Source organism: Prunus persica, chromosome G3, assembly GCF_000346465.2.
Source record: "Prunus persica cultivar Lovell chromosome G3, Prunus_persica_NCBIv2, whole genome shotgun sequence".
NCBI classification, from domain to species: domain Eukaryota; kingdom Viridiplantae; phylum Streptophyta; class Magnoliopsida; order Rosales; family Rosaceae; genus Prunus; species Prunus persica.
The window spans coordinates 16953800-17023939 of NC_034011.1; the positions used below are offsets into that span (position 1 = coordinate 16953800).

Below are 70140 nucleotides of genomic sequence, written 5' to 3' on the forward strand. Positions count from 1 at the left end.
TGTCACATGACAATTGGTGGTGGGGTGGTGGCCGGAGATGGTGGTCAATGAGTGGCAGCGAAGGATGGCAGTGGTGACTAGTGTCGGCGGTGGAAGAGGGCGTTGGCTGGTGGCGGTTGGTGGCAGGTGGCAATGGGGGTTTATAGTGGTGCCAAAAATAAGAAGGGAAAAGGACAAAAACATAAATGTTAGTCATGCCTATAGGTGTAGCACATGGGCTTACTCATTGACCTTTAACGAAACAAAATTTAAAACTAACTCACCTAGCCCAAAACAAAAATTGGCCATCATATACTAATTATTAAAGTTTTTTTTTTTCATCACTATACACTAATTTTTTTATAGAATTAATACATTTGACACTCTAAATTCGAGACAACTACAATTTAGATTTTATTCACCATTATTATTGTTTTTTGAGTTGGGATTAATTTTTGATGCTACACCTACATGCACGATTCTTATGCCATGGTTTCAAGCAGCAAAGTTTTCAATATAATAATAATACGAGTTACGCAGGTGATACCTGCTGTGAAAGAAGAACCAAATGGCGTGATCCAGTTATATTCCTCAGAGAAAAATGCAAGAGACTCGAGCAGCCTACCTGAACTTGATCAAATTTTGGTTGAGCCAGGTATGGAAACAAAAAGAACTCCTGCCGCTGCTGTTCAGATTCAGCAGCACACAGCAATAGCAACAGCTTGGTGGCTGATAAATAGACTGGTAAATTGCTTGGAATACCCAAAAACTTGGTTGGAAGAGACACGCAGCATGCTGATGATTGTGGCAACCATGATATCGACTACAACTTTCCAAGCTGCAGTTAACCCACCTGGTGGTGTTTGGCAAGAGAATAATACAAATAGTAGCGCTAGAGGCACTACTTATTGCACCCAAAATAACATATGCTTGGCTGGAACTTCAGTGGCAGGCAGCGCCTTCCCCAAAGAATTCCTCGCGTTCGTAACATTCAATACCATCTCGTTTCTTGCTTCTCTCAGTGTCAACCTTTTGCTTGTTGGCTGATTTCCCCTCCGGAATCGCGTAATTATGTGGCTTTTATCAATGGCCATGTGTCTCACTCTCACTTCTATGGCGTTCACCTTTTTACTGGCTTCCCTGTTGGTGGTTCCAAATACTGACATCCTCGTTTCACAAGGAGTTAGATCCCGTAAATCCGCTGTGTTGGTTTGGATTGCGTTGCTTCTAACCATCGCTTTAATCCACACCATTCGCCTAATCATTTGGTTGTCAAGGAAGTTGTGGGGCAGGTTCAAGCATAAGATCCCAAAAAGCCTCAGGAAAGTGGTTGATAGTTTGGTGGATAGTTCGAGAGCACGTCACCGTACCAACAAATTCTGAGGAGAATATACGCCTGTTGTTTCCTTGTGTGTTGAAGGAACTACACCGGATTGCTAAAGTAAACTATCTATTTGACGATGGTGAATGTGTTTAACAAGATCCAGCTGGTTGTGTTTGCCTTAATTTGCTTTAATTTGCTAAAGTAAACTATCTATTTGACGATGGTGAGTTGTGTTTGCCTTAATTTGCTTCTGTTAGAATTTGTTAAGAGTGAGTCAGAATGATCAGTTTGTTTACTAATCTGAAATCTATTTTTATTTCCTCCATATATATATATATATATATATATATAAACATAGTCCTCTTCTACTGAGGGACACCCTTTAGGGTCCCCTACAAACATTTTTTCAACAATCCAAACAATCTATTTTTTTAGTATACATTCATAGATCATTCTTGCAAAAACTTAGACAAATCGGAAACCGTTTCAATATCCAATTGTGTCATACAAAATTAATGAATAAGGTGCTTCAAGAAAGTATTAAAATTTCAGTAATTCAATTTATGGTCAAATGATATCAAATTCAAGTGATTTTTTTTTTGTAGAGATGATCTATGATCTTTGAATGAGTCTCTACAAAATAGATGGTTTGGATTAGTGAAATACAATACGGAGGTTTTTGTACTAGCTCAATTTTAACTAAAACATAAAGAGCATGAATGTGGATGCTCTAAGCTTTGCTTAGCAATTAAGCAAGTACAAAGACAAGAGATTTAGACACGCCGCTTTGGGAAGGAAAACTGAGAGGAGAGTGAAATATTTATCGGGGAGAGTGAAATATTTTATCAGGTTGAGAAAATGTAAAATTTTAGGTCAAGTGATGCAAAAGTTAATATAGAAATGCAAAGTTTCATAATACGAGGGTTTTGATAAAAACGGCCCTAGTATAGCAATTAATATGACACGATGCATGTAGAAACCAACGTGGCTGATAATAATGTCAAACGACTTTTAGTATTCAGAAATTGTCGTGGTTATTTACAATTTTACACGACAAAAGTGTATTTTTGCGGACGTGGTATATTGAGTTAATATGACACTCTTTATGAATAAACCACCGTGGTTATTTACAATTTTACATGATATAATTTGGGTTCCAACTCTAAGTCAAGTCGCATATGCCCTTGGCTCTCTCTACTTCTTTAAAGGTTCGGATTTGGGTGGGAGGTAATAGTTTGGATGTTGGTATGTGTGTGTCTCTCTCACCTCTCTGAAGGTCCAAAATATTGATGACACACACATCACCAACTTCCAAAATATTGTATTTCCCATATTGGTGGTTCAATTGTGATGAGGAACATAGCTCCCAGTGGTAAGATTTCATATCTCTAAGGATACGACAGTTTTACATATAAACCATCGTGTCTTTACTCTATACTTGTTATTTTGTTGATCTACCGTTGTAGGTTACCAAAACCCGGAAAATAAATCTTTAAAAGTAATACAAATTTCAGACGACGGTAGTCATAGAACGACAATTGTGTAAAGGAAATAGAGATGAAGGTATTTTTCAATTAACGAGGTGGATTCCTATAGTATTATACGACGCTCATTGCAAAGAAACCGACGTGGTTAGGTCAAACAACCCAATGCTATATTCTACAATAACGAAGTGGTAAATTACATTTACCACTACCATTTATTTATACACACGATCGTGGTGTACTAACTTAATACATTGCGACGTGGATATTTTTACATTTAGACATCGTTATCTACGCTACTAGTGCTGTGGTTCGCTGTAACTTTATATGACAGTAATGTTATAAATACCGTCGTAGTACATGAGGACGTCATACGTCGAGAAATTTATTTTCATGGTCGTGGTATATGACATTAATACAACTCCGATTTCCAAACGTCGTTGTCTTTAATTTCTACGTCGGTAGCTTCACACCCACTGATAGGACCCGTCCTAAATTTCTTGGATTTGGCGACGAATCCTGTGGTTTTTCCGCTATCAATGCCGGACCCATTTCGGCAGAGTCTCCCTTGAAAAATTGACATTTCCCAAAAAAATTCAACCTGTTAAACACAAAAAGATAGTCCCAAACAACAGCATACACAATGTAGAAACATGCAATGTACAAAATAGACCTCCTTACATCCAACCCTGTCGTAGGCGATAACATAACAATACTAAAGAATTCCAGTTTACAAACGCAATAAATTTCAATAGAAATAAAAATGATTAAACGTAGCCTTATAGAAGTCTAGGGCTTGGTAGTACAAGTCACATATCGGCCGCTCGTTTCAAGTCTAGCTGTTGCATGGGGTTCACTTTGCAAAATCCAAGGGGAGAAGTTGTATAGTAGTGTAGCTCAACAAAAATAAAAATGATTAAACGTAGCCCTACAGAAGTCTGGGGCTTAGTAGCGCAAGTCACGTATCGGCCGCTCGTTTCAAGTCTAGCTATTGTGACAGGATCCGACCCAAATTCAACTTCGGAATATGAGTCGAACCCAGTGTGTATCCAACACCTGGCAGGTGTCGGGCACATTTGACCAAATTGCCCTTCTAACTAAGACTAAAAATCCTTTTAATGTTTGCCTTCTGTCGAAAATTCGGTAGAGTCTTCTCTGCAATTCGCTCATTTCCCAAATTTTCACCTGTGCAGAATGCAACTCATATATCCACAATTGTTCGGCATGCATCAAACAAACAACTTGGATTGACCTCAGCCCTCTTTATACCAAGTAAATCATTCTACCAATTGAAACTGGTCTCAACTTAGAACAACATAAATACATTATCAAGTTCCAAAATAACTTAACTGGACAAACTTTCAGCACTTAAACTTGTGGCTATACCTAGTAACTTTAGATTGCCTATGTACCCTTAACAAGAGATCAAGCCACACGTAGTTCTTTCAATATGCTTGCAAAATAATTCTATTTCTCATGTTAGTGATAAGCTCACCATTATTCACAAGTTCTAAAGTATATACTTTTCAAATTTTCCAATTCTCAGAACAGTTCATACTCAGAACATAAGTAGGCCACTCATTGAACTTCCTCTAACTCATAAATAAATTTTTATATTATTGGTTTGTATATATAAAATAAAAATAAAAATAAAACCAACAAGCTCCGAAGACACTTTTATCCTTTCCTTCGAAACTCACATAAGGCTCATTATATATATATATATATATATGTCAACAACTTAATTGGTATATATATATATTTTCCTCTTTGTGTAAAACAAACTCACCGCTTAAGAAAATAATGGTGATCTGCATAAAATCCTTAAAACTTGTAAACATTCATTCCTTGTCTCATAATATCAAGAAAATAGATATTAAAACCTTTGCCCATAAAATACCAAAATAAAATCCTTAATTTTAGTTTAAAACATCTCAAAACTTAAATTCTCTCCACCTAGGCGTACCCCTATTCCTGATCCGTCAATTCCCTTGATACTGTCAATTCGAATATTATTTTGTCAATTCCTGTAATAATCCGTCAATTCCTTGTGTCGCATTATATGATACATCCTCGCAGGCCTCGATAACACAAAGTCAATCCGAGCCACATTCCTTGCAGGCCTCGGGAACACAAAGTCTACCTGAGCCGCATTCCTCGCAGGCCTCAGGGGACCTTTAGTCAATCTTGTTGTGAATTATGAACTAACTCACTCCCCTTTAGACCTTGTTGTTGATGGACTTTGGACAAACTCAGTGATGGATGAGTCTTACACATACACAGAAAATTAACAAAGCATAGATGACACAAGTGTTTATAGAGGTTCAACAATTTGCGTACATCCTCTTGGTGATCCCCTTGAGAAACTTCACTTATGGTGATAGGTTACCACTTTGGTTTACAAAAGAAAACCTCCTTAGAACTCTACCCTCACAATCTATTTCTCTCACACCCTTTGCTCAACACTTGATACACTTGAAAGACTCTCTCTTTCTCTTGGATTCTCTGCACTCTCTAGCTTCCAGCTACTTAGCCTCACCTTTGCTGTCATGCTTCATCTTCCCTTTTATGTACAAGCCTTTGGACTAGAGAAAGGGCTGCAGCTTCCCCCCTGCAATTAAGGCTTTAGTCAACTATCATAGACCATAGCTTTAGGCAAGTCATTAATACCTATGCACCAGCCATCCTATGCCTTCACATCAGCCACCCTTTCTAGAGCCAAAGAGTAGGTACTCTTTGAAACAAGTCAACAATCACCCATCAGTGTTGTCTTCACCTTTCCAGCAGCTTGCCAACACTCACTTAACTCAGAAGTGACCCAAAAAGTATTTGCAAGACAGTAGAAAGCGATAACACATGAAAAGATAGTTTGAAAATGCGTGACAAACCAAAACCACACGACTGGAGCGACAGTCGCCAAGACCCAGCAATCGGTCGCTTTTGCACAATTTCAAAATCTTCCTCCCAGCTTGAAAAATGACCGGTCGCAAGTTCCCAGCGACCGGTTGCTTTCCCCAATCCTTGTATCCTTAGGTGAGCCAATTTTCCTACAAGGGAAGCCCAAAGGAGGCTGAATCCGGTGATGAAAGAAGTCGTTAAGAAGGAAATTTAGAAGCTTTTGGACGTGGGAATTATATACCCCATTTCGGATAGCAAGTGGGTGAGTCCCGTCCAAGTTGTTCCCAAGAAATCCGGAATTACCGTTGTGAAGAATGAAGACAATGAGTTGGTGCCTCAAAGAATTCAAACGGGTTGGAGAGTATGCATAGATTATAGAAAGCTCAATACCACGACACGTAAGGATCACTTTCCGTTACCATTTATTGATCAAATGCTTGAGCGTCTTGCAGGTCATAGTCATTATTGCTTCTTGGATGGATACTCCGGATACAATCAAATTGCCATAGCTCCAGAAGATCAAGAAAAGACCACCTTCACCTGTCCATTTGCGCTTAGGTACCTCCTCCAAAAGAAGGACGCCAAGCCCCGACTAATTAGGTGGACTCTCTTGCTTCAAGAATTTGATTTGGTGATTAAAGACAAGAAAGGGAGTGAAAACGTGGTGGCTGACCATTTGAGTAGGCTGGCGCAAGGATCCAATGAAGAAGAGGACGTGCTTCCTCTACGTGAAAGTTTCCCCGATGAGCAACTCTTCACCCTCGAAGCCAAGGACCCTTGGTACGCTGACATTATCAATTATAAGGCTTCAAAACTGATTCCAAAGGATCTCACTCGCGCTCAAAAGGATAAGCTTGTAAAAACAAGTAGGTGTTATGTTTGGGATGATCCATACTTATGGAAATATTGTCCAGATCAGATTGTTAGAAGGTGCGTATCTGAATCTGAATTGAACTCTATACTTACCTTTTGTTATTCATCTGCATGTGGTGGACATTTTGGTACTAAGAAAACAGCCCTTAAAGTATTGCAATGTGGTTTTTATTGGCCTAGCTTGTTCAACGATGCATATACTTATTGTTCCACATGTGATAGATGTCAAAGAACCGGTAACATTAGCTCTAGGAATCAAATGCCTTTAACGCCTATCCTTATTGTTGAAATATTTGATGTGTGGGGCATTGATTTTATGGGACCATTCCCTTCCTCTTATGGCTTTATTTACATTCTCCTTGCTGTTGACTATGTCTCTAAATGGGTGGAAGCAATTCCTACCCGGACTAATGATTCAAAAGTTGTTTTGAGTTTTGTGAAGGACAACATCTTTTCTAGGTTTGGAACACCAAGAGCCATTATCAGTGATGGAGGCACTCACTTTTGCAATAGGTCATTTGAGGCACTTTTAAAGCGGTATGGAATTACACATAGGGTCTCGACACCTTATCATCCCCAAACAAGTGGACAAGTGGAGATTAGTAATCGAGAAATCAAGCAAATCTTGGAGAAAACCGTGAGCCCTACGAGAAAGGATTGGAGTTTGAGACTTAATGAAGCATTATGGGCATATAGGACAGCTTACAAAACCCCCATTGGTATGTCTCCTTTTCGTTTGGTTTATGGTAAAGCATGTCACCTTCCGGTTGAACTTGAACATAGAGCATTTTGGGCAATCAAGAAATTCAATTTCGATATGAAAGAGGCTGGAGATGCAAGGCGTCTCCAAGTGAATGAATTGGATGAGATGAGGAATGATGCCTATGAGAGTGCACGGATTTAGAAGGAAAAGACGAAGGCATTTCATGACAAAGCCATTCAAAGGAAGACCTTTGAAATAGGGCAGAAAGTCTTGCTCTTCAATTCACGCCTCCGGCTATTCCCAGGTAAGTTACGTTCTAGATGGTACGGTCCTTTTGTTGTTACTAATGTTTTCCCTCACGGTGCAGTTGAGATTCAAAATGACAAGACGGGAAACATATTCAAGGTGAACGGACATCGCTTGAAGCCATACTATGAATCTTTTGAGCTTGGAAAAGAGAGCATGCACGTGGATGCACCACCCCCCATCTATTGATTAATCATCTAAAGAACAGCGTCTAGCTCACGACTATAAAGAAGCGCTTCTTGGGAGGCAACCCAAGCATTCTTAACTTTTGTTTTCGTTTTTGTTTTTAGTTTATGTGTGATTTCTCGTAAATTTTCATATTTTTGTTTTTGTTATGTTTTATGTTATCAAACTATGGATTTTGTGTTCCAAAGATAAATTTTCGCATTTTTATAGCCCTAGGGTGTTTGCAGCATGTTTCAAATGTGTTACAGAAGTGTTTTTGGTCATTGGCTGAGTTTAGATACCAGAAAACAGAAAAATAGCTTTTATGTTCTTAGTTTGGTCAAAACTAGAATTTCTGCCTAATTTATTTTTTTGCTGTTTTTCAGGTCAATCTGATGCCACCAATATGTTTAGAATGGTTATTCTGATGATTTGGACCAGGTTTGGGGGTCTCCGGTGGCCTACATTATGTTTTAGGACGATTTGAAGCTACCTAAAACACACAAAAAAGGCAGCTGCTGTTTTGCCCAGAATTTGAAGATTTTTCGTCACCAAAGAGGTTTTAGCGACGGTGTTCATCAGATTTTTCGTCAACAAAGAGCTTTTAGCCGCGGTGTTCATCAGATTTTTCGTCGCTAAAAGTTAGATTTCCAGATTTTCATGATTACATATCCAGCTCAATTTCGTTCCAATTTCATCCCATTCCGAGACTTTAACGAGCTATTACGGGTCCGTTGGCATTCAAAGACACAAGTTGTGGGTGTTTGAGTTCGTCTCATTGTCTATCCTCTCTCATTTCGACGTATTCTACGCTTTGCTCATCCATACATCTACACAAACTCGGGAAGTTCTCACACCCCTCTCTCTCTCTTTAAATGAATTTGCATGACTTATGTTTCTTTATTTTTAACATTGAGGACAATGTTTGTTTTAAGTTGTGGGTGATTGAGTTCTTTGGTTTCATAATGTATGCTGCAGCAGTCCTCTGTCTTTGTTTCAAATTCTGTCCTTTTCTGCTGCTGCTTTTGTATTTTGGCCCACGTTGCGTTCTTTGTTTTTTCGATCTGAATCCAACCATATGAAGAACGTGAACTTCGGCCAAGTATTTTGTGAGATACATGTCATTCTTTGCGCCTGGGTCAGAACTGCAGCATTGTTTATTGATTTTCAATCCCTCTTCAACTTTTGGTTTTTATTTAATTAGTTTTTATTCTATTGTTTTGTTTTGTTTTCAGTTTTTTTTTCTTTTAAAAAATAAAAAAAATAAAAAAAATCAGAAAAATGTCATAAAAACCTAAAAATATTTTCTTTAACTTTGAGTCTAGTTTTTATTTTTTTTTGTAGTAGTCACTTCCCAATTCTATGATGAGATTGAATTTTATTGACAATTAACTTGCAAGGAATTGTGAGCATGATATTAATTCTTTACATTATCCTTGTGTTAACCTTAGTTTTGTGATTAAACTTGGTAAATATTTTTGCACATAGCCATATTAATATGAGTTTTGATTGGAGTTCACATGATTTAAATTCCCAAATAAGGCTAGTGTAGACTTGTACAACCCTTATTATGTGAGCTTTTGAGCCTATACCTTTCTTCCCTGAGTGTTATATACTATTCTATAATTTTCATGTCTACAAGTCGTTGTGATCTCATTATTCTTTGTTTTGGTCAAGTACTTGAGGATGTTTAAATTGTTTGCTAGAACTACTTTCATTATCTATTTGAGGCATATTTCATGAACCACATGGATCCTAGGAAGTGATATAGGCCTTGTTTCATTCGTTTGAGCCTTTCCAGCCAACCCATATCAATTTTATCCGTAGTCAACCCCTTGTGCCTTTTATGTAAGCCTTTATCATTCTTTACCCAATTCTCCTCACCTGAACCTTTTGCATATTTATCCTACACCCTTCTAAGGAGTTTTGTAGAGCACTTTCATGGTTAAGGGAGAATTGCACAAATTGTTCAATCATGTGTATATGATACTGTTTCAAAAAAAAAAAAGAAAAAAAAAAGAAAAAAAAAAAGGTCTAATTCCGAAGCCTTTTCAACTCGAGTTTTTAAGCCCGAGGAGTGTTTTACACTTAATACCCTAAAGCTATCTAGCTTGGGAGTTATTGGCCTAACACTTATTACATGGGTTGATTAGAAAGCTAATGGAGTTAAAAAAAAAATATAAATAAATAAAGATAGTATCAAGATAAAATTGTGTGCTAAAGTGCAAGATGTTATAATTTCATGGAAAGCTTTACTTAGCCCTTAGACTTCGTTTGTTCATCTATGTCTCTTTCTTGTTTCACCCATCACCCTAAGCCCTATTACAACCTTAGTGAAAGTCCTACTTGATCCAAGGAGAAGTGTGGTTCCTCATGTGGAAAATAGGTGTGTAAGGACTATGGTCGGATGGTTTAAATGTTTTCAAGTATGCGATATCTTTCCATGAGATCTTTTATTCTTCTCTTGTGCTTTTATTTTATGTGAGTACATCGTACTGATTTGATTCTTCTCACATATATGAGTGACACTATGTTGTCAAATTTCGAGTGCTTTCATTGGAGTGAACATCCTTGGTGAGAATTGAAGTTAAAGCTTGTTCTTATTTGGTTATTTAACTTTTGTGAAGCATAAGTCGTGTTAATATTAATGTTGGCTATTTCACACACGACACTCCAAGTTGTTCAATTAAAGTTTGGTTAACCCCTTGATAATGCCTTGAGTTAATGTTGCTTATTTCTTGGAAGTTAGTTAACCGTTAGTAATTATCTCTGAGATCAATATTGGGAATTTAGTTGTTTGTTTGTCTTGAGTCTTTGTTCTTTTGTTTTTATTTTTCATTTTTTTTTGCTCGAGGACTAGCAAAATCTAAGTTGTGGGTATTTGATAAGTCCATAAATATACTCATTTATGTACTCTTTTTACTTTGGTTTTGTAAGAGAATTAGATTTAAAAAGGGCTTATTACTTTATTTTTCTGATTTTCAGCTTTTCTGCGCTCTTAGAAGGTTTTTTGGAAAATTAACTTTTCGGAGGAATTTTAGTGCAAGACCAATTGGAGATGAAAGCTAACATCTTGAAGTTCAATCTATGATTTTTCTAGAATTTTCTACCGAGCCAATTGGTACAGTATTACAAGTAAAGTTAGCCCACGTGCAGACAGGACAGTTTCGTACATGTTACGTGAATGTGAAGAAACAGAAGCCTTTCCGAATTTTTCAAGTTACGTGCTATATATGGTTGGAAAGATAAGACATTTATCTTTCTAAAATATATTTTTAATGATTTTTCTACAAGGTCGAAGACCCCCAAATCGTGTGAACATTAGGCTGAGCTGTATTTCCCAGTGGAGTTAGGAATTGTGATTTTTACTTTCCTATTTGGATTCCTTGTTTACCAAGACTTCTTGGACGACTTTTCAGTCAATTTTAGGGTTTAGAACTCTGATATAAGTGATATAAAAGATGAGCCAAGGCGGAGAAAAACTATTCACGTCCTAAAGAGATCAACCGCGCAAGAGGAGAAAGCTGCGAACGAGTTCTTTCTTTTCCTTCCTTCTTTTAATTTTCAGTTCTTATGTATTTATTTTTGAGTTCATCCAAGACCATGAGTAACTAATTTCTTGTTAGTTAGGGCTTAATCTTGAAGCCCTAAACATGATTTCAATTTTATAAACAAGTTTAATGGATTTTTAGTTTCTACAAGCGTGATGATTTCGGTTTCTCTATGTTATGTGAATTCTGATATTTTGTTTCTTTGAGTAGCTAACTTAGAAGCATGTATTGGAATTAAATTGTTGTAGAACATAGGTCAATTGCCATATTGAATGTGTTCTTGTTTGCAACAAATAATTGGGTTAAGAACTAGTTATGAGAAATCGATTCTTGAATTCCTAACAACAAATGCCATGTTTTAGGGTTTTTGTGACACTCATATTCTCTTTGATCTTAATAGATTCTTGATTGTTAATTTGAGTAAATGCCATACTAGATTTCAATTAAGAATACACGTATTGATGTAAATGTCATACACTTTACATACACTTAAGAGAGAATCATACAACTCGAGTCAAATGCCATGATCTTGTTGTGAGTGTTGTCATCATATGCTTGCTAGAAATTGATTATCTATTGTTGTTTATGGATTGATTGATTGTTTGGAGGTGGATAGTAAGTCCTAACTATTGTTCTTGATTGATTTTAAACCAATTTCTCTTAAACTCTAATTTAAATTCTCTTTTGTTTCCTTTTCCTTATTTTGTTTGATTCACAAAAACAAATCAAAACCCCCCTTGGTGTTGGCGTGTGTTTGGAAGTCCTTTGTTTTGATTTTCATTGCGTGACATTGATAAACATCTCTTTAGATCACAATCTCCGTGGGATCGACCCTTGCTTGCTTACTATACTATCATTGATTTGTGCACTTGCAAGGTTTTAATATTGTTGTTAAAATTTACCAACAGTCAAGAACCTATACGATTCTCCATCTTATTGCAGACTCACAGAAGCATGCGGTCAACCCAGACTTCTTCTTCTATCACCACCACCAAAGGTTCTACTCTTCATACGTCCTCCAAGATCAGATATTGCATATCCTGTGAGTGTGGAAGAGTATTTCATGACTCACTTACCAAGTTGGGCATTCGTGACATATATGCACCAACTTGTGGAGGAGTGTTGACATGAGTCTCCAAATTAATTGAGGAGATTTACTTCCTTGATTAATTAAGGGATTTACTTTCCTATTTTTTATATAAGTGATAAATCATTGTACAATTAGGAGATACTTTCCTAATTCTTTACTATATATAATTCCTTGTAAAACCTTTATACGTAAACTCCTATATATATCTCCTTATGGAAAAGAATAAAGAACAACCCAAAGTATTCAAACCATATTCATATTTTAGCATGGTATCAGAACTATATATATCCCTTGAAATACAATATACAAATTGCTAGCTGAAAGAAGAGTAACAAAATTTTGATTCCAAATCCAGCATTTCAGTACAACGATGGAGGAATTTGCAACAAATTGATGACTATAAGTCTGCGTCCATCTTGAAGATGAAATTCTTTCCACCATCTTGGAGGCCTGACATAATGCTCTTTGATAGTCACCCACCCTTCTCTAAAAAAGTTCGTCTTTACTCTGCAGGAAAAAAGAAAGAAAAACCAAGATCAATATCAATTGTCCTCCAAAAATATCGATTAATTCTGAAGGAACAAAACTCTGTGTCCTGGTTACTGCAGATGTATTCTTAGGGCCAACCGTCTCCCATTCATCTTCTTCTGCAGAAGATACTAGAGATGATTAATACTCGAGGGCTGTCCTTCAAGCTTAAGTAATTCATCATGCATCTTATCCATAATGAAGCTAAGGAACTCCTGAGCATTTTCTTGTCTGAAAAACAAAAATAATTTCACTAGGCAACTTAAAATAGAAAGTAGAATATAGACACGATGACATAAATATTTACACTCTTGAGGTGTTCTAGATTTCTTCTTTCCTTGGTCCATGAAAATATTGGCGAACTCAGAATAATACAGACGATTGTTAACCTATTTGTTACAACATTTTACCGATCACAAGTTGACTTCTAAAATAATTAATTATCTGTAATTATATATATATATAGTGAAGTTGATATAATTAAGAGGGCACTCATAGTAACTCATTGATCGATCTCCGCAACGTCGTGCAGATCTGAATCTAAAGCAACATTGAAGTCCAATATGGAGCCGTTAACTAATAGGGAGGTACGTACTGTACAGATGGTTATGCTGATAACTTGCGCTTGTACCAGCAGCTGTATAGCTATGCTACTCATGGCAACACAAATCTATTTCACAACACTATTGAAAAGAAGCTTCAGGATGGCTTATTCATGTACATGCCTCCTGTGCTTTCAAACTTGTCTCAGATTACCACATGTGTTTGCAAATGGCTCAAAGTACCCCCCAACCTTTTAAAAACAGTCTCACATTACCCCTTCCGTCAGTTTTTTTTGATATTCCATTACAAATGTTACTGTTCAACACCCCCCCCCCCCCCAAAAAAAAAATTTCCAGAACGGCAGCCCCTCCCCTTTGTTACTGTTCATCGCTTATTTACCCTCCAAAACTCAGAAATTTCTCCTAACCAACACAACTAGCAGCAAGAACAGCTCGAGAGGTTGAAAAACCATACTTGGATCGAAGCAAATAGTGCTTGGAATCGCCCGAACGAGCGATGGAGATTTTGGGTAAAAACTGGGCAATTTCTTGCTTTTTTCGGCGATCCAGATGGCGATTGGCAGCAGCTGAGATGTGAGGCCGGTAGAGGACAACGTGCTGGTTCTTTTGATACCCATGTCGTCGCTTGGGGTGGCCAGAGAAGGAGATGGCAGCCCAAAAACTGGTCTGATGAACAGTAACAAAGGGGAGGGGCTGCTGTTCTGGAATTTTGGGGGGAGGGGGGATGAAAGGGGGGATGAACAGTAACATTCGTAACAGAACTTCAAAAAAACTGACGGAAGGGGTAACGTGAGACGGGTTTTAAAAGGTTGGGGGGTACTTTGAGCCGTTTGCAAATACATGTGGTAATCTAAGACAAGTCTAAAAGCACAAGGGGATGTACATGAATAAGCCCGTTAGGATCCCAATGCTCGCGTTCAGTTGCTGTCTCGACGGAGCCTCCAAAATAACACATTTGTTCATATAACTGTGAGCTCTGCCCATGCCGAACTAGCAGCCGAGATCTTACAACAACACAAGCCCCTTTTGTCAGAGAAAAACTTTGAAGGCGACACTGCGCTCTACATTGCGGCCAAATCAGAGGATATAGATAAGACAACAAACACTCTTCTTCGCGAAGCACGAGGAACAACAAACATTGAAAATAATGGGGATTAAAAATAATGAGGAAAACACTGCCTTGCACGAGGCCTTGATTCAAGGTCACCAATCCGTAGCCAAGTGTTTGATAGAGGCCGATCCTGCCGTTTCACTTTACATTAAGAGCACTTTCAGTAGTTTGCCCCTTGCCATGGCAACTATTATTCATTTTTTTATTTTTTTTACAACTTTTTTTACTTAAACAATTAATTTGGCTGATATTTTCGGATAAGATTTTTGGGTTCCTACGTGTCAATACTATTCATATCGGATAAGATTTTTGGTTTCAAATTTCAGATAAATTTCAAAATTCAAATTTCAGATAAATTTCAAATTTCAAATTTCAGATGAATTTCAAATTTTAGATAACATTTTCACCCTCTAAACTTGCGTCACGTGTCATCTCCATCTGCCTAAATTTTTCCATAAAACCAGAGGCTCAACTCATACCTCCCACACCAGATCTTCTCTACATTTTCATTTCTCAGATTTTAGATTTCATTCTCCATTCTCAATAGCAGACATGCAAGAGGTTTTGGAGAGGCAAGAGCAAGAAACTAGAGAAAGAATGCGTAGACGAGCTGCAAACAAAAGGGTGCAAAGAGAACTAGATGAGCAACTTGGCATAGCAGTTGCTTTGCTTGATGAAGAAAACTAGAGCCGCCTTTGTTCATGAGAAGGCCGTGGCCCGAATGTGGACAAACATAGACATTCTCGGGGTAAGAATCTTCTAGAAAATTATTTTATCTCTCATTCTCTGTACTCTGATGTTCATTTTCAAGCGAGATATAGAATGCAACCCCATTTGTTCAATTGCCCTTTCACAAAATTCCTGATGAATTTTTTTCCACATATGACAGAATTTCATCTCATTGCCCGTTACGGGACAATGACTAATTTGGACCCAAGACTCACACAAGCTAACATCTTCCATCATGTTCCATGCTCCGGTTTCACTAGAAGAACCCATAATATGATAGAGAAAAATACAACTTGAAAGTGAAATTTTTTTTGAGTAGAAAATGAATAATAGTAGAAGGAGAAGAAAATGTATGAGGATTTCATGTTAAAAGTGAAGAGTATTGGTTGGTACTTATAGAAAAAAAAAATTCAGTAATTTTTTTGTATTTTTTAATGATTTTTTTTCATTATTTTATTGCACAAAAATTGGTTGCTGTTCAATTGGAGCAAAAAGTTTGATCGGAGAGCCCAGGACGCGACATAATGCACGCGCCAAATTAAAAAAAATTGAATGTCAGGGTTGACGTCAGCTCAAAACTCTGGCTGGAGCTCGGGCCAGCCCTGCCCTCTGGCCAACCCATGTTGCTTGGTCCCACCTTGCGCCCGGGCCTCCCTTTGCTACTGAAAATGGGTTTTTAGCCCAAACCCCACCTAGCCCTCCCCCAAACCCCACTGTTGGAAATGCTCTAATAAGGAACATAAGTCCCTTTTGTCTGGCCGCTGAACAAGGGCTTGTTGAGATAGTGAAGCTAATAAAAGACAAAGCAGTTGAGAAGAACCCAAAAATTGAAGGCAAGTCCCCGTTGTTTGCTGCAATTCTAGGCCGCCAGAAAAAAGGTTCATACATTGAAATAATAATTCTTTTTTATTTATTTATAGCAAATATGACTTTTCCCCTTCAAACTAATTATGTCTTATCTACAACCTATCATTTTATTTTTCTATAAATAAAACCTAATTTTTATAAGTAAAATTCGATGACTAAGATCTAACTCATCAAGGTACCTAAGTTTTTTTAAGTCAAGCTACCTAAACTTAAAATCTAATTTATTGTACTTTTTTCAATTACAAAAATACCCCTAATTAGTGTTTACCAATATGCACCTTAATGGTTTAATTTTGCATACATTTAGGGATTTTTAAGTTAGTTTTTCCCCTCTTTTTTTAAAATCAAATATAAATTGGTACTCTTCGAATGTTTCCCAATTTGACTACTTGATCATGTACTTTTTTAAATTTTAAATTAATATTGGTCAGATAATTTTTATATAAAAATTCCAGGTTTTAATTTGTATGGTTTGAATTTAATTTTTTCAAAGGGAAAGAATGTGTATTTGCTCCCTATAGTTCTTGATCCCTCTGTTTTAGGTTCTCTAAATTACCTACATTTTCTAGTACATTAAAATACAACAAACTTAGGTAATTAATTCTTAGTAAACTAAAAAAGAATTATGGATAATTAATTTACCTATACAATCTCGGTAAGTTCTTTTACCTACAAAATATAGGTAAATTAGTACCCCTTTTTTATATTTATAAATAGCATGCCCATTTTTTCATTACTAATGTACCTATTTTTCATACATAATGTGTCTATTTTTTTCATAAATAATCTATCTATATTTTTCATAAAATAATGTGCCTATTTTTTTTTCATAAATAATGTACCTATTTATTTTATAGAACTAATTTCAGTAGTAACGTTTCATTTTGTTTTATTGAAATAATGTACCTATTTTCTACAAATAGCGTGCCTATTTTTTCATAAATAATGTACCATTTTTCTTTACAAATATGTACCCTTTTGTGGAATATAGGTAAATTATTTTGGAGTTGACATGGTCACAATAATTTTTAGGTTATTAAAAATAGCGTACCACCGCCCACAATAATTGGTGTGATTATTTCCCACAGTGAAGAGCACCACCGCCCACAATAATTTTTAAGTAAATTTAGGTTTTAGTCATAAAAAAACTTTCACTTTTGGAAAAAGCCAAAGCTTTTTCAAAAAAGACAGAAAAACCTCTCGACTTTCAAATTAAAGACATGCAAATGTAAATGATTCATTAAGAAATCCAAAAATAAATAAGGGCAACTTTGTCCATTTTAACTTCTTTTAAAAAATTTCTCTCTCCTTTGGGTTTTTCCAAAGTCTCCCTAATTTTTATATACATAATTAGAGGATATTAGGTAAATTTCCCTTCCCACGAGCAAGACGAAGTTTGAACTAATTTTGATTGTGGCTCATTATTCCATTGCTCAAAATTAGGGGCTTAAAAAATTGTCAGCAATTAAAGAGTAATTTAATGGCATAATTGGTAAATAAATAAAATTACATGGATACATTTTATCCTACATGGCATCTAATTTTCAAATTGGGTTTTATTTAAAGGTTTTATTATTGGTGGGTTATGGTCTAGAGTTTTTAAATTGCTAGGGCCAATATTAATGTGACTTTTTTTTTTTTGTCACAACGAACAGTGTGATATATTTTGATAGATATTACAACCTCTTCATAAAAAATAAAAAATTTATCAATATAATCATGTTGTTCTAATTTATACTTGATTCATTTTCTGACGCTAGAAGTCCTAAGGATAATATCAAACATGGAAGCAAATATTTTGAACTCAAGAGATGAGAAAGGGAGGACTCCACTACATTGTGCATTCTCATCAATTGGTTATCTAGAAGGAGTTCACTTCTTAGGCAGGTCTCGCGGATTCTCATCAAGAGGATCATTGTGGGAACTTTCCGATCCATTGTGCATCAAGCAAATGTCATGTCGACATTATTAAAGAGCTGCTTCAACATTGTCCCGATTCAATGGAATTGAGGAACTCAAGTGACCAAAATATACTCCATGTTGCAGCAAGATGTGTCGAGGACAATCTTGTCAAATATTTTATCAAGAAGGTTGAGTTTCAAATGTTGATCAACCAAAAAGACAACAGAGGAAATACCCCTTTGCACTTGGCAAAGATGTACCATCATCCCAAGGTTGTGGACCTTTTCACTTTCGATAGAAGGACCAACTTAAAGGTCTTGAATGATAGGGGCATGACATCTCTTGACATTAGAGAAAGAGCTTTGGAAACTAGTGCATCATATCATGGGGGTACGTTTGTGCTATACCTACTTTTATTATATTACTGATGATGATGATTTTGGCTATCAGAACCAAGGCACTTCCTTGTTTTATTTAGTGTGTTAGGCACAAGACATCATTTAGTAGTCTAGAAATTGAACAAAGAACTAAAAGGAGAAACAAGTAATTGAGAAAATACTGAAAACACTTGAGGCAAATATAAATAAGCTGGAATGGATTATCTAAAATAGGGATCATCATTTGGCTAGGGTTCCGCTGGCCAAAGTGGGTAACTCGAGGTTCGATGGGCCAAAGTCCAACCTAAACCGATGGTTAGTTAGGCCCATTTGGCCCGACCTGTTCTAAGGTTGGATAGGGCTTGCGCTTAGGATATGAAAACTTCGGCCTACCCACGGCCTAGCCTGACTAGGCCCGCCTTCTGTCTTACACTGCCTTATTTTCATCCCCCCATTTGGATTCAATTAAAAATACTAGAAATTCAAATTCCCAACAAATCAAAATATAAAAATCCAATTTTAGTATAAGATACAGTTTATATCAATATTGATACCTCAATAAGTCAATGTATATACTTTATTCTAAAACCTCACAAAATCGTGTTTAATTATTAAAAATGTATGGAATATAAATGTTTTCAAAAGTTCATTTTTATACTTAGTCAATATTGAGGTACCAATACTGATATAAACTATATCTTATACTAAAACTGGATTTTCATATTTTGATTTGTTAGGAATTTCATTTTCTAGTATTTTTAATTGGATCCAAATAGGGGAACTTCCTTACTTACATTGTAAACTTAAGTGAATGGAGTAATATAAAAATTAATTAAAGTAAAAAGACAACACATTTACTTAACAATAAAATTAAGGCAATAGGTGGACCTACTCGGCCCAGCCCAACTTGGAAAGCCCGCCTAGGCTAGATCTGATGAGCGGGACCAGGCTGATCCCTTTGAAACCTCATCCCGACTCGAAATAAAAAATCCCATCAAAGCCGACCCGGCCCAATGACGATCCCTAATTTAAAATGTACCATACATCGTGTTGTGGATCCACTAGAGGTTCTGTTGCTCTTGAGCACAATTGACAGAACCCACTATGAATTCCAAGGAATCCGTGATTAATCTTGTGATTTTTCTGACATCAATCTGATGTCGGGCCCACTTACTAAAGAGGGACGAGGCTTTCTGCCAAAATTTCAACAGAGTCTCTTTTGAAAAACGGACGTTTCCCAAATTTTTAAAACCTGTCAAACACATAAATTTATCCCAACAACAGCATGTACAATGTAATAGCACACAATTTACATAAGCGGTCTCCAACCTTACATCCAACCTTAGCATGGGCGATAACAGAGCATATCAAAAATAGATAAAGAGTATCCTACTGAAAGTCGGGGCTCGGAAATTCGGGTCTTCGCTCGGCCACTCGACTCAACTCAAACTACTGCCTGGGGGCCCAAAACAGGAAATTTGTGAGTGTACAAAAATAAGGTTTTCACATAGTTAAAAACAACATACTAACCCCACTGTTTGGAAAACGATTCTGAAAAGGGTATGCATTCAAAACTGATGTAGATATATATATAGCTAAGTCAAAACCAAAGTGAAATCCATATTCTCGTAATGGTATACTAATACCAATCCCACTCAAAACTTTTCCTATTTTCTCTGAACAACTCCTACCCAAAATGCGTGTCCGTTGGCACCGCTATCGAGGAAGGATCCTCACTATGAACAAGAACAAAACTATATGTGTATATATATAAAATATTTTTATATATACATAAGTATGACCACTACCAAACTTATATCGGGGAAGCAATCCAACTGGGAGATTGTTTGACTAAACCATATGGAAGAATCCTCAATTGATCATGTGGCTAGGGAACGAGCCTTCTAACTGGAGGACTGTCTCACTAGTAGGTACACTAGAATCCTCAATACTCGTACGCTTGTGACAAGTCCAACGCACGCAAACTAACCCTGTTAAGGGTCTATGAAACACCCCGTCAAGGGTGCCTGGGTTCCAACATATCCAAGTATCCCAAAATTCCAAGTATCCAATCCAAGTATTCCAAAACTGAGGAGGTACATAGGGTAGTGCTAATAGCACTTCAAACTGACATAAACCATGCCCTAACTCACATTCCATAATCCCTTTCCACCAAACCCATGTACCCCACACATCCAAGTATACATAGTATTCTCCAGAAATAGCATGTATCAATTCAAGATAATCACAATTCACAAATATCCAAATATACTTCCAATAACTTCATTAAAACATTATATTTCATCAATTAAATATATAACAAACTCAATAAGCAAATAAATCATTATGCATAGCTTTCCATCTTGAAAATAATGATATTATTATTTAAAAACAAAGTCCACTCACAGATAATCCAAAGCGGCTTGTAATAGGACCCGACCCAAATTCCACTTTGGAATCTGAGCCGAATCCTGTGCGTGTCCAACACCTGGCAGGTACTAGGCACACTTCACCAAATTGCCCTTCTATTTAAGACTCAATTTCTTTTTCGGTTTGCCTTCTGTCGAAATTTTGGCAGAATCTCCCCTGTAATTCGCTCATTTTCCAAAATTTTCATATGTACAAAATGCAACTCATAGCTACAATCGTTCATTATGCATCAAACAAATAACTTTGAATGGCCTCATGCCTCTTTATACCTAATAAATCATTCTGCCATCTGAAATTGGTCTCAACTCTTATAAAAAAAAAATGAATACATTAAAAAATTTCAAAATAACTTAACTGAACAAGTGTTCAACACTTGATCTTATGGCTGCACCTAGTAACTCTAGGTTGCCCACATACCCTTACTCAGGGATCTAGCCATACGTAGTTCTTTCATACTTCCCCAACCAAAGCTTCAACACTAAATAATCCTCTAAAAACGTACAAAAGATTTTGATTTAAGAACAATCTTTCACCCACTCACATATGTGTAAAAGCAACCCAAATATGTATGAAAACGATAAAGTTACTAAAATAACTTTTGGTCATGTAACACCTTAATATCGCTGCCAACAGTTTGAATAAAACATGCTTCTATAGTCCACATATAATAACAGACTCATCACTGAAGATAATAGATATGAATTGTAGAAAATCCTTAAAACTTGGAAACCTTCAATCCTTGTCTCATAAAATCAGAAAATATGTATTTAAAACTTTTACTCAAAAATACTAAGATAAAATCATCAATTTAAATTTAAACATCTTAAAACTACACTCCACCTAGGCGTACCCCCATTCATGATCCGTCAATTCCACTAATATTCCATCAGTTCTAATAATATTCCGTCAGTTCGAAGTGTCACATAAGCGATACATTCTTGTAGGCCTCGGAAACACATATTCAACCCGAGCTGCATTCCTCGCGAGACTCAGGGGATACTTAGTCAACCTGAGCCGCATTCCTCGCAAGACTCAAGAGCCATATAGTCAACCTGAGCCGCATTCCTAGCAGAACTCAGGGAACACGTAATCAGCCCGAGAATGCACATCCTCGCTCCACATGGTTCAGGCGTCCCCGAAACTCTTGGGGCATTGTCATAATTGACAAAACTGTTTCAAAGGCAACCCGGGGGGGGGGGGGGGGGGGGGTGTGTGGTACTCCTGTGGTGGGTTCGAAAACCATATTCCAAAACTTATCATAAAATTTTCCATATTCCACAAATCCATATTTCAAATCTTTTCTAAACTTTCCAAAAATTAGTTCTCAACTACCTTTGAATTTACACCACATATTGTTGAGAACCAGTGTCCGTAATTCATCATTCTCAAACTATTGAGTATATATATTAAATATAGACATGTACTTAGAAAGTATAAGCGATTACATAGTAACTCATAAACATTAAATCATTCAATAACACTCAATCAAATAATAATAATCATAATTAAATCAATAAGAGATCCCATCACTTCCAATAATGCATAAACTTTGAATATCCGGAATAAGATCCAGGAATACCATAAAATACTATAATCTAATCTCAAAATCCAACCATAATCAAAATAATTCACATAACAGAGTGGTCAAACTTCTCGGATGCCTCGTTTCTATAATCGTTCTTGCACTTCTCGAAGGATGAAACTACCTCGGAAGACTCAAGGTCAACCGAGTGGTCAAACTTCCCAAAATAGGTCACAACCTCCGATTTTCGATTCGAAAGTTCCTATGGGTTCAACAAGGTTTAATAAACGTGTCTTGTTAGTTTGGTCTACATTGAACGGTCAAATCACTCGCGACCGCATGATCAGATAGTTATCACTTATCCTTAATTTTGAATTCTTGAATCAAAGCATCCAAGACTCCCATTCACGATTCGCCAATTCCTACACGATCCTAGAGATGCCTAGATTAACATATTTTAAATTGGAAACGATCCAACAGTTCGAACATATCGAACTCTGATAACACCCAATATGATATCTAATCGACGGTCAAATGATAACCAATTTCAAATCCAAGAATACCATCGTGCTTGAGACGAAATGAGAATCATTTCAGGACCCAAAGACCTGCCATTAAGTGACCACGCTCTGCCACATGCCCCAGCGACGTGCAGGTGTCGAAAGCCATTATAGCAATAGGAAAATCTCCAAACTGCCGGTCAAGACCTATACCTATATGATCAAAACAATGAATGGAACAAAAACCCCAAAAAGTGGCCAGAAATAGCCGAAATCGTGAGCCGAAAAGGGCCAAATTTCAATTGTTAAATCGAGTTACAAAATATAGAAATCGATCCTATTCAACCCAACCATTAGCTAGAACTCATTGAGAGGATGAAAAAGCATACTTGGGTTGAAGAATTTGGTGGCTGGAATCTTTGGAACGAGCGGTGGAAGTTTTACATAAAAACCAGCGAGTTTTCTTGATATTCTGGCCACCTGGGCCATGGCAGAGGCGGGGAAGGGCTAGGGTAGGAAGGAGGAGGCGGGCCAGTCATTTTGGGAATGGTCCCGGCCTAGATGGTGGCTGGATGTGGCGACAGCCGCTTGAAAACAGATGGGTTGGAGGGAGAGGGTGGGTCTGTCGTGTGCGAAGGGAGGGGAGAGAGAGAGAGGTTCTAGATTTTTAAAAGCCATTTTTGAAATAATTACTGTTTTGCCACTATGCTTTCTTTGATCATAACTTTTTCGTTATAACTCCGATTTAAGCCCACTACGTGTCTACGGACTCATCTTGGCGTGCTTTGTGCAATTGGTCTACTAAATCCCTAAATTCTTTCCCGACCAAAAAGTCAACTTTTAAACCCATTAAAATATTCTCAGATAAAATTATCTTTTACTATAGTACTTTAATAATTAAATATTAATTTAGGATCGGGTCATTACAGCTTGACCCTGAGAGGGTCCCGCCTGTTGAGTACGCTGGGCCGGAGTACCTATTGAAGGATACGAGGACAAAATTAAAATAAAAAACTTCGAACGAGAATTTTAAAATAAATTCTTAGTTTTTTCGGGATTCCATGTGTCTGAATGACGGACGAGAAGTTTCTAAAGTCCAACTTCGTGTTTCAAATGGTGGAAAAACCTCGGAAGACGCTCGGTCAACTGAGTGGTCGAACTTCCAAAACTTGATCAACCTAGCCCGCAGGGTCCACGCCCTCCAATATATGATCCAAAAGTTCTTACGGGTTCAACAAGTTTTACTAAACACATCTTGTAAGTTTGGCCCAAATCGAGCAGTTGGATCGCTCACGATGGTACTATCAGACGGTCACCGTTTTACGTAATCTGTGAATTATTGAATCGAAACATCCAGGTGGTTGATTGTAGCTGAAGAGGATGGAGCAGAGGAGAATGCAACTGATGAGGTGGTGGCAAACGTCACGGATGAGGCGGATGGAGCTACTGAGAGCATGGCTGATCAGACGGATGCTGAAGAGGCTGCAGATCAGGGATCTCTGGCCAGCGTCTCATAATAGATGAAGACTCCTTTATTTCTTTTCAGCTTTTGTAGTCACCTTTTTGTTTCTTTAGAATATTTGGTCTTGTTTAACCATCTTCTTTTTGTTGAACTTGGCCGGTTGGTCACTTTGCTATGGAAATTTCAATTATTATTTTTTCAACTTCAATTTGCATATTGTCTTGTGAATTGCTTGAGTAACCGGCTAGCATCTTGGCTGTGCCTTTCCTTTAGGATATTGACAAAACCTAGGGTCCCCCTTGAGAGACTCCGGGCATATTCTGTATCTCCCATAGGATGCTTTGGTCGTCACCATGCGTCTAATGATAGACGCTGCTTATGGGCAACTGCATGACTATCCTGCCCCCCTTAGGAAATGGATAGGAATCTGGATATCTCCCTTAAGATGCATGGAGATCTCCCTTAGGAAATTCTTAGTGCACCCTGCGTCTCTCTGAGAAGGATTCTTTACCGGCTGCGTCTCCCGTAGGACCCTTCTGGTCGTCGTTCTGCATCTCACTTAAGACGCTTCTTATGGGTAACTGTATGACTATTCTTCCTCCCTTAGGAAATAGATAGGAACTTGGATACCACCCTTAGGAAGCATGGAAACCTCCATTAGGAAATTCCTAGTACACCCTAAGGTCGCCTCTTTGCGGGCTGTGTCTCCCGTAAGACACTTCTGGTTGTCGCTCTGCGTCTCCCTTAGGACGCTCCTTATAGGCAACTGTATGACTATCATGCCTCTCTTAAGAAATGGATAGAACTTGGATACCTCCCATAGGAATTTCCTGGCGCATCCTACGTCTCACTGAGGATGCTTCTTTGCAGGCTACATCTCCCGTAGCAAGCTTCTGGTCGTCGCCCTACGTCTTCCTTAGGATGCTCCTTACGAGTAATTGTATGACTATCATGTCCCCCTAAGGAAACAGATAAGAATCTGGATACCTCCCTTAGGAAGCATGGAGACCTCCCTTAGGATATTCCTAGAGCACATTTCCTAGTTGCGTTTTCGGAAGGATGCTTCTGGTTGTCGTCCTGCGTCTCTCGAATGACACTCCTTATTGGAAACCGCTTGTTTTAAATTTTTTTATAGACATTCTGGAATGAGAACCTAAACTTGTATTGATGTTCATGAGATTACATCGCTTTATTCGAAATGGAAATAACTGAATAAAGAATCCAAAACTTCTAGTAGTGGCTTCTCTTCTTCATAAATATGCACTGCTCAGTCATTTGCTTTGAGCTGAGAGGGTAGGAGGAGGCATCATAGATAATATCTTTGAAAGTGGCAGGCATTCCATTGTCATGGAATTTCCTTCCTATTCTTGGTGTCAAGCGTATAGCTCCCTTTACCACCGGATCAGCTAATAAAGTAAAGGCCGTCCCAATTGGATTTCATCTTTTTGGACCCTTGTCTTTGTGTAGTGACGAAGGCCTTTCTTAGCACAAGGTTGCCTGCTTGAAATTGTCTGATCTTGGCTCTTTTGTTGTAGTAAGACTTTAACCGCTGTTAATAGGAGGCGACTTAGACAATGGCCTTCTCGCGCTCGCCTTTTAGTAAGTCAAGGTTGAGCCTTATCTGCTCAGAGTTCTACTCAATACTACCCACTTCAATGCCTATGGAGGGGACAGTGACGTGAGAGGGAATGATTGCTTCAGTTTCATAGGCAAGGGAAAATGTGGTTTCACTAATTGGTCTTTGCTTGGAGGTGCGATAAGCCCATAGTACTCTAGGGAGCTCTTTAGACAATCCAATATTATTTTGTTGGATGCCTCGGCCTAGCCGTTTCCCTGAGGATATCTTGGGTTAGACAGATGCTGCTTGATGCAAAAAAAATTTTAAGAAGACGGTGATCTGCTTGCCAATGAATTGTGAGCCATTGTCGGTAACTAGTGATTATGGGCAACTAAATTGACAGATAAATCCTTCCACATTGCTTTCTTTAGTAAAGGATAGAGTTTCAGCCTCGATCCATTTAGTAAAGTAGTCAGTGGCAACGATCATTATTTCTTTCTTTCTAGGTGTCGTTGGCATGAGGCCCACTAAGTCGATGACCCATTGCATGAAAAGCCACAGACTATTCTACGGATGGTAGATTTCGGCAGGTAGGTTAAGAACTGGTTTGTACTGTTGGCAGCGATCATATCTTTTGACATATTCAATGGAGTCATGGCGCATGATAGCCCAGAAATAGTCGATGTTTAGAACCTTCTGGGCGAGTGACTTGCCCTTAGAGTGGTTGCCACACTCGTCGTCGTGAATTTTGCAGAGGACCTCAAGTGTTTGAGGGTATTTTATGCAGGTGAGATGAGGGCCGAAGTATAATCTAGGAATGAGCTTATCGCCTTCCATGTAGTATCTTGCGACTTTCTGCTGGACCTTCCTAGCTTCAGACTTATCCGTTGGTAGATTTCCATTCACCAAGTAGTCAATAATGGGGTCTTCATTGATTTGCATTTAGTCGATTGGCTCTATTTCTTCAATGATCAAGATGTTCGATCAGGATGGAGCATCTGGACTGGGTGTCCAGCACTGATCCTAGCTTGTTAATGCATCTGCATGAGTGCTCTCTGCCCGTGGAACTTGTTGGGTGGTGAAAGTAGGGAACTCTTTCAAAAGTCCTTGGACTTTATCGTTACAAGGACCCCCAAATTCTGTTATGTTAGTGTTTGATTATTTTCGTTATCTTTGGATTGTTTGAGGAGAACAATATAATTGGGCTTATTCAACAATTTATATTTGGTGTTCCGTTTAGAGAATGAATGATAATAATCCTCATACAATAGTATTATATGTTTATATATGCTAGCACATATTGGTGTGTGTATATATACATTATAAATAATAAAAAAAGAAGCACACATACATGCATACATATAATACAAAATATAATAGTATTATGCTATTAAATATATTGGCCAAAGTATATAGTCTAAAGTAATATAAAGTATATAGTCGTAAAGTAATATACTCCTATATTTAGTATATATCATATATAAATAAATATGTGGGTGTTGAAATATAACAAATAAGAAGAGGAAAGGAGAGGAATCGGTACTATTAAATATATTGAATATTTCTTTATAACACAAGTGTAGTGTGGCCCTGGAAATCGGTACTATCTATTAAATTTTTTAGGTTTAAATGTTAAAATAATTCCTGTGTTTTATTCATTTGGTCAATTTAGTGCTTGTGTTTTCAATTTGGCTGATTTAGTCCATTCTGTTAATTTATTGTTAAAAAAATCATAAATATTACTTAAATTAATTAAAAATCTCTAATTATTAATAAAACATAAAATTTCAATTTAAAACTCAAAAAAAAAAAAGTTTTAACAAAAAAATTATTGACTAGATGGAGAAGATCAGAGAGTGTCTTGCTGTATATATATATATCTCTCTCTCTCCCTTTCTTACTAATTTTATAGATTACACAGAGAGATGAGGTACTTTTCTCAAAGTTGCACGGAATAGAAACAAAAACAAAAACAATTGATTAATGAAAGCCGCATTGGGAAGGAGGGACCAATGTAGGGGTGTAGCTGGGCAGGGGTCGAAAAGGCAGGAGATTGACGTTGTGGTGGAGGAAATGGGGAATCGAGTTGAGGTAGTACCGGCTCATGAGGATTACACGGTCAAGTGAAATCGAGAGGTTGGGACCGTCAAGGGAAGATCATTCAGAGAAAGAGAGAGAGAGAGAGAGGGGTGGTGGGCGGTGGCTGCTTGAGAGGAGAAAAGGGCTCAGAGGCTGCTGGGTTTCCCAATATTTTTTTCTTTATTTAAAAAATCTAAGGCTTTTGGTTGAAAGGATTTTTATTTTGTTAAGTATTCATGTGCTTTTTACTTGTAAACTACAATTAGTAATTTTTTTAAACAACTATAGTTTTTAAATATTAATTTATGAATATTTTAATGGTAATATAACGGAATAAACAAGATTGACGAAAAGAGTAAAACACAATGACCAAATTGGGCCTAATTTCAATTTAGGTCTTCAGAAGTGGGCCCCAATGACACTTTTGGTACACCATGCCCAAAGAAAGAAAGAAAAATAAACAAAAAAACAAAAAGAAGAAGGTTAATTCCAAATGGTGCTGCCAAGAAATATCATGAATTTTATAATTTTTATACTCTTTTTTTTTTGTTCGAAACTAAATTCATCAGTGTATTAGGCCATCTCCAAGTGAGGACTACAAATTGAAATATAGTTCAAAATTCCCAAAACTCATCTCCAAGAGTGAGCTACATGTAGGGCTACAAAAAGAAAAAAGAAAAAAGGGAGGGCTATACAAAGGGAATTCCTAAAAATCAGGCCACATGTGGCCCTTTGGCTAGCTCATGCTAAATAATTGGATGGGCCTAGCTGAAGTCACCTAGCTGTTAGCTAACGTTAGCTATCCTAAATTTTTTGTATAAATACTTACCTCATTCTTACATAATTTTTCACAACATCTTTATCATTTTATATGTTATCCTTCATCAATTTCTTTTTTTTACATAATTTCTCACATCCTCTTCATTCTTTTACAGACTATCCTTAATTTTTTCCATTTAAATTAATTTTTAAGTTGTTTTTAAAACAAGAAAAAGACTAAAACAATAAAAAATCTAATTAGAAATCTATAGGGGTAATCATGTGCCGACATGTGGATGTCAAAAATCATATCCCAAAATATTTTTCTCTTCTAAAATGTATTTTAAGTAGGATATACAGAGTAGTTTAATTAAATCATCTAATAAATTTACTTAATATACTAAAACTATAAAAATATTAAATTTTGCCCTTTGTTGCTAGAGACAGTTAAAATGTAGTCTGATACACTATTTCTTATCAAATCATTTATTAGAGGGCCCTACTTGAAGATGACCTTATATCACAGAAAGATAAGAGAAAACACATAAGAAGCCCCCAAACCACACAAGGAAATAGAAGGGTGCCCATCCAGCCACAAAGAAAACAAAGGCCAGGATTCAAACCACGTAAAGGAAGTAAGAGAAAGAAAGAGACGCCCAATTAAACTTGCACAATACAATTTTCAAACTTATGCTCGAAAGATAGCCAAAAACAAAAAAACTATGGAGAGAGAGAGTGTTGGGTCCATGCATGCAGTGTTGACAGCAAAGTGGGAAGGCAGTCGAATGTTGTCTATATTCAATAATTCAGTCTTGACGTTGATGCATGCATGTGTACTACGTTGAATCAATTTTCAAGACCCACTCCAACTAATAAGCTATTTTCACTTCTTTTTGTATAAATTTGAAAAAATACAATTTTATTTTTCACCTAAGAATATTTCTAAAATATTCTTTAATTATTAATTATAACAAGAATATTATAACTAAATCTACTAACAACAGAGCGCTGAACTATGTTTGATATGAGTCTGACATCCTATAACATCCTATACAGTATTGTAGAACTAGTACTGTATTCATTAATGTGAAGTGAAAAGGAGTTCAGACCAAAAGGAGTTAACACTCTCAGCTCCCTGAACTGCAGATTCCAGCTAAAAAAACATCCCTCACATGTATGTTGGCTTACACTGTTTTCGGTCTTCATACAAAGACTGAGTCCATTCATCATCTTTGAGTTCAAAAAAAATTCAAGAATTTTCCACCATCTTTTTTCAAATTCTTCATTTGTATATGACCTGTGGACGAACTTTTCAAATTCCGCCATACAATTTTCATGCCGTTTAATTACATGGCCAAGATTTTTAGAAACCTTCCCCAACATATGCCACAAACAAAAACAATGGTAAGCATTCTGAGGTAACTGATTTTTTAGATTTGTCATGGTCAGTGATTATTACTTGTGGAGCGTGCCCAATACCACCCATAGCTTTCAGCCACGTCTGTTGATTCCCATAGTAATTAATTATCCCGTGTAGGGTTATGTGAGTTGAGGTTTTTGCCCTAAGTTCTTAGAAGTCATTTTACAAAGTACAAATTGTCCCTTAACATTCAAATTGGGACCACCTCTTTTGGTTTTCTCTACTTGTCAGACACCCTTTTATACATCAGTTTTCTCGGCAATTCAGTAGTCATTGATTCAATTTCTCATTGTTTTGGTTGCTAGCCGTTCATGTTAGTAATCAATTTTAACTGGGTGGTTTTGCTAATCCAACATCAACCGTCCATTCCTTTTAGAGATCCAACGGCTGAGCATCACTTTCATGAGGACCTAGTTGGTTTTGCTAGACCTGGTGGGCTTCCTCCAGTAGTTACTAGTTTTCTAACAAATAATGCAGTTTAGCGTTTCCCAAGCGACATATTGAGTTGTTGTGTAGAACTAATACTGTATTCATTTGAAGTGAAGCGAGCTTCTTCTCCCTCTCTCTCTCCCGGGTTCCTCCTAACTCATTTTTCGGTAAGTACGTTCAGACCTTGATTGTATCTAATTACTTAATTATCTATATATAGTTAAGTTGATATAATTAAGAGGCCGTTAACTAATAGGGAGGTACGGACTGTAACGGAACTACCATCACACAGGAAATGGAAGCACATCATCGAACACAGGACTTTGAAGAAACAGACGGTGATGCTGATAACTTGCGCTTATACCAGCAGCTGTACAGCTATGCTACTCGAGGCAACACAAATAGATTTAACGACACTATTGCAAATGAGCTTCATGATCCCAATGCTCGAGTTCAGCTTCTGTCTCGACGAAGCCCCCAGAATAACACATTTGTTCACATAGCTGTGAGCTCCGGCCATGTCGAACTAGCAGCCAAGATCTTGCAAGAACACAAGCCCCTTTTGTTAGAGAAAAACTTTGAAGGCGACACCGCGCTCCACATTGCGGCCAAAGCCGAAGATATAGATACGACAACAAACACTCTTCTCCGTGAAGCACGAGGAACAACAAACATTGAAAATAATGCTGATGTATTGACGTTGCTGAGGATGAAAAATAATGAGGAAAACACTGCCCTGCACGAAGCCCTGATTCAAGGTCACCAATTAGTAGCCAAGTGTTTGATAGAGGCTGATCCTGCCGTTTCACTTTACACTAATAAGGAACAAAAGTCCCCTTTGTATCTGGCCGCTGAACAAGGGCTTGTTGAGATAGTGAAGCTAATAAAAGAAAAAGCAGTTGAGAAGGACACAGAAATTCAAGGCAAGTCCCCGTTGTTTGCTGCAATTCTAGGCCGCCAGAAAAAAGGTTCGTACGTTGAAATAATAATTCTTTTTTTTTTTTTTTTATCAAATAAAAACTTCATTAGATAAACTTCAATAGTACAATCAAGGATATAAACAAAACATCTAAAATACGAATCCCAAGAGGGCAACAAACTAGCTTGCTAAAAGCAAAACTAACGCGGACAAAAGCCGCACCAAAACTACTAGCTCACCACACCACAATTAGCCATAAGCCCAAACAAAGCCCATAAACACAACATAACCAAAACCCTAAATCAACCCATGAGTCTAAACAAACCCTACCACCAACACCTGAAGAAGCGCCGTCGCGGCCACACCCACCGCCGCATTCATAACAGATCTGGGGAAAATATGATTTCCAGCGATCTACCTGCGCATAAGAGTGAACAAATAAACGAAAACAATAACTTTGCCAAAGAACAATTGGGTGATTTGCAATAACCTCCGTCAAAGACGATGTAAAATTAAAATTAAAGAACATGAGCGGCTTTAGGGAGCGGGTTTTGAGAGTGGGATTTGATTGAGAACATAGACTAAAAGGAGTGATGGGGAACTTCAATCTAACCATAGCTTAGAAGAAACCACCACAAGATGCTTTTTATTCAAACCGCCCAGTGGACTTATTCAATAACCTAAAAGGAAAAGACGAGAAGAGAAGAGAGGGAGGAGGGGCAGTGACGCTTCTTCCTCCTCCCCCCTTTATGGAATTTTCTTTTAGGACTCAAAGAGGGAGAGAGCGGCTAGGGTTTGGGAAAAATAATTCTACTTTTTTAAATAGTTAATATGACTTTTCCTCTTCAAACTATTGTTTTTTTTACAACCCATCATTTTATTTTTCTAGAAATAAAACCCAACTATTATAAGTAAAATCCGATGACTATAATTTAACTCATCAAGTTACCTAATTAAGCTTAAAATCTGATTTATTGTACTTTTTCAGATTACAAAAATACCTCTAATTTCTGTTTTCCATTATGCATATTAATGGTGTTTCAATTTTGCATAAATTTTAAATTAATATTGGTCAGATAATTTTTATATCCATTTCAGGTTTTAATAGTTCCCTATAGTTCTTGAAATTAATTTTTTCAAAGGGAAAGAATGTGTTTTTGCTCCCTATAGTTCTTGATCGCTACATTTTCTAGGTACATTAAAATACAACAAACTAAGGTAATTAATTCTTAGTAAACTTCAAAAGAATTATCGGTGATTTTAAAATTGGCATCTAATTTTAAAATTGGGTTTTACTTAAAGGTTTTATTATTGGTGGGTTATGGTCTAGAATTTTTGAATTGTAAGGGGCTATATTAATGTGACTATTTTTTTTGTCGCAGCGACCAGTGTGATAAATTTTGATAGATGTTACAACCTCTTCATAGAAAAACATTCTCATTATAATCATGTTGTTCTAATTTATACAATATTCATTTACTGATGCCAGAAGTCCTAAAGATAATATCAAACATGGAAGCAAATATTTTGAACTTAGAAGATGAGAAAGGGAGGACTCCACTGCATTGTGCAGCATCAATTGGTTATTTAGAAGGGGTTCGCTTCTTAGGCAGACGTCTCAAGGATTCTCATCGAAAGGATCATTATGGGAACTTCCCGATCCATTGTGCATCAAGCAAAGGTCATGTCGACATTGTTAAAGAGCTACTTCGACATTGTCCCGATTCAATGGAATTGAGGAACTCAAGTGACCAAAATATACTCCATGTTGCAGCAAGATGTGGCGAGGAAAATCTTGTCAAATATTTTCTCAAGAAGGTTGAGTTTCAAATGTTGATAAACCAAAAAGATAACAGAGGAAATACTCCTTTGCACTTGGCAAAGATGTACCATCATCCCAAGGTTGTGCACCTTTTCATTTTGGATAGGAGGATCAACTTCAAGGTCTTGAATGATAGGGGCATGACAGCTCTTGACATGTCAGAAAGCACTTTGGAAACTAGTGCATCATATCATGGGGTAAGTTTGTGCTATATCTACTTTTATCATATTATTGATGATCATGACTTTGGCTATCATAACCAAGGGACTTCCTTGTTTTATTTAGTATGTTAAGTACAAGTGAGCATTTAGTAGTCTAGAAATTGAAAAAAGAACTAAAAGGAGAAACAAGTAATTGAGAAAATACTGAAAACACTTGAGGTTGATATAAATAAGTTGGAATGGATGATTTAAAATAGGGATCATCATTCAACCTGTGATCCGTGGTCCAAAGTGGGTAGCCCAAGAGTCTATGGCCCAAAGCTCAGCCTGTCCTGATGGTTAGGCTAGCCCATTGCCTTATATTGCCTTATTTCCATCCCACCATTTGGAATCATTTAAAATACTAGAAGTTCAAATTTCCAACAAATCGAAATATAAAAATTCAGTTCAAATTTCCACCATTTGTTAGTACCACTTTGCAAAACCCAAGCAAAGGTGTCTTATAGCAGTGTAGCTCGGAAGTCCGAGTGTCGTATCCATAGAGAGCGGTGTAAAGAAAATAACATAGATGAAAAAGAACAATTGTGATTAAGAAGTAGGTTTAATCAAGATTTGATTTAAAGAAAATTTAATTGATTAAAACACTAAGGCATTGGGGTTCCACTTTTAACATAAGCATGCAATTCTTATTAATTTGATCCACAAAATATTTTCCATTGTAGTTGTTCAAAATAATTAAAGCTCTTTTTAATTTCCTTTAGAAGTATTCTAAGTATAACTTGTAACATTGGCAACAAACTATCAAAAAATAATCTTCGTCGAAATTCTATTAATCTTACTAATTATCTCCTCTTTTAAAAGCATGAAAGTTTTTACTACACAATGGGAAAAACATGATTGAACCCATGAAATAGAATATCAAACATTCATCAATTAATTAAAAAGAAAAACTACAAATTCCATTTGAACAAAACTACAAATTCATATTAAAGCTCAAGTTTGGATCAAACTAATAAAAATTACATACTCATATTAAAAGCTTTCTCCCTAGCTAGTTAGTTTCCCATAAAATAAAAATAAAGAAATTAAAACTAGAAGAATTGGAGGAAGGAGAGAGAGCTCCAGAGAAGATTGTGAGCTTGCTGTGTCTTTTGAAGCTTGAAGACTTCTCTATTTATAGGGCTAAGAAGGAGAAACATCATGATGGATTCCAACACCATCATTCCTATTTTAATTCAATACCTAACTCCCACTTCACCTTGCCTATGTTAGTGTGGTTGGAATCAATTACATTGTTGAATTGTTTTCTCTTTTTCTTCCTTTCCTTGTGGCTTTCTGTTTGGGCCTAAATTCTGCGAAGCCCAGCCTATTTATGCAACCCACAAACATGAGCATAGCTTGGGCTTGATATTTAAAAGAAACTGAAGAGCAGCCTAAAATAGAGAAAGCCTATACTGAATTCTCGAATTCTGCGAGCCTAACCCAGAATTTGTCAAACCCATGATAAATGAACAGTCTTGGGCTTTGAAGAAAAGGAAAGCAGCCCAATCAACATTAGAGGCCCACGTCTTTTTCAAAAAATGGCAGAGGTTTAAGAACACAAAAAACTAATAAATAATAATGTGAAAGGACCCGCCCCGAATTTCTCAAAACCCGAGGCAAATCTTGTGGAATTCTCGACATCATCTCGATGTTGGGCCCACTTACTAAAGACCGAGACTTTCTGCCGAAATTTCGGCAGAGTCTCCCCTATAAATTCGACATTTTTCAAAATTTCAACCTTCATAAAAACACATTTAATATCCACAACTGGAAGCATGCACAATATAATTTCATGCAATTCACATAAACAGCCTTCGGCCTTCCAATAATTCTCAACAAACTACCAAACATGCTAACAAATCAATTCATGTCTTAAACAAGGCAAACAATAAATTCAAATATGAATTATGACTACTAAATTTCAACATATGAGGTTTTAGCCTCCTAACACAATCACATTTTCACCTAAATTTCAGGACCAACAACATGGTCCGAACCAATCTCCATATAACAATATGACTAACATTTAGTCCGCGGCTGCACCTAATAACCTTAGGCTGCCTACGTACCCTCCCTGAGGGATCAAGCCACACGTAGTTCTTCCATAAAACCTAGTTCCACACATAGGCGATACCTTATTTCATTTTCCTGTATTTCACATAATCTCCCCATACGCTGGTACTACCAACGCCACGTATGGGGCCTGTCAACACGCCGAATAATCTACGCCGAATAATCTACGCCACGTGCGACCATACCATACTATCACAATATCTCCCCGTATGCCGGTACAACCAACGCCACGTATGGGGTCTGTCTCAACGCCAGATAACCTACGTCACGCGAGACCTGCACATCATATCACATCTCCCCATATGCCGGTACAACCAACGCCACGTATGGGGCCTGTCGACACGCCGGATAACCTACGCCACGTGCGACCTCAACACAATATCACATAATCTCCCCATACGCCGGTACAACCAACGCCACGTATGGGGCCTGTCAGCACGCCGGATAACCTACGCCACGTGGGACCTAACTTTCACAGGGTGATACTTGTAGAGTAACCGAAATCCAGGGAGGTACCTAAAGTAGTGCGTATAGCACTTCAAACTGACATCCTAAACTCTTTTTATACCTTTACAAACATATAAATATATAATTTAATTCTAATATTGTGTAAACCTCAACAATAGTCTAGCATTCGATAATCCCCCTAGGAAGGTGAGATTACTCTAGGAGACTCACGGTCAACCAAAGGTCAAACTACCCTAACCCTGGTCAAACGGGCCTACGGGGGCCACGACCTCCAAATTCTGATCCGAAAGTTCCTATGGGTTCTATAAGGTATAGGGCACTAGTCCTGCAAGTTTGGTTCAGATCGGACGGTCGGATCACTCACGATCGCATGATCTGACGGTTATTATAAAAGATAAACTTTAAATTATTAAATCGGAACATCCGGGGCTCCGATTCACGATCCGTAAATTCCTACACGATTCTAGAAATACCTAGATTAACATATATTAAATTTGAGACCATCCAAACTATCGAACCCGGATAACGCGCACTAGGCGATATCCGTTAGATAGTCAAACGACGTCCGAATTGAGATCCGCGAAATCCTACGCACTCGTGACAACCTAAGGATCTCATCGAGACATAGTGCTACTTCACTACCCTCGCCCACGCTCCGCCACATGCGCCAGCACCGTTAGGTGTCCAAAGCGATTACGCATGGCCGGAAAATCTCAAAACCACGGCTCCAAACTCCTACCCCAAGTATAACACCCTATTTGGAGCCACTTTTGTTCTTGGACCTACCCTAAAAACTGACCGGAAGTGGCCGGAATAGCGATCCCAAAACCGGCCGAATTTCAATTCGAAAATCGAATTGCCTACGCTAAAAATCGATCCAATCCTACCCAACAGGCAGCTAGAATAGGAAGAATCGATGAATTTCCATACCTTGATCGCCAGAAGTGGTGGCCGGAGGAGGGAGATCTGAGCCGGCGAAGTTCGAGCGAAAACCGGGCAAAAATCACCTTTTTTCGGCTGCTGGAGCGGCGCCCGATGTCGGGGGAGGGCTGGGTCGTGACGCCGAGGTCGAGCAGGTCCTTTTGGCACCAGTCCCGTCCGCAGCCGCGGTCGGTGGCTGGAGGTTCGAGGAGAGAGAGATAGAGACCGACGGGGAGAGAGAGAGAGAGCACGCGGGAGAGAGAGAGAGAGAGAGAGAGAGAGAGAGAGAGAGAGAGACCGACGGGGAGAGAGAGAGAGAGCACGCGGGAGAGAGAGAGAGAGAGAGAGAGAGAGAGAGAGAGAGAGAGAGAGAGAGAGAGAGAGAGAGAAATCTGATTTTTATAAAAATCCCATTTCGAAATAATTATGATTGTGCCACTGGGTTTCTTTTGACCATATCTCTCTCGTTACAACTCCGATTCAAGCCCACTACGTGTCTACGAACTCATCTCAATACGACCTATCCAAAAATACTAGTCACTGCCCCAAACTCTCTCCGGATAAGAAAATGACCAAAATACCCCTATCTCAAGGGTAAATTTATAATTTTCCTTAAATAATTTAAATAATTTAAATAAGGGGTTTAATTTGGAGTCAGGGTGTTACATAATGAGTAAATAAATCAATGAAATTGCCAATTAAATGGCAATTCATCACTAAGCAGGTCAAAAAACCTCTAAATTGGATTAAGTCCAGCTTCTGAAGAATCCTCGCCACTTGATCTCAAAAGCAAGTCCGCAAATCTTTTCCTACTAAAAACTGGTTTTCCTAGAAGAGCCCCACGTGACTACTTGACTTTGAAAAGTCAAAAATTTAAACCATCACAGAAGAGTTATAGAGAGTTAATGAAGGCAGGTACAAAAGGAAGACTTCTTCAAATCTTTGCAACAAAAAGATCAAAATCCATTTTTTAAATACATACAGAGAATCTCTGCACAAAAGCAGGTGACCTTTCCAAGAGATAAGCAGACTACGATCTCAAAAGATAAGTAGGAAGCAAGGGGGTTGTTCAAACAGAAAAAAGCAAACTGACCATCATAAACAGATTGTATCTTTCCTTCTTCCCAAGGAACAAACAGAGAGCAAAAGGGGTTGGTTTTCTTTTTGGGAAAAGTAAGGAAAAGACCACCATAGGAACTGACTGTTGATGGTTCTTCTCTGCCAGAACAGATAAACTTCCCCGTTTTCTTGGCATTTAAAATAAAAGATCTTTCTTTTGAAAAATCTGCAGCCCATTATTAAAAGATTAGAAGCCTCACTCCAATATTTTCTATAAATATGAGATGAGGTGAATAGATCAAGGGACAGCCAAAAAACCAATAAAAACAAAACTCTCAAAGTCGCAATTAACAACCTAAAAATGACACTACTACATTTTACGCTTTGCGCGACGAAGAGGATTTCGTTGCAGAAAGTCACATTTAGTCGCACAAATTTCAGCGCGACAAAAAATTCGTCGCTCACAATCCGTAGTGCAAAGAGCGTGAAGAAAGACTTTGAGCGACCAAGTTTCCGCATTCGTCGCGCAAAATTGAGCGACGAGGTTAACCATTGTTGCACCAAAGGTTTAGGGACGACACAGTTGTTTGTCGCATAAACCTTTGCGCGACGAAAGCATATTCGTCGCAGGTATATTTGAGCGACGAAGAGTATGGCGCGACGAAACATTCATTCGTCGCGCAAAATGTTTTCGCGAGACGAATATCTTCGTCGCGCAAGAATAAATATATGTAATTAAAATGTTGTTTTTAGTTTTTTTATTTTGTAAAATGTGAATTTGCGCTACGAAACACGTTTCGTCGCGCAAAATTAATATATATTATTTAAATTTAATATTACTTTTTTTTATTTTGTAAGAAAATATTTTTTTTTTGGGTAAATAAATGAAATTGTAATCACAAAATGAATTGAAGAGAACAAAAAATTATATAAAATAAAATAAATGTGTTACAAGAGAAATGTTTAAAATATAATTATAAAAATAAAAAACTAATCAAATAATGTACCAAAATCTACTTGGTCGTCAGGCATATGTAGCTTGGAGGTCTGGGGGTCCACAGGGGCAGTGGTCTAGCGGGCATGCTTGGAGGTCGACGCATCAAATTGCGGGACTGGAATGCTGGACCGCGCGAGGGACTGCAGAATCACCGACATCTGACCCTGAAGCACGGCCACCTGTGCTGGCAAAGCAGTCACCTGACTGTTTGACTGCGCTGATGAATGGGGTCCAGTTCCCTCCGCCGGGCATTCTCCATCCCTCGACAATATGTTCCCGGCCTCCTCCCGAGAGTCTGATCCAACGTCTCCGTCAAGATATGAAATCCAGCATCCTGTGGAAGATCCACAGACTCGATCGGAGTCTCGGGAGGAAGTTGAGAGGCGGACTCCTGAAGAACCAACTGGCTCCTCTCCACCATCGTCGTCTGTTTAACATAATATAAAATATAAATTAAAACATGCATATAATTGAATGCGTAACATAAGAATTACAATTAAATAATACTTACATGAAGGGACTCGGCCAACTCATTCCCATGTCGAACATAAACGTCACCAAAGACATCGATCTCTGGGAATTTGGACCCCCCCTAAATTGAACAAGAGAGGAAAAATATTAGTATGAAAAAAATAAATTAATAATAATGACATATTAAAAATTAAATATAAATTATTTTATTATTACCCGCCGCTTTACCCGCCGCTGTGCATCCATCCTATATGCGAAGGGCCTGGAACCGGAATGGTGGAGAAGAGTCTTCTTCTTCCTATTACCCTTATTGACTTGGGCTTTATTCTGTTATACAAAAAATAAAAAATTAAATAATAATGAAATATAAAAAATTAAATAAACATTAGTAAGAAATATGTAATAATTAAACAAATATTGTTAAAAAATACCACATAATCAGGCGCCTGAAAATGAGCGCAGAGCCATGCCCAACTTTCCTCCCACCCCTCAAGCTCCTTCGGACAACCCTCCTGAAGAGTGACTTGCGGATCATCAAACGCCTCAAAATGGTGGTGCAAGTCGCTCTTCCACTGCTTGTACCTCTCAGCGAAGAGTCTGTTGACGTACGCCAACGATTCGTCGTTGAGGTCCTCTAAGTTGTAGTTTGTCTGTAATAAATTAATTACATACATTAAGTAATAGAAATATATAAAGTTTGAAAGAAAAATAATTAAAAGGTAGGATACATACCGACAAATGGCCGCGAACCTCCATCTTGATCTCGTCAAGCATGACCTTCCAAGACTTCCATTGCATTGGGCAATGGGTCCGAACGATGTGGCAATGTCGTGGGCCAAGGAGCTATGCAACTCCGCCGTGGGTGCAGCCCGATGGCGCTTGTCGTATCCGATGCTGATACGACTCTTGGTCACCCAGGTGGCCTTCGCCGGCTTCAGCTGCCGACACTGCCCTCGAGTGTTCTTCTTGGCTGTAAAGAAATATGACATTAATGTTAAATAAATAAAAAATTTAACTATAAAATTCACAATAGAAAAAATAAAAAAAAGAACTAGAGTTGAAGGAAATCTATACCTGGCTGTGACCCCGAGGCACCAGTACCGTCGGTCGTTGTGGTGTCGGTGGTGCTTGCAGGCCGGTGCCGCCACCTAGCGCCAACAGGCTGCGCCACTGATAAAGCTGATGATGCAGGCGCCTGGGACCCCCCGGGACCAACTGGCACGTGGTCCATCAGTGCTGGAGCAGTGGCAGCAGATGCCGGTTGAGCCGAGGGCTCCGAACTCGGTGCAGTCGTCACCGACCTACGACGTCTAATCAGGTATGACATCTGCACAATTTCATTAATACACATACAAATTAATCAAATTTACGAATATATAAGTGTAAGCACATACAATTTCATTAAGAATTTTAACTAATTAATTAAAAGCATAGCTTGACCTAGGGTTTGCGATTTCGGAGTATCCGGGACTTTGATCCACGATCCGTCGAATCCTGGATGATCCTAGAGACACAAGGTACAATATAACGGTCCGAACATATCAAACCTGAAAATCGCACAATAAGCGAAATCCATTCGAGACTCAAACGGTAACCAAATTCAAATCCGAGCACACCTACGCGCTCGTGACAAATAGGCGATTGCACTAGGACCCAATGAGCCGGCAGCACGTGGGTGTCCAAAGCGATAACAATCGCCGAAAAATTCTAAAAACTAAGGGCCAAGGTTCCTATCTTGGGTTCAAAACATCAATTGGAGCCCCTTTTGTTCCCAGACCTACCCCAAAAAATGGCCGAAAGTGGCCGAAAATTAAATTCAAAAACCGGCCAAAACCTAGGGTTTAAATTCCAGAAACCTATTGCGACAATTAACCAAATCCAACCCAACCATCAGTTAGAGCACGAAAAATAGTCCAAAAACCATACCTCAGGTGTCGGATTTGGTGGCCGGAGGAGAGAGAACGAGGCCGGTGAAGAATTTGTCATACCCAGCAATTTCCGACGGCGGGGGAAGGTCTGGGCTACGAAGGTTGTGGCGGCTCGGTCCTTTTTCCGGAGAAGTAGTGGGCTGAGGTGACGGTGGAGAGAGAGGAAGTGAGGAAGAAAGGAGGCTGTCGCGATTTTTCTGAAAATTTAATGGATCTTGCGTGACAAAGAAAGCAATGCGTCGCGCAAGGTATGTTTAATAAACCTTGCGCGACGGAGAAAAAAAAATTATGGCGTCGCGCAAGGTAGTTTTCCGCCCAAATTTTCATTACATTGCGCGACGAATAAGAAAAACCGTCATGCAGGGTGCTTATTTCGCCAAAAATTTTGTCTCCTTGAGCGACGAGTGGACAACACCGTCGCGCAAGGTTGTTATTCCGCCAGAAATTTTTGGGTTTAGGGTTTAGTGAAGGGTCTGATCATTTTGCGCGACGAAAAGACTCTATCGTCGCGCAAGATTGTATCAACCCCTAAACCCTAAACCCTAAATTAATAAACCTTGCGCGACATAGAAGACATTGTTCGTCGCGCAAACCTCTAGCAAAGTAATATTTTAAATCTAAATTAAATTTTTTTTTTTATACATTCTTATACATATTATAAATTAAAATAAATTTTTTTTTATACATTCTTATGGTGTTTATTATTTTTGAATAGAGTATATTAATTTTTTAAAAATAAAAATACCCAGAAAAATATACTCTATTCAAAAATAATAAACACCATAAGAATGTTTTAAATTTTTTTTTTTATACAAGGAAAAATACTCTAGTTCAATTTGCTAGCTGTGCCCAGTTAGATTTCTCATAAATGCCCAGTTCACCTTTAGCCTTCCCTTTACCAAAACTTAGACCATTAAAAACTTGGATAGAACCAAAAGAAATGCAAAACCAAAATTGGGCAAGAGTCTTAATATATGCCTTAAAAGTTAAAAATTAAAAAATTAGGGGTTTTTTTAAAAATAAGGCCGTGCACTTGTATGACTTATCCTTTTCCTAAAAAAATAAACCCTAAATTTTTTATTTAAAAAAAATATATACTCTATTAAAAAATAATAAACACCTTTGTACAAAGAAAATCACAATGATCAAACTTTAATTAACAAATCAACTCACATCTCACTCACGTGATCTCATCTCATCTCAAAGGATTCTCTTCCTTGAACACGCAGCCTCACTCAACCCACTTGAACCCAAGAGTAACCACCATTGATTTGAACCACTACAACCTCCACTGCTTCAATCAAACTCATTCTATTACATCGCAGAAACCTCATCGACTTGATTACGCTTGGATACTCACGTAACTTGATCTAGTAACCGAACCTAATCCGAGTTAATTGAGTACACCTTTATGTAGACAATTATATTAAACTTATATTTTAAATTTAAATTGTATATCTGTTTTTTAAATATATTCGAATGTCACTTATTATTATTCTAATATACCAATTCTATTTTTATTTTAAAAATGCCTCTTGGAATGTGGATGAATTATGGGTTAAATCACAAATAGGGTCAACACTTTATTTATGAAATTGTGATTTATAAATATGTTTTGCGCGACGAATATCTATAATTTCGTAGCATAAAGAAGTGTTGCGCGACGATACGAATACTTTGTCGCGCAAGGTTGTATTTTCACTGGGAAATTATCGCAACTTGCGCGACATGGATGTTCTCATTACGTCGCGCAAACCTCTGGCAATGTTTTTTTTTAAAGTTAATTTTTTTCTTTATTTTAAATAATTATTATAAAAATTATACATGTTACCTTAATGAACTTAAGTTTCATATGAATTACGAAAAAAATTCAAATATTTCGGTACAATTGAAAAGTTAAATGTTTATATTTTAAATTTGAATTATTATTTTATTCTCCGATGTGAGACTTAATTTACACATTATAGTTTGTATAATAGTTTAATGCTTGATTAAATCATTAAATAAGACGGGGTTGTGCTTATATTCATAAAGACCACTGAAAATCAAATAGACAGATTCAAATCTATTTTCAAATTTATGTATATATCTAAATTTATTTATACATTATATGTTGTAATTTAATTTGTGATTGCAAATTTTGTGTGCAACTTGATTTTAATTTGTCATTGCCATATTTACACTACCATAATTAAATTACAACAAATTTCATTTACTATGTTTTACATGGGTAGTCTGACAGGACCCGATCCCAATTCCACTTTGGAATTCGAACCAAGTCCTGTGCGTGTCCGACACCTGGCGAATGTCGAGCACAAATGACCTTTTTACCCTTCCTGTTACAATTACTATTAAAACTTCCCTTAGACTCCTGCCGAAAATTCGGCAGAGTCTTCCCTGTATTTTGTCTAAACCCAAAATCTTCCACCTGTTGAACAAGCAAATAATTTTCCACCAACTGCCAGAATAAAATAACCAAGCATTCACCAGATCAAGTTTCCCCCTAAAACGAGATATCAGAGCATTTTCTACTAATTTACAAGATTTCAAGAACTTTTACAATAAAATCCTACGTTTCTTGGTGGTGCGGAAGCTAGGAGTGGCCCAGTGGTGGATGCCTGCGCACTTCTACAGCCTGGTGGTGAAAAACAAGTTTGAAAATGTGAGTGGACAAAAATAATGTTCTTGAAATCAGTTTATAATCATAATAACCCCCATGGTAAAAATAACTTGATAAGTAAGGCTAAAGTTCAACTATGTTTAATATAAGGTATTCATCTAGCTATATATAAATGTATGTATATAAATTCGTAAAACTGAACAATTATATGGAGATATAAAACATGCACGAACATTGAGGAAACTGATATAAAATGACTGAAAGCAATAGCTGTATAAAAGTACTCAAATTCCTTTAAACTACCACCTAAATGTACCCTTGTAAAATCCGTCAAATCCCCTGGCAGGTCTAGGCGACACAAAGTCTATCCGAGCCGCAAACTGGCAGAATTCAGGGGACTATGGTCAGCCTGAACCGCTGGCAGGTCTCGATGACACCAAGTCGACTCGAGCCGCTCTGGCAAGATACAGGGGACCGTAGTCAGCCTGATCCGCAATCCTGGCAGGTCTCGGGGACACAGAGTCAGCCGAGCCGCAAATCCTGGCAGGTCTCGGGGACACCGAGTCAGCCGAGCCGCAAATCTTGGCAAGTTTCGGGGACACAGAGTCAGCCGAGCTGCAAATCCTGACAGGTCTCGGGGACACAGAGTCAGCCGAGCCGCAAATCCTGGCAGGTCTCAGGGACACAGAATCAACCGAGCCACAAATCCTGGCACTCACGGTCCGAGCGTCCCCGAAACCTCCGAGGCAATGTCAAGTGCACTGACAGAACTATAAACAGACTGGATGTCCGTAGACATCGGTCCGTTTGAGGGTAATCACTAAAAACAAGCGGGTACATGGTGGTTCTAATTAGAAAAATCTGATAATTCTCCGAAATCTGATAAATCTGAGCTAAGTTACTATTTCTGTATTAAAAATCTCAAGTATGCTGCTCAACTAAGTATGATAAAAATAAAGATATTTCACGATGCAATTCGTGCTCAGAAAACATGTAATAACACTTATTCAAGATCAAATATAAAAGTTAATTATAAAATCATTTAAGAAAGAAAAGTCCACTCACTGCTGGTCCGAGCTAGCTGGACCCTTTGAAGGTCCCTCCTGTGGTTCTGCCGGTCCTCTGGTGCCTGATTACCCATAAAGATTAAATTAATAAAACTGCTCAATAAAAGAATTAAATTAAACACCCTGCCCCCGGCTCCTAGAAATGCGTGTACTCATTTTAAAGTCACTCCTATGCCCACTTTAGCCTTTCAGACAATTAGAAAGGCCTTGAAAGACCTGAAGTTGTTCCAAGCGATAAACTGTCAGACCTGCCGATCCGGAACCTCGTGGGGTCCACGATCTCCGATGGCCAATCTGGGATTCTCTAAAGGTTCCTTACAGAGTAAGACCCATGTCTTGCGAGTTTGGTCCGAAACGGACGGTCGGATTAGCCAAAATTGCATTATCGCTTAAAATCCAAACTCTAGCCCCAGGGTTCGCGATTTCGGAGTATCCGGGCCTCCGATTTGCAATCCGTCGAATCCTACACGATCCTGAAATCATGTAGAATGACATATCTGAATTTGGGTGCGATCCAACGGCTCGACGACACTGTACCCAAGGATCGCGCAAAATGGAAAATCTGTTCGGGGCTCAAACGGACTCCAAATTGAGATCCGTGAAATCCTACACGCTCGTGACGACACGAGGATCGCAAAACTACACAGAGTCACTTCACTACCCTCGCCCATGCGCCACCACACGCGCGGGCAGTTTGGGTGTCCAAAGCGGTAACGGCTCGCCGGAAAAACTCGAAACCAAGACTCCAAACTCCTATCCTAGGTAAAACACCCCATTTGGAGTCAATTTTGTTCTTGGTCATACCCCAAAAAGTGGCCGGAAATGGCCGATCATGGCGGGCGAAGTTCGGCCGATTTTCAAGTTGAAAATCGAGTGTTCTAGAGCCAAAATCGATCTAAACCCCGCCAACCATCAGTTAGAACACGAACAATAGGCGAGAATCCATACCTTACTCGAATGATTTGGTGGAGAAACGAAGGAGATCGAAGGAGATGAAGTTTCGACTGAAAACCGACAGAAAACTCCAGATTCAAGCCAGTTCCGGGCGGCCCCAGGTCGGCGGTAGGTCGGGGAAGAACGGCGAGGCCGAGGCGGAGCTGACGGTACCCTTGCCGGAGATCGGGTCGAGCTGTAGCGGCGGCGGGACGAGCTGGAAGGGGAGGAGGCGCGCGGCTGGTCGCGTGGGAGGAGAGAGAAAAATGAGGAGAGAGAGAGAGAGAGGAGAAAGGGATAAAAATCTGACTTTTTGTCCAAATTACCGTTTTACCCTTCGCGGTATTTTGACCGTATTTTCTTCGTTACAACTCCGATTCGAGTCTACTCCGTGTCTACGAACTCGTTTCGCCGTGCTCTACGCAACGGCGTAAGCGAAATTGCCAAATTCCTTCTCGATCAAAAAGTCAACTTTTTCCCTATTAAATAATGCGAGGGCAAAATCGTCTTTTTGCTAGAATAAATTAATCCTAATTTTTAGATATTTTGTTTTGGGTTATTACAATCTACCCCCCTTATAAAAATTTCGTCCTTGAAATTTACCTACCTGTCATTCAAAGAGGGGGAAGAACTGCTCCTGTATCTACAACTCGGGTTACCACACAGCCTTTGTCACTGAAAGCTAAACACTTCCCATTTCAAAATCTGAACTAACTGTTTCCCATAAGTGAAATCAGCCTCCAATTATATTGATTATCGATCTAACATATGAGATGGATCGAATTTTTCTTTTCGAAGCGTGGGCATACGAAAAATATCAAGTCACTGTACTAGATCTGCGGGCAGAGTAAGCCTGTAAGACCTTTGGCCCACACATTCTGTAATCTCATTGGGTTCGATATAGCGAGGATTTGGTTCCCTCGCTTCCTTAAATCTCGCTATACTTTCCTGAGGCGAATAAATTTTTTTGGAAGAATACCCAACTGAAGATCTTTCTTCTGGTATCTGCATAACTCCTTGTCAATCCTGGGTCACTTGAGTCTTTCTCTGATTAATCCAATAAGGTTCTTTATTTCCTTCAACACTTTCAGATATCAATAAACCTTGCTTACCATTCCATCTTCACACTTGGGTGGTCTATACTATGTCTCGTATAAAGCATCAATTGGAAACATCTCAGTTATAGACACCAGTGGTAATTTAAGATTTGTAATCCGAGAAAGTTCAGTTCATCTAACAACTGTCATTTGGGGTACACACTCTCAAGTGGTAACTTTTCACCCCAATCACTCCGAACTGCAGTATACAACGTCTCAACAACCCTTCTAAATTTTGAGTCATTTTCTTAAGCTGATCATCTGTCTGGGGATGAATTGCAGTAGTGATTTCTCTTTGTTGAAGGAACAACGGCAATCCTTTTTAAAAAGGTCTAGACTGTCCATAATAACCTCCTCCAGTAGTACTCCACTGGCAGGGCCCGGAAAGGTACCTACCATATCTGGCACATTAGGGCGGCGTCTCCTGTTAGATCCTGACAACAACTGTTTTCCAATACTTCTGGATACACCAGCTCCAGAGCGATTTCCAATACTACTACCCTGACTGGTACCTTCACTGGAACTAAATCTAGGTCGGTAGCCTCCATACTTGCGGCCACTCGGTGGTCTGGACTTGTAAGTACCACCGTAGTTACCTCTCTTAAACACTTCCTGACTAGTATTACCTATATCAAAATACTGTGCACAGAGTGCACCCCGTGGTCTATCCATTATCTGGCTGGGTCAGACCTCACCACGTCACCAAAGTTAATCAACCACTAACTGATCACAATACCTCGGATGGAGGCCTGTAACCTCATCGTAACAAGGTGCTACCTCTTACTTTCAATCTCTACTAGTAGGAAACAAGATGTGAAACCTTTTTCTCGTATTATGATCCAGTCATTATCCCCTATCCAACTGCAAAAACTCCTGCATCCACACATTCTGTAGACTTGTGGATAGTGCTGACTATCAAATGCGGCTCTACATTACTTGTCACTTACTAGTCAAAAAATCCTGGTATCACTTCTTCATCGAGTCCCACCAATACCCTACTATTCTGTGGAACAACCATGACCTCCATGATCCGCTCCATTCCTTTCAATTCAATCCTCCTTTACTACTGGGTACCACCATTATCCAAATTTATAGCCCTCAATCCTCTTTACTTGATCCACCTATCTCACGGATGGATCTTTGGGCTACTCAATCTTGGCTAAAGCCTGAGCTAACAGCTCCAAGGTCTACTGGACGTTAGGATCTCCCTGCCTACTAGGTACAGTAGGCACGACTCCTGACGAGCCTCTAACGAAAGATTACTCTACCGGTTTAGATACCGGTGTAGTTCCTGCCCGACCTGGGGATCTCATCCCCTTACGTCGGGATAACTGTCTAATTTTCCTACAGACACCACCACCATGAGGGCCCAATTTGAAAAGAAAACGAGGATGCACAGAGTGCGAAGTCTACAGGAAGTGAAACCTATGCTCTTATACCAAATTGACAGGACCCGATCCCAATTCCACTTTGGAATTCGAACCCAGTCCTATGCGTGTCCGACACCTGGCGAATGTCGGGCACAAATGACCCTTTTACCCTTCCTGTTACAATTACTATTAAAACTTCCCTTAGACTCCTGTCGAAAATTCAGAAGAGTCTCCCCTGTATTTTGTCTAAACCCAAAATCTTCCACATGTTGAACAAGCAAATAATTTTCCACCAACTGCCAGAATAAAATAACCAAGCATTCACCAGATCAAGTTTCCCACTAAAACGAGATATCAGAGCATTTTCTACTAACTTATAAGATTTCAAGAACTTTTACAATAAAATCCTACGTTTCTTGGTGGTGCGGAAGCTAGGAGTGGCCCAGTGGTAGATGCCTGCGCACTTCTACAGCCTGGTGGTGAAAAACAAGTTTGAAAATGTGAGTGGACAAAAATAATGTTCTTGAAATCAGTTTATAATCATAATAACCCCCATGGTAAAAATAACTTGATAAGTAAGGCTAAAGTTCAACTGTGTTTAATATAAGGTATTCATCTAGCTATATATAAATGTATGTATATAAATTCGTAAAACTAAACAATTATATGGAGATATAAAACATGCATGAACATTGAGGAAACTGATATAAAATGACTGAAAGCAATAGCTGTATAAAAGTACTCAAATTCCTTTAAACTACCACCTAAATGTACCCCTGTAAAATCTGTCAAATCCCCTGGCAGGTCTCGGCGACACAAAGTCTATCCGAGCCGCAAACTGGCAGGATTCAGGGGACTATGGTTAGCCTGAACCGCTGGCAGGTCTCGATGACACCAAGTCGACTCGAGCCGCTCTGGCAAGATACAGGGGACCGTAGTCAGCCTGATCCGCAATCCTGGCAGGTCTCGGGGACACAGAGTCAGCCGAGCCGCAAATCTTGGCACTCACGGTCCGAGCGTCTCCGAAACTCGTGAGGCAATGTCAAGTGCACTGACAGAACTGTAAACAGACTGGATGTCCGTAGACATCGGTCCGTTTGAGGGTAATCACTAACAACAAGCGGGTACATGGTGGTTTTAATTAGAAAAATATGATAATTCTCCGAAATCTAATAAATCTGAGCTAAGTTACTATTTCTGTATTAAAAATCTCAAGTCTACTTCTCAACTAAGTATGATAAAAATAAAGATATTTCACGATGCAATTCATGCTCAGAAAACATGTAATAACACTTATTCAAGATCAAATATAAAAGTTAATTATAAAATCGTTTAAGAAAGAAAAGTCCACTCACTGCCGGTCCGAGCTAGCTGGACCCTTTGAAGGTCCCTCCTGTGGTTCTGCCGGTCCTCTAGTGTCAGATTACCCATAAAGATTAAATTAATAAAACTGCTCAATAAAAGAATTAAATTAAACACCCTGCCCCAGGCTCCTAGAAATGCGTGTACTCATTTTAAAGTCACTCCTATGCCCACTTTAGCCTTTCAGACAATTAGAAAGGCCTTGAAAGACCTGAAGCTGTTCCAAGCGATAAACTGTCAGACCGGCCGATCCGGAACCTCGTGGGGTCCACGATCTCCGATGGCCAATCTGGGATTCTCTAAAGGTTCCTTACAGAGAAAGACCCATGTCCTGCGAGTTTGGTCTGAAACGGACGGTCGGATTAGCCAAAATTGCATTATCGCTTAATATCCAAACTCTAGCCCCAGGGTTCGCGATTTCGGAGTATCCGGGACTCCGATTCGTAATCCGTCGAATCCTACATGATCCTGAAATCATGTAGAACGACATATCTGAATTTGGGTGCGATCCAACGGCTCGACGACACTGCACCCAAGGATCGCGCAATATGAAAAATCTGTTCGGGGCTCAAACGGACTCCAAATTGAGATCCGCGAAATCCTACGCACTCATGACGACACGAGGATCGCAAAACTACACAGAGTCACTTCACTACCCTCGCCCTAGCGCCACCACACGCGCGGGCATTTTGGGTGTCCAAAGCGGTAACGGCTCGCAGGAAAAACTCAAAACCAAGACTCCAAACTCCTACCCTAGGTAAAACACCCCATTTGGAGTCACTTTTGTTCTTGGTCATACCCCAAAAAGTGACCGGAAATGGCCGATCACGGCGGCCGAAGTTCAGCCAATTTTCAAGTTGAAAATCGAGTGTTCTAGAGCCAAAATCGATTGAAACCCAGCCAACCATCAGTTAGAACACGAAAAATAGATGAGAATCCATACCTTACTCGAATGATTTGGTGGAGAAACGAAGGAGATCAAAGGAGATGAAGTTTCGACTGAAAACCGGTGGAAAACTCCAGATTCCGGCCAGTTCCGGGCAGCCCCAGGTCGGCGGCGGGTCGGGGAAGAACGGCGAGGCCGAGGCGGAGCTGACGGTACCCTTGCCGAAGATCAGGCCGAGCTGTAGCGGCAGCGGGACGAGCTAGAAGGGGAGGAGGCGCGCGGGAGGAGAGAGAGAGAGGAGAGAGAGAGAGGAGAAAGGGATAAAAATCTGACTTTTTGTCCAAATTACCGTTTTGCCCTTCGCGGTATTTTGACCGTATTTTCTTCGTTACACCTCCGATTCGAGTCTACTCCATGTCTGCGAACTCATTTCGTCGTGCTCTATGCAACGGCGTAAGCGAAATTACCAAATTCCTTCTCGATCAAAAAGTCAACTTTTTCCCTATTAAATAATGCGAGGGCAAAATCCTCTTTTTGCTAGAATAAATTAATCCTAATTTTAGATATTTTGTTTTGGGTTATTACATAGTCGCTAATAAATTGCATTATTCATCATCTGAACTATAATAACCTTCATTATCCTCGCTATCATCACTTTCGGTCTCCCAATCCTCCTCCTCATCACTTTCGTTGTTCGGGCCCACTGGAACTTCGTATCGCGGAAGATCACCAAGGTCAATTGTAATTGACTGAATCGGTATTTCAATTGAAGACACTCCTTGAAGCTAAAACGGTTCTTGTATAACATTTGTATCTCGAAGTGTTTCTGCTTTGGAAGATTCCAACCGTTGGTCAATGACATTGTCGACGTCGTTGTCAGTTGGGTCTAGTTCTGGTATAGCATACACGTTGCTCTGATCCATCTGCTTAGCAACTTTCCAACCGCTTCCGGCTTTAGGGTCATCTAGATACACAATCTGTCTTGCCATGTTTGCCAAAATGTAAGGGTCGTCATCATACCAAGTTCTGTTAATGTTCACTGATAGTAAGCCATGGTCTATTTTAACACTTCCCTGCCTATTTGGGTTTGTATCAAACCATCGACACTTAAACATGATCACTTGGTATCGGGCTTTGTCAAGCAATTGCACGACAGTTGTGAGTTTGCCATAGACATCAATGTCCGTATTTTCGCCTCCACCTGGGACATGGACACTGCTGTTTTGTGTACACAACTTGTCATCTCGTGCAATCCCCAAAAACTTGACGCCGTTAACATGGCAACCCGAGAATAATTCAGCGTGAATCGGCCCAAATGCCAAGTTATATAACTCTTCACTGTAAGAGGGTGAATTCGATGATTTCAACTTATTCACCTAATATTATACAAAAACATTCACATGTTAGTTTGATAACATTAAATAATACAATATATATATATATCAAATACAAAACACTTATAACTTACATATTCCGAAAACCATTGTGGAAACAAATCACGGTGTTTCTTGGCATACAAATGTGATGGATGTTCTCGCTTCATCATCTCTTCATGCTCATCTAAGTATGCCATTATCTCATCACAATTGTTAAGTACGAACCAATGCGCTACCTCCATGTCATTTCTGGAAAACGACTCTCCTCGTACAGGATATCCAAAGGGTCGTGCGCTTTGGGCAAAAACAGAAAGTTTCTCATTTGTCTGACCTTCATCATTATTGCACTGAGGACGATTGAAAGCCGTGTCCACATCTTTTAAATACATTCCACAGAAAGTAAGCGATTCATATTGAACCCAAGCCTCTATAATTGATCCTTCGGGCTTCGCCCTGTTGCGTACAGTTTTTTCAGCTCTCCGAAAAGCCTGCCAAAATAAAACGAAACGATACAAATTATCGAGCGTGGGATAAGGATGCATAAACAAATGATGAGGATTATATACATTTCTATTGGATACATCCAGCGATAGTTGACAGGACCAGCGAGCAATGCCTCTTTTGGCAAGTGAACCATCACGTGAATCATACTTGTGAAGAAAGCTGGAGGGAATGTCATCTCGAACTTGCATAGGACTTAGACAATGTCATGGCGCAACTGATTAATGTCTGTCTTTCACAATGTTTTTGCCGTCATTTGGGAAAAAAATCTGGACAACAACATGATTGGTTTCACTACATCTTCTGGCAAAAGGTATCGAATACCCACAGGAAGTAGGTGTTGCATAAACGCATGGCAGTCATGGCTCTTTAGTTCATTAAATTTACCCCGTCAACATTCACGCGATATTAGAAGCATACCCATCGGGAAATTTTACAGACAATACAAACTTTAGAAAATCTTTTTTGTCATTCGGTTTCATGGAAAAAAAATGCCAGATCCCTTCTAGCTTTATCACCGTCCCTGTTCATCCATAAATCTCTTTGTATGCCCATTCTTTCCAAATCAAGACGAGCTTTGATCGTATCTTTTGTCTTACCCTCGATATCTAGCATCGTGCACATCAATGTGTCAGACATTTTTCTCAACATGCATAACGTCGAGATTGTGCCTCAATTTTAGTTTCGACCAATATGGGAGCTCAAAAAACATAGGCTTGTGCGTCTAGTTCAAATGTGTAGAAGGTCTGGTCTGAGTAACTGTTTTCCCGAACGGAGAAAAATCCAAACGGTTAAGTTGTTCCAAGATCTCATCACCGGACCATTCTCTAGGTTTGAGGCGATGCTCTGTGTTCCCGTCAAACTCTTTATCCTTTTCCCGCCACTCGTGGTCCCATGGCAACCATCTCTGATGACCTAGATAACAAACTTTTCCCGCGTGCCAACCCGAAGTTACATCTTCCTTGCATACAGGGCATGTCAAATAACCCTTAGTGCTCCACCCAAAAACCATTGCATATGCGGGAAAATCATTCACAGTCCACATAACTGCTGCCCGCAATGTGAACATCTTCCCAGTGGATTTATCATACGTACACACACCGTTTGTCCATAAATCCTTGAGCTCATCAACCAACGGCCTTAAGTAAACATCAATTGACCTGCCAGGATCCTCAGTCATCAAAACAGTCATCATCATGTATTCTTTTTTCATGCATTTCCAATGCGGCAAATTATATGGGAATACGAAAATCGGCCAAGTGCTGTGGTGTTGGTTTAGAACCCCGTACGAATTGAATCCGTCAGTGGCAAGTCCCAATCTAACATTTCGGGGATCAGCAGCAAACTCGGGGAATGTTCGATCGAACTCTTTCCATGCCTCCCCATCTGCAGGATGCCGCATCACATCGTCGTCTACCCGTTTTTCCTTATGCCATCTCATGTCTGTGGCAGTATGAGTCGGCGTATACAATCGCTATAGCCTAGGTTTTAGGGTCAGATAACGCATGACTTTTTGTGGGATCTTAGTCGTTCGATTCTGAGATGTCATCTTGAACCTCAACTCTTTGCATATAGGGCATGTATCCAAGATCATTCAACACCTTTTGCGCGTGTCTATGGTCTTTCGGCAAACAATTGTCAGTTGGAAGCATTCTCTTGAAAACACCCAAAAAGTACTCGAAACACAGGTTTGACATACGATACTTTATTTTTCCTTGCATTAGCTACACAATGGTCGTGAGAACGGAAAAGCATTCGCACCCCGGATATAACTCTTGGTTTGCATTTTTTAGCAGTTGTTCATATTGTTCGAACTCTGCACTGTCCATTGGGGTAGGCAGGTCATCTTCCTCTTCCTGATTGATGTTGGTCAATGCAAATGGAAAAGCATCATTTATAATATCCATGACTTGTTCATTAGGATCCACAATAGGTTCAACATTGTCCACCCTTGTGGCATTTGAAGACGAAGCATTGTCTAATTGTTCCCCGTGAAGGTTCCAAATGCTATATGTCTCAATCATTCCATTCCTTACTAAATGAAATCCAACATTTTCAATTGTCTCCCACAAAGTGTTGTTACACCTCCTACAAGGACAACGGATTCTAGTTGCACCCGGGTTGTGTCTACGTGCAAACTCAATAAAATCCTCGATTCCATCCAAGTATTCGTCTACGCATCTACTCGGGTTCTATATCCACCTTTTGCTCATAATTCCTGAAACCACAATCACAACACAACAATCACAACAACTTCATATGAAGTTATAATGTCACCTTATGCCTCCGGTAAGGGCCCTATCCCATTCGGGAATGCATAGTCCTGTCACGTAACCTACGGCTACATGAGATTAGTTTTCAACGTAAATGAATTTCAGTAGCATCTCAATACAGTTCTTGAGGTGGGCATAAGTATAAATACCTACATACCACCCCAAGAACGTACCGAGATGACACCGAAATCTCCAGAATCGAAACCTAATCTTGTAGCCGTAGATTACGTGACAACACTATGCATTACCAAACTATCCAAATAATGGGACAATTCAAGAATTAATTGGACCGCAATCATGCTTTAAGCATCCATGCACGAAATCCAACTAATCTCGAACGGGAAACTAAGTGTTACTAAAAAATAATAATAAAAGTACGAAGTTAATTTCAATTAACTTCGTACATCACAGCACATTGTGCTGCGTCACGCACAATTTAACAACATAATATAAATATAATTTCACAACAAAAAATATAAATATAACAAACTAAGTTCAACATAATTTAATATAAAATGAATAAAATACTTTCTCAATCGTTCTCCACAATCGCTAATTACAAATATCTATAATGAGAACAAAATTAATAGCGTTAATATGACAAATTAATACTTTTAAACAAACGACAAATAATACTTACCCAATGAGCATATTGAATTCCTAGCAAAGGCAGCAGCACAGATAGAGAGAGGTTCCAATTTTTTTTTGCATTCTGCCTCTGCAATGGCAGAATTCAGAGATGTAGATAAAGGATTTTGCGCGACGAAACAACATTTTCGTCGCGCAAAACCATTTTTTCGTTGCATAAAATAATTTTTTTCGTCGCGCAAGCACCTATCAACATCGAGATTTTGCGTGATGAAATTTCCAATTCGTCGCGCAAAATCAAAACAGCGTCGCGCATACGCAAATATCCGTCGCACAAGAACGTGCCGACATCAAACGTTACGCGACGAATTGTAGTTCCGTCGCGCAAGTATTTGGTGCTAAAAAAAAGATATCGCACATTTTTCTGTCCACCTTTACACGACGAAATTCGAAACCGTCGCGCCAGGATATCTTTCACGACGATCAATATCGTCGCGCAAATGTTTGGCGCCAAAAAAATAAACCCGGGTTTTTCTTCCCCATTTTGCGCGACGACTCATTTGTTTGTCGTGCTAAGTTTCTTTGCGCGACCAAAAGTTTCGTCGCGCATGTTTTCGTCTGTTTGCGCGACAAATTTTTGTTTCCGTCGCTGGACTGTATTTTCTTTCGTTGCACAAATAGTAAAATGTAGTAGTGGCCAGAAGTATGTAATATAGAACCCATTGTACATGTAGTAATGATTGAAGCAGAATCAAGAGTTGGGTCTTTGGAACTGTGAGAACTGACAAGAGGGGTCTCAAGGGTACTCGATACGTGTAAAGTTGTGCCCCTAATCTTCGTGTCAGACATCGCAACAGAATTTGGTGACACGGGTGGGAGTTTAGATTAACTTTTGCCAAACAAAGTTAATTTTATTGTCATCTAGTATTTAATTAATAATGTTTTCTTATTATTTATTAATTAATAATATTGCCGGACCATGTGGCACCATATGAGTGGATCTACGTGGCATATCTATTTTCACGTATACAGTTAATAGATTTGTTAACGGCAAAAGTGACTTAATGAACTAAAACCTTAATTAAATGAAAAAAAAAATGAATATCTCTCATCTTCTTCCCCAAACCCTAGCACCCTACCATCTCCTCACAGCCACCACCCCCATTGATCGTCGCCCATCTCCACTCCACCCTCTTGGCTCTGCCGCCCACCCCCTCCTCTTTCTCTCTCTTCCCTTTTTCTCTTTTCCCCTCTCTCTTTGAAACAAGGGTTGGGTTCTATCGCCGTTGAATTTAACACCCTCAGGGACGTCACGTTCAAACTCCAACTTCATTTCAAACCCCAATCTTCCACTGTCCACGTCCCCTAAGCTCTATCATGCCATTTCCTCTGTTATATCCCCACCTTTCACCACATTTCCTCATCTTGCCTCTCATTCGAGCTCTCTCTTCCCTCGACGAGGACAGCCCTATTGTTCAACAAGTCATCCATCTCATATCAATGGGAACCGCATCGGGTTGGATCTGAACTCCATGATGATCTGACTGGCCCATCCACGTTGAAATCCCTTCTTTCCATCTCGCTTTCTCCTTCTATGCCTCCGAATTCACCCACCTAATCAACACCACCAACAACTGCTCGCCAAATCGTTGCATTCAATCTCAACTTGTTCTCCCTAAACCCTTGCGATCGTTAAAGTCTTGAGGGAAAGTAAGATTTCGAGAGCAGAGAGACGAAGAATGAATTTTGATACTTACGCGAGAGAGCGTGAGTGGGTTTAGATTGGTCAAATATTTTAAGGCAAAGTGTAAATGTTTTGGCATGAATTGAACTGAGTAAAAGATATCGGTCCTTAAAACTTTTACTAAAAAAAAAACTTGAAATATATATGGCATCAGTTTAAATATCGACTGATGCTACTTCATGGGCAAGGATTGCCAAGCATTAGTAGCGAGGTCTTCATAAACCTATGGTCCTCCTATTACTTATGGAACTGGTGCCTTAGAGACTAACAACATCAGTTTCTCAGTTTACCGATGCCTAAAGTGAATTTTGACATCGTGAAATCTGGTAAATTAACACATAGAATTAAGGGAACTCAATAGGAACTTTATTATTGTGGTAGATACTAACCTAATTTCACCTAATCTAGATAAGGTCAATGACTAAAATATAGCATCTAATTTCACAATAATGTAATTAAAAAGCCTCAAAATTACACACATTCTTGGCCGCCTCCTGTACCACCACCTCCAACTGGAGACCAACTCCGGCACCCCTTATTCACTCTAAAAAATAGAACATTTTGTGTACTTCAAGGCACTCAAACCTTCCCTCAGAGGAGGAAGCCTCAATCACAAACCACTTCACCAACTTTATTTTTGTGATATTTGTTCAGTTACACAATATTTATATTAAAGAGGTTTTTTTAGAAGAAAAAAATTATTTAATCAATACCGATTTGTCATACTCTAGAGTGATATAAATAGATCAATTTAAACTTACAAAAATTTATAAGTTTTAAACCCTTATGTATATTATATTGTTATTTTTTAGGTATATACAATAAATTCTTCAATGTATATATTTTTATGTTATTCTTATATTGGTATGTAGACTTATACAATAGAAATTGCAATGCAGTTTGTATAATTTTATGTTACTTATATATTGATAATTTTAGACTTAAAGAATAGAAATTGAAATGCAGTGTGTATTTTTATGCCACTTTTACATTGGTTTTGTTTAGGCTTTTAGAATAGAAAGGGCAATGCAATGTGTATTTTTATGTTATTATTGGTATACTTAGGCTTTGACAATAAAACTGCAATGCAGTGTGCGTATTTTTTATCTTCTTCTTTTAAAAAAATAATTTTAAATTAAATTAAATGAAAATGGTGTCACGTGACAATTGTTGTGGGCAGTGGCCGGAGATAGTGGTCAATGAATGGCAGCGGTGACTGATGACGGCAGTGGAAGAGGGTGTTGGCGGGTGGCGGTTGGTGGCAGGTATGGGGGTTTATAGTGGTGCTGAAAAAAAAGAAGGGGAAAAGGACAAAAACGTAAATGTAAGTCATGCCTATAGGTATTAGCATATGGGCTTACTCATTGACCTTTAACAAAACAAAATTTAAAACTAATTCACCCAGCCCAAAACAAAAAAAGGCCATCATATAATAATTATTAAAGTTTTTTTTAATCCCTGTACACTAATTTTTCTTAGAATTAATACATTTGACACTCTAAATTCGAGACAACTACAATTTAAATTTTATTCCCTGTTTTTTTTAATCCCTGTATTATTGCTTTTTGAGTTGGGATTAATTTTTGATGCTACACCTACATGCACGATTCTTAGTACGAGTTGGGTTTCAAGCAGCAAAGTTTTCGACATAATAATAGTACGAGTTGCGCAGGTGATACCTGCTGTGAAAGAAGAACCAAATGGCGTGATCCAGTTATATTCCTCAGAGAAAAATGCAAGAGACTCGGGCAGCCTACCTGAGCTTGATCAAATTTTGGTTGAGCCAGGTATGGAAACAAAAAGAACTACTGCCGCTGCTGTTCAGATTCAGCAGCACACAGCAATAGCAACAGCTTGGTGGCTGATAAATAGACTGGTAAATTGCTTGGAATACCCAAAAACTTGGTTGGAAGAGACACGCAGCATGCTGATGATTGTGGCAACCATGATATCGACTACAACTTTCCAAGCTGCAGTTAACCCACCTGGTGGTGTTTGGCAAGAGAATAATACAAATAGTAGCGCTAGAGGCACTACTTATTGCACCCAAAATAACATATGCTTGGCTGGAACTTCAGTGGCAGGCAGCGCCTTCCCCAAAGAATTCCTCGCGTTCGTAACATTCAATACCATCTCGTTTCTTGCTTCTCTCAGTGTCAACCTTTTGCTTGTTGGAGGATTTCCCCTCCGGAATCGCGTAATTATGTGGCTTCTATCAATGGCCATGTGTCTCACTCTCACTTCTATGGCGTTCACCTTTTTACTGGCTTCCCTGTTGGTGGTTCCAAATACTGACATCCTCGTTTCACAAGGAGTTAGATCCCGTAAATCCGCTGTGTTGGTTTGGATTGCGTTGCTTCTAACCATCGCTTTAATCCACACCATTCGCCTAATCATTTGGTTGTCAAGGAAGTTGTGGGGCAGGTTCAAGCATAAGATCCCAAAAAGCCTCAGGAAAGTGGTTGATAGTTTGGTGGATAGTTCGAGAGCACGTCACCGTACCAACAAATTCTGAGGAGAATATACGCCTGTTGTTTCCTTGTGTGTTGAAGGAACTACACCGGATTGCTAAAGTAAACTATCTATTTGACGATGGTGAGTTGTGTTTGCCTTAATTTGCTTCTGTTAGAATTTGTTAAGAGTGAGTCAGAATGATCAGTTTGTTTACTAATCTGAAATCTATTTTTATTTCCTCCATATATATATATATATATCTACACACACAGTCCTCTTCTACTGAGGGACACCCTTTAGGGTCCCCTACAAATATTTTTTCAACAATCCAAACAATCTATTTTTTCAGTCTACATTCATAGATCATTCTTGCAAAAACTTAGACAAATCGGAAACCGTTTCAATATCCAATTGTGTCATACAAAATTAATGAATAAGGTGCTTCAAGAAAGTATTAAAATTTCAATAATTCAATTTATGGTCAAATGATATCAGATTCAAGTGATTTTTTTTTTTTTTTGTAGAGATGATCTATGATCTTTGAATGAGTCTCTACAAAATAGATGGTTTGGATTAGTAAAATACAATACGGAGGTTTTTGTACTAGCTCAATTTTAACTAAAACATAAAGAGCATGAATGTGGATGCTCTAAGCTTTGCTTAGCAATTAAGCAAGTACAAAGACAAGAGATTCAGACACGCCGCTTTGGGAAGGAAAACTGAGAGGAGAGTGAAATATTTATCGGGGAGAGTGAAATATTTTATCGGGTTGAGAAAATGTAAAATTTTAGGTCAAGTGACGCAAAAGTTAATATAGAAATGCAAAGTTTCATAATACGAGGGTTTTGATAAAAACGGCCCTAGTATAGCAATTAATATGACACAATGCATGTAGAAACCAACGTGGCTGATAATAATGTCAAACGACTTTTAGTATTCAGAAATTGCCGTGGTTATTTACAATTTTACACGACAAAAGTGTATTTTTGCGGACGTGGTATATTGAGTTAATATGATGCTCTTTATGAATAAACCACCGTGGTTATTTACAATTTTACATGATATAATTTGGGTTCCAACTCTAAGTCAAGTAGCATATGCCCTTGGCTCTCTCTACTTCTTTAAAGGTTCGGATTTGGGTTGGAGGTAATAATTTGGATGTTGGTATGTGTGTGTCTCTCTCACCTCTCTGAAGGTCCAAAATATTGATGACACACACATCACCAACTTCCAAAATATTGTATTTCCCATATTGATGGTTCAATTGTGATGAGGAACATAGCTCCCAGTGGTAAGATTTCATATCTCTAAGGATACGACAGTTTTACATATAAACCATCGTGTTTTTACTCTATACTTGTCATTTTGTTGATCTACCATTGTAGGTTACCAAAACTCAAAAAATAAATCTTTAAAAGCAATACAAATTTCAGACGACGGTAGTCATAGAACGACAGTTGTGTAAAGGAAATAGAGACGAAGGTATTTTTCAATTAACGAGGTGGATTCCTATAATATTATACGACACTCATTGTGAAGAAACCGACGTGGTTAGGTCAAACAACCCAATGCTATATTCTACAATAACGAAGTGGTAAATTACATTTACCACTACCATTTATTTATACACACTATCGTGGTGTACTAACTTAATACATTGTGACGTGGATATTTTTACATTTAGACATCGTTATCTACGCTACTAGTGCTGTGGTTCACTGTAACTTTATATGACAGTAATGTTATAAATACTGTCATAGTACATGAGGACGTCATATGTCGAGAAATTTATTTTCACGATCATGGTATATGACATTAATACAACTCCGATTTCCAAACGTCTTTGTCTTTAATTTCTACATCGGTAGCTTCACACCCACTGACAGGACCCGTCCTGAATTCCTCGGATTTGGCGACGAATCCTTTGGTTTTTCCGCTATCAATGCCGGACCCATTTCGGCAGAGTCTCCCCTGAAAAATTGACATTTCCCAAAAAAATTCAACCTGTCAAACACAAAAAGATAGTCCCAAACAACAGCAAGCACAATGTAGAAACATGCAATGTACAAAATAGGCCTCCTTACATCCAACCCTGTCGTAGGCGATAACAGAGCAATACTAAAGAATTCCAGTTTACAAACGCAATAAATTTCAATAGAAATAAAAATGATTAAACGTAGCCTTATAGAAGTCTAGGGCTTGGTAGTACAAGTCACATATCGGCCGCTCGTTTCAAGTCTAGCTATTGTGACAGGACCCAACCCAAATTCAACTTCGGAATCGGAGCCGAACCCAGTGTGTGTCCAACACCTGGTAGGTGCCGGGCACATTTGACCAAATTTCCCTTCTAACTAAGACTAAAAATCCTTTTAAGGTTTGCCTTCTGCAGAAAATTCTGTAGAGTCATCTCTGCAATTCGCTCGTTTCCCAAATTTTCATCTGTACAGAATGCAACTCATATATCCACAATCGTTCAGCATGCATCAACCAAACAACTTGGATTGACCTCGGCCCTCTTTATACCAAGTAAATCATTCTACCAATTGAAACTGGTCTCAACTTAGAACAACATAAATACATTATCAAGTTCCAAAATAACTTAACTGGACAAACTTTCAGCACTTAAACTTGTGGCTATACATAGTAACTCTAGATTGCCTATGTACCCTTAACAAGAGATCAAGCCACATGTAGTTCTTTCAATATGCTTGCAAAATAATTCTATTTCTCATGTTAGTGATAAGCTCACCATTATTCACAAGTTCTAAAGTATATACTTTTCAAATTTTCCAATTCTCAGAACAGTTCATACTCAGAACATAAGTAGGCCACTCATTGAACTTCCTCTAACTCATAAATCAATTTTTATATTATTGGTTTGTATATATAAAATAAAAATAAAAATAAAACCAACAAGCTCCGAAGACACTTTTATCCTTTCCTTCGAAACTCACATAAGGCTCATTATATATATATATATATATATGTCAACAACTTAATTGGTATATATATATTTTCCTCTTTGTGTAAAACAAACTCACCACTTAAGAAAATAATGGTGATCTGCATAAAATCCTTGAAACTTGTAAACATTCATTCCTTGTCTCATAATATCAGGAAAATAGATATTAAAACCTTTGCCCATAAAATACCAAAATAAAATCCTTAATTTTAGTTTAAAACATCTTAAAACTTAAATTCTCTCCACCTAGGCGTACCCCTATTCCTGATCCGTCAATTCCCTTGATACTGTCAATTCCAATATTATTTTGTCAATTCTCATAATAATCCGTCAATTCCTTGTGTCGCATTATATGATACATCCTCGCAGGCCTCGATAACACAAAGTCAATCCGAGCCACATTCCTTGCAGGCCTCGGGAACACAAAGTCTACCCGAGCCGCATTCCTCGCAGGCCTCAGGGGACCTTTAGTCAATCTTGTTGTGAATTATGAACTAACTCACTCCCCTTTAGACCTTGTTGTTGATGGACTTTGGACAAACTCAGTGATGGATGAGTCTTACACATACACAGAAAATTAACAAAGCATAGATGACACAAGTGTTTATAGAGGGTCAACAATTTGCGTACATCCTCTTGGTGATCCCCTTGAGAAACTTCACTTATGGTGATAGGTTACCACTTTGGTTTACAAAAGAAAACCCCCTTAGAACTCTACCCTCACAATCTATTTCTCTCACACCCTTTTCTCAACACTTGATACACTTGAAAGACTCTCTCTTTTTCTTGGATTCTCTGCACTCTCTAGCTTCCAGCAACTTAGCCTCACCTTTGCTGTCATGCTTCATCTTCCCTTTTATGTACAAGCCTTTGGACTAGAGAAAGGGCTGCAGCTTCCCCCCTGCAATTGAGGCTTTAGTCAACTATCATAGACCATAGCTTTAGGCAAGTCATTAATACCTATGCACCAGCCATCCTATGCCTTCACATCAGCCACCCTTTCTAGAGCCAAAGAGTAGGTACTCTTTGAAACAAGTCAACAATCACCCATCGGTGTTGTCTTCACCTTTCCAGCAGCTTGCCAACACTCACTTAACTCAGAAATGACCCAAAAAGTATTTGCAAGACAGTAGAAAGCGATAACACATGAAAAGATAGCTTGAAAATGCGTGAAAAACCAAAACCACACGACTGGAGCGACGGTCGCCAAGACCCAACAATCGGTCGCTTTTGCACAATTTCAAAATCTTCCTTCCAGCTTGAAAAATGACCGGTCGCAAGTTCCCAGCGACCGGTTGCTTTCCCCAATCCTTGTATCCTTAGGTGAGCCAATTTTCCAACAATCTCCACCTTGGTGAGCCTAAGACTCCTTGTGAAAATCATTTCCTTCCCGGACATCTGTTTTATCTTGAGAATCATCCTGCTAACTCTCAAGAACTCCACCTCAATCTTTAGCATGGAACAAGATAGAGCAAGCTCAAACAATACTTGAACTTTGCTGCTGTGACTAGCTTTGTTAGACAATCTGAAGCGTTCTCCGTTGTATGAACCTTCCTTATCGTGATGTCTCCATCATTCACCCAATCCCTTATCCGGTGGTATCTTAGATCAATGTTTTTGGAGCTTCCATGGAACACTTGATTCTTCACTAGGCATATAGCATTTTGACTATCACTTTGTATCACCACCAAGTCTTGAGCTATCCCGAATTCCTTTGCCAATCTCTTTAGCCATACCGCTTCTTTTGAAGCTTCTGTCAGTGCCATATACTCTACTTCAGTAGTTGACAAGGCACTAACCGATTGTAGCACCGCTCTCCAACTAATCGGTCCTCCACCACAAGTGAAGACATATCCTGTGATGGATCTCCTTTTGTCTAGATCTCCTGCATAATCTAAATCCACATAACCCGACACACATGCCTTTCCTTGTTTTCTTTCAAACAATATCCCAAACTTCTTGGTGCCCTTCAAGTACCTGAGAATCCACTTTGCTGCTGTCTAATGTTGTTTGCCCGAATTCACCATGTACCTTGACACCACTGATCCAAAACTTCTAGTTGATAGAACTATGAATTCCTAATTTATAGGAATAAGGGAACAAGAGAAATTTTAAGACAATTAGAGAAACAAAAGGAAGAAGCTAAGGAACTGCTTTGAGTTCTGCTTTTAGAATTGCTTGAATTTTCAATGAATAACTTCTGTTGATCTACCGTCTTAGGCTACAAAAATTCCAGAAATAAATCTTAAAAAGCAATAAAAATTAAGATGTCAGTTTACAGATAAGTCACATGTATAAAGTAAATAAATACGATAGTACTTTTAAGTTCACAACGTGATAAAATAATATTATACATCGTTAATTGAACGAACCGACGTGGTTACTACAACTTACCCTGACAGTAGAGTAATAGATACCGTCGTAGTAAACTGTGAATAAAAAGTCGATAAATTTATCTTTACCATCGTGGTACATTGACTTAATACAGCGAAGTTTTGTAATATACCGATATGGATTCCTTTGAAATTATACGACACTGACTAAGAAAATTTGGTTGCATTTATTTAGGAGCAAACACGGCGGCTGTTGTTGAAAAGTGTCGTCTTTGCTTTCTATGTCGGTGGCTTCATAGCTGCTGCCGTTGTTTTTGGGCTCAGAGTTTAACTCTGAAGAAAACCTTTTCCATAAGCCGACGCTTTTTAATTTGGTGCATCGTTTTTTTAAAAAACATCCATGAGAATCTGCATTTTTTAGGTGTTCAAGTTATTCATCAACGACAGTTTTCTATTACTGTCGTCTTTTCAAACACAATGACGGTTTTTTGATCTACCATCGTTGTTTTCTACATTTTTTGTAGTAGTGTCTTGAAACAGTAAAAATGCGACGTGGATATTTTTAAATTTAGACGTCGTTATCTACCCTACTAGTGTCGTGGTTCGCTATAAATTTATATGACAGTAATGTTATAAATACCGTCGTAGTACATGAGGACGTCATACGTCGAGAAATTTATTTTCACAGTAGTGGTATATGACATTAATACAACGCCGATTACCAAATGTCATCTTTAATTTCTACGTCCGTAGCTTCACATCCACTAACAAGACCCGTCCCGAATTCCTTGGAATCCTGGATGAATCCTGTGGTTTTTCTTAGATCAATATGATGTCAGGCCCACTTACTAAAGAGTGATGAACTTTCTGCCGAAATTTCGGCAGAGTCTCCCCTGAAAAATGGACATTTCTCAAAAAATTTCAACCTGTCAGACACAAAAAAATAGTCCCAATAGTAGCATGCACAATGTAGAAACATGCAATGTACAAAATAGGCTTCCGGCCTTACATCCAACCCTATCGCGGGCGATAACAGAGCATTACTAAAGTATTCCAGTTTACAAACGCAATAAATTTCAACGAAAATAACAATGATTAAACGTAGCCCTATAGAAGTTTGAGGCTTGGTAGTGCAAGTCACGTATTGGCCGCTCGTTTCAAGTCTAACTACTGCCTAGAGGGCACAAAACAGAAAACATGTGAGTGAACAAAACAAAGTTTGGTTATATTTGAAAACAACATACTAACCCTACCGTTTGGAAACCGATGCTAAAAACATGAATTTGGAATTATATATACGTAATCAATGTGAAATCGAAGTACTCTCACATCCTAGATATCATATAATAATATCCAAGTCAAGTTTTTGGACTCCAATCCAACCCGTTCCTGAAACATAGACTCATAAAACGAAATGTGTAAAGATAGCTTTAAATTAGTTAAACGTGTATATATATATAGTTATATATATAGAGACCACAAAAAATCTCATAACCTTAAAGATATACACCCCAAATTCTCATAAGTATATGAGTAATATAATATAATATAATAATATATAAGATAGTATCACACAAACACGAGTACCGGGGGAAACAATCTAATATGGGGATTGTTTGACTAGCCCGCAGGGCTTTACCTTTCTACCCTGCGCCAAGGGATGAACAATCCAACTAGGTGTCTACCACTCTACGGCACACACGCCGAAAAATTTAACGCCACATATTGCCAAACCTAACCAACTAAGTCCTACATGCGTAGATTGCTTTATCACAAGCCGGATAATCCAACGCCACATGTGATAAAATACTAACATAACCAAATGAGCCCACATGCCGGACAATGCAACGCCACATGTGGGTACAGTAACTAGGGGAGGGTACTTAGCATGGTGCAATCACATATTCACACAACAATCAACAAAGTACCCCAACACATATTAATCCCTTACGTCGTTATTTAATCATAGAGTGAATAACAATTTCTCAGCACATATAATCCATATTCAAAATAATTATAAATCTCAAATATCAAAATAGCTGAAATTTCCATGATTAAAATAAATAAATAAATATGTATATAACAACTCCATAGTCAGGGTATCCTATTTTAAATGCATAGTAATTTAATCATTGAAAATAATGCTATTTTAAAATAAAGTACACTCACAGATAATCCAAATCTCCTTGACCCTGAGAAGGTCCCGCCTTCTCAGTAGGAAGAGCCGAAGTACCTATTGAAGAATACGAGGACTAGATTACTTAAAATACTTCGAACGAGAACATTAAAAACAACTCCTAATTTTCCAAGGATTCAAAGTATGTGTACGACAAACGGGAGGTTCCTAACCTCGGAAGACGCTCAGTCAACCGAGTGGTCAAATTTCCCAAACTTGGTTAACTGGGCGTGCGAGTCCCTTGACATTCGATTTTGATTCGAAAGTTCTTACAGGTTCGACAAAATTTACTTAACACATCCTGCAAGTGTGGTCCAGATCAGGCGGTTGGATTGCTCGCAATTGCATGATCGGAAAGTCACTGCTTTGCGTAATCTTTGAATCATTGAATCCGAGCATCCAGGACTCCGATTCTCAATCCGCAAATTCCAACATGATCCTAGAGGTACCTAGATCACATATTTGGAAATGGAATCGATCAAACAGCCCGAACATATCGAATCCATATAACGCCTAATATGCGTAAATCCGATCGACCACCAAACGATAACCAAATTCAAATCCGAGCATACCGTCGTGCTCGAGACAACATTGGGGACATTTTAGAACCAAATGGGCCACCCAAATGGGACGACATTGGCTACCGGAAAATTTTTAAAACACCTAACAATACCTATACCAATGTGATCAGGACAACTAGTGGAGCAACTTTTGTTCATGGGCTCTAGCCAAAAAGTGGCCAGAGCTTGCCGGAAACTCGAGCCGAAAACGGGCCAAAATTGAGGTTTCAAATTGAGTTTTAAAACTTCAAAATCGATCCTAACCAACCCAACCATCAACTAGATCACGTTGAAAAGATGAGAAGGCATACATGGATCGAAAAAAATAGTGGTCAAAATCATCGGAAACAAAGCCGGAAAGTTTGAGTAAAAACCTGTCAGTTTTTCTCGTTTTGCAAGCGATATTGACTGCAATTACGGCAAAGATGGGCCGGGAAGGAGAGAGGGAAGCAGCCCAATTCTTTTGGGACTTATCCCTGATAGGACTTGCCCCAAATTCCTCAGAATCTGTGACGAACCCTATATTTTGTTGACATCACCCGATGCCGGGCCCATTTACTTACAACATCCTCTTCTCCAAAATCAAAGGAAAAGAGGAACGAGACCCTCGACCGAACTTTAGGCAGTCTCCCCTGAAAAATGGACTCTTTCCAAATTTTCAACCTGTCAAAATACATAAGTAATAATTTCCAACCGACAGCATGCAGAAATTACAAGCATCCAGTTTATGGAATAGGCCAAAATCAATCATCAATCCAAACAGGTTTTAAACCCGTCATAACCACCAACACAGTTTAACCACAACATTCAGTAAAACTGAAATATAAACAAGCATTTAATCTCTCATTAACTGGGCTTCAACCTCACTAACATATTCAAAATCGAACTCAATGAAAGTAACAGTTTAAGTCGCGACTGCACCTAGGTGAAACTCTAGGCTACCTACGTACCCCTTGGCGAGGGATCAAGCCATACGTAGTTCTTCTATCAACAATCATGCTTCAAATAACATAAATTATTTTCATAATACCAATAAGTTAATTTTAGAATCATCTTTTTCCTTTAATTAAAATCACAATATGCTAAGCATAATTCTTTTAACATTAATCTTCTTCCCGATATAGTATAATAATCCTTTTCCCTCTCCCTGTTACTTTACTACACGCCGGAGAGTCTAACATCAAGCGTAGTAAAGTAACAGTAACCAAAGTGTCCGGATCCTTTACCACATGCTAGAAAATCCAACGCCAGGTGTGGTGAAGTAACCAATATTCAAGTGAGCACACACACTGGAAAATCTAACGCCACGTATGGCCTAACCAAACCATGTCCTACACCCGCAGACTACTTTACCACACACCAGAAAATCCAATGCCACTTGTGATGAAGTAACTAGTATCCAAGTGAGCACATGCCACGTGTGGCCCAACCAAACCGCTAAGTCCTACGTGCGCAGAGTGCTTTATCACATGTCGGAAAATTCAATGTCGCGTGTGATAAAGTGCTAACATAACCAAATGTGCCCAGACGCCGGATAATCCAATGCCATGTGTGGGTACAATAACCAGGGGAGAGTACTTAGCATGGTGCAGTTACGTACTCATATAATAATCAACAAGTACCCAATTCTTATCAATCATTTGCCCAGTTATTTAGTCATAAAGAAAATATCAAGATAATCGAAATTTTCATAATTAAATTATATATATATATATATATATATATGGGGGCGGATCCGTGGCACTACGTTTTTGACACAAGTTTTGACACAATTTTTGGGCCATTAGATTACTCCACTTTCAATGGTTGAGATTAAATATTACACGGCAAGTAGTTTTAATTTTTTTAAATAGACAATCATTAATCTTATTTTCTCTCTCATAAAAATAAAAAGAAATTTTCCTCTCTCCAACCTTTTTGCTGGAAGACGTAATCTCTCCTACCTCTTTAATCTCAAATATTTATTAAGGTCTAATAAATAAAGAATCTCACCAAAAACTAAATACCCAAACCACATTTGAACGCCTCTCTCTCTCTCTCTCTCTCTCTCTCTCTCTCACACACACAATTTTTGCCTTCTTCGTTGGGAGAAAAGCTTTGCTCCAAGTACGTATTTCAATTTTTGATTTTCTTCCTCAGATTTGGTTTTTTTTTTTTTTTTTTTTGTTGGAATTAAACTAGGATCTCTAGATTAGGAATTTAAAGAATTAATAGTTTCCAAGGGGATTAAGTTTATTTCTTAGGTATCTATGATTAAGCTATTCATTCAATTTGTTTCAAATTGTTGGTAGGATTTCTTATTTTGAGGGTTTGATTTAGGGATTTTAATCTTCTCATATATGAAAATTTTGATTATTACTTCTTCCCG

General features: G+C 38.6%; 2 protein-coding genes across 6 annotated transcripts; both read left to right on the forward strand.

Moving 5' to 3' along the window:
• LOC109948099 (cyclin-dependent kinase 4 inhibitor C-like) lies at positions 18172-24419 on the forward strand. The gene is made up of 2 exons (XM_020560026.1): positions 18172-18467; positions 24260-24419. The coding sequence occupies exons 1-2, from the start codon at positions 18172-18174 to the stop codon at positions 24417-24419; spliced, it is 456 nt and encodes a 151-aa protein (XP_020415615.1).
• Positions 30468-60000, forward strand: LOC18782644 (protein ACCELERATED CELL DEATH 6). Of its 5 annotated transcripts, none has more exons than XR_002270559.1 (5): positions 30468-30776; positions 30866-31577; positions 33018-33547; positions 58468-58611; positions 58960-59045. XR_002270559.1 is itself a non-coding variant. In XM_020558821.1 (5 exons), exons 2-4 carry the CDS (start codon positions 30905-30907, stop codon positions 58501-58503), a joined length of 1239 nt encoding a protein of 412 aa, XP_020414410.1. In that variant the 5' UTR covers positions 30468-30776; positions 30866-30904; the 3' UTR covers positions 58504-58552; positions 58960-59034. The 5 variants fall into 5 exon arrangements, 4 of the variants coding, with proteins under 4 accessions (XP_020414410.1, XP_020414407.1, XP_020414408.1 ...); XM_020558821.1 differs by having other exon boundaries at positions 58468-58552; positions 58960-59034; XM_020558818.1 differs by lacking the exon at positions 58468-58611 and having other exon boundaries at positions 58960-60000.

What these genes read in the sequence shown, in the direction of transcription:
- LOC109948099 (XM_020560026.1), top strand. Translation starts at nt 18,172, where the DNA reads ATGGAATTGAGGAACTCAAGTGACCAAAATATACTCCATGTTGCAGCA. An exon ending in GCATCATATCATGGGGGTAC is followed by an intron (nt 18,468 to 24,259) that starts GTTTGTGCTATA and finishes CGAAACATCCAG; the next exon opens with GTGGTTGATTGTAGCTGAAG.
- LOC18782644 (XM_020558818.1), top strand. Translation starts at nt 30,905, where the DNA reads ATGGAAGCACATCATCGAACACAGGACTTTGAAGAAACAGACGGTGAT. An exon ending in TCTAGGCCGCCAGAAAAAAG is followed by an intron (nt 31,578 to 33,017) that starts GTTCGTACGTTG and finishes TACTGATGCCAG; the next exon opens with AAGTCCTAAAGATAATATCA. An exon ending in CTAGTGCATCATATCATGGG is followed by an intron (nt 33,548 to 58,959) that starts GTAAGTTTGTGC and finishes CGAGTTGCGCAG; the next exon opens with GTGATACCTGCTGTGAAAGA.